The 71,859-nt window shown below is 45.8% G+C and overlaps 2 protein-coding genes and 2 long non-coding RNA genes across 12 annotated transcripts; 3 read left to right on the plus strand and 1 right to left on the minus strand.

The window, feature by feature from the left end:
- The first annotated feature begins 17,071 nt into the window (after window positions 1-17,071).
- Window positions 17,072-20,676, plus strand: LOC127331050 (E3 ubiquitin-protein ligase WAV3). Its single transcript, XM_051357129.2, has 2 exons — window positions 17,072-17,695; window positions 18,463-20,676. Exons 1-2 carry the CDS (start codon window positions 17,330-17,332, stop codon window positions 20,365-20,367), a joined length of 2,271 nt encoding a protein of 756 aa, XP_051213089.1. The 5' UTR covers window positions 17,072-17,329; the 3' UTR covers window positions 20,368-20,676.
- A 1,235-nt stretch (window positions 20,677-21,911) lies between these two features.
- On the minus strand, window positions 21,912-26,798 carry LOC127331051 (uncharacterized). The gene is made up of 11 exons (XM_051357130.2): window positions 26,314-26,798; window positions 26,021-26,071; window positions 25,837-25,927; window positions 25,019-25,125; window positions 24,673-24,741; window positions 24,436-24,551; window positions 23,373-23,427; window positions 23,135-23,255; window positions 22,444-22,491; window positions 22,252-22,346; window positions 21,912-22,158 (listed from the first exon to the last, which is right to left on the minus strand). Exons 1-11 carry the CDS (start codon window positions 26,344-26,346, stop codon window positions 22,057-22,059), a joined length of 888 nt encoding a protein of 295 aa, XP_051213090.1. The 5' UTR covers window positions 26,347-26,798; the 3' UTR covers window positions 21,912-22,056.
- Window positions 26,799-30,453: 3,655 nt separating this feature from the next.
- LOC139835947 (uncharacterized) lies at window positions 30,454-34,162 on the plus strand. The gene is made up of 3 exons (XR_011751283.1): window positions 30,454-30,608; window positions 32,931-33,134; window positions 33,412-34,162. It is a non-coding gene; the product is annotated as an uncharacterized lncRNA (long non-coding RNA).
- Window positions 34,163-34,573: 411 nt separating this feature from the next.
- On the plus strand, window positions 34,574-40,679 carry LOC127331053 (uncharacterized). Of its 9 annotated transcripts, XR_007869550.2 has the most exons (10): window positions 34,581-35,824; window positions 35,921-35,960; window positions 36,188-36,285; window positions 37,114-37,226; window positions 37,945-38,006; window positions 38,086-38,153; window positions 38,637-38,725; window positions 38,836-39,117; window positions 39,773-39,973; window positions 40,152-40,679. It is a non-coding gene; the product is annotated as an uncharacterized lncRNA (long non-coding RNA). The 9 variants fall into 9 exon arrangements; XR_007869556.2 differs by having other exon boundaries at window positions 34,574-35,818; window positions 36,112-36,285; window positions 37,945-38,153; XR_007869553.2 differs by having other exon boundaries at window positions 34,575-35,824; window positions 36,112-36,285; window positions 37,945-38,153.
- Window positions 40,680-71,859: the final 31,180 nt, after the last annotated feature.

Raw genomic sequence — 71,859 nt, forward strand, 5'->3', positions numbered from 1 at the left:
AAGAACAACTCAAGATGATGACTCCGATGACTCTCCCTCCTCTCCAATCATTGGCTCGTGTCTTATGGCAAGGGAAACCAAGGTAATGGAACCTCCACCTTCCCTATCTAGTGTTCTTGATGATGAAAACGAAGATCAAGAAGAATTAACTATGCTTAAGGAACTCTATGATGTTAGATGCACCCTTCGTGGTGAAGCTCTTGTCAAGTTTGATTTCTTGATGGACTCACTCAAAGAAAAGGATGAGTCCATTGAGGAATTAGAATATCAATTGAATGAGAAGGAACGGAGATTCAATCTCCTAAGACAAGAGCTAAAAACCGAAAGGTGCATATCTCAAAGCCTTAAGCAACAAATTGAAACTTATGAACTTGATAAAGTTAAGGACCTAGAAACTATTGATAGGGCTCAATTATTGACCCAAGCGCTCAATGCTTCAAAGGAGGAGCTTGAAGTTGCTCATGCTTCTCTCACTAGGGATCTTGACCACCTTGAAAGAGCTAACAAGCTTGTCAAGGATGAGCTCAAGAAACTTGGAGAGAATCATGATCTACTTCAAGAATCCTACAAAAGGCTCTTGGATCAATGAAGGATCCCATTGATGTTGAAAAGCTTGCTTGTTCCTCCATTTCCTTTACTAGTGAGCATGCTAAACTTGTTGAGGAACATGTTCGTTTACAAGAGGAACTTTCTTTGCATGTTGAGACCAATGCATATCTTGAGTCCTTGGTGACCAAATATGGTCTTGACTATCATCCTAATGAATCTTCTTGTGAGCAAGCATCTATTCTTGAGGAAAATGTTAGGCTAACAAAGGAACTTGCAAAGTTCACCACCGCCAAGAACAAGATGGGATTGGATGACCTCTTGAGTAAGCAAAGGTCAAACAATCAAAAGTATGGACTTGGATATACTCCCAAGTCGCACAAGAAGAACAACTACAAGAAGGAGAAACCCGCTCAAGATAAGAACAAGAAGGTCACTAACAATGGCAAAGCCTCAAAGGGCAAAGCCACTAGTGGTGCCCACACGGGACCAAACGATCACTATGCATTATTTGTTGATTATTATGGTGATGTCTATGCTAACTATGTTGGCCCTCCTAATGGCTATGCTTATAGAGAGTACTCAATTTGGGTACCAAAAGATATTGTTGCCATTGCAAAGGAACCCATTAATCGATGGGTTCCTAAATCCTCTACTTGATCTTGTAGGGGTATTCCTCCGGTGGTCCAAAATGGGTGTTTGATAGTGGATGCACCAATCATATGACCGGAGGAAAAGGTGTGCTTGATCAATTCATTGAAGATATCCACAAGAAGTCAAGCATTACCTTTGGTGACAACTCAAAGGGAAAGGTACTTGGGTATGGCAAGGTAGCAATCTCTAAGGACTTGTGCCTTGAGACGGTTATGCTTGTTGAACACCTTGGCTATAACTTACTTTCTATATATCATCTTGCCGATGCCGGGTACAATTCATATTTCACTAAATATTATGTGCAAGTCTTTAGGAGTGACAATCTCAAATTGGTCCTTGTTGGATTTGTGGAGAACAACCTTTATGTGGTTGACCTCTCGAAAGAGAGCCCCTCCTTTTCCACATGTCTAATGGCGGCCAAGCATGACGAAGGATGGTTGTGGCATCGCCGCCTTGGTCATGTTAACATGAGAAATCTTAAACAACTCCTAAAGGGTGAGCATATTGTGGGACTAACCGGTGTTTCCTTTGAAAAAGATCGTGTTTGTAGTGCATGTGTAGCCGGAAAGCAACTCAAGAAGAAGCATCCCATCAAGAGTATTGTTACCACATCTAGGCCTTTGGAGCTCCTTCATTTGGACCTCTTTGGGCCATCACACTATGATACTCTTGGTGGAAGCAAGTATGGACTTGTCATTGTTGATGATTACTCAAGATACTCTTGGGTCTTTCTCCTTAAGTCTAAGGACGAGACCCATAGAGAGTTCATCACCTTCGCCAAGAAAGCTCAACGTATGTATGAATCCGAGATCAAGGCAATTAGGACCGACAATGGCACCGAGTTCAAGAACTACACTATGCAAGAGTTTGTGGATGATGAGGGCATCAAGCATGAGTTTTCGGCGCCATACACCCCTCAACAAAACGGTGTTGTTGAAAGGAAGAACCGGACTATCATTGAGATGGCAAGAACCATGTTGAGTGAATTCAACTCACCCCACAACTTTTGGGGAGAAGCCATCTCTACGGCCGTCCACTACTCCAACCGGCTCTTCCTCCGTCCCCTCCACAACAAAACCCCATACGAGCTCCTTACCGGTAACAAGCCTAATGTCATGTATATTCGTGTCTTTGGATGCAAATGCCTTGTTAAGAACAACAAAGGAAAGCTCGGTAAATTTGAAACTAGAACCATAGAGGGTATATTTGTTGGATATGCGGAGAACTCTCACGCCTATAGATACTACAACCGGTCCTCAGGGACTATTGAAGTATCTTGTGACGTGGTGTTCTTGGAGGATAATGGCTCCCAAGTGGAGCAAGTTGTTCCATGTGTTGCAGGTAATGATGTTGATCCATCTAGTGCCATCAAGCATATGGGCATTGGACACATCCGGCCCATGGAGGTTCATAATGATGATCAAGATGATGGAGTAGATGTCTCAAGCACGCCACAAGTAGAGCCTAGCTCAACTCAAGCCGAACCATCAAGAGCAACTCAAGAACCATCCTCCACTCAAGATGAGTCTCAATCCGAAGAACAAGAAGAAGATCCTCATTCCATGGAGCAAGATCATGATGACGATCAAGAAACATCCTCAACTCATGATCAAGCTCAAGTGGTCCCTCATGATCAAGTACTTGCAAGAGATGAATTCATTGATCATGAAGGAACCATTCGGAAGATCAAGGCCGCTACAAGGGCAAGTGACATGAAAGTGGATCAAGTCCTTGGTAGCATCTCAAGAGGAGTGGTAACTCGTAGACACCATGCATTACTTATCACTTATTGTCAACATCATGCTTTTGTGTCTAGTTTTGAACCACTTAAGGTACATGAAGCCTTGGTTGATCCGGATTGGGTAATTGCCATGCAAGAAGAATTGGAGTGTTTCACTCGTAATGAAGTATGGTCTCTAGTTGAGAGACCCAAGGATCATCACATCAATGTCATTGGGACCAAATGGGTATTCAAGAACAAGCAAGATGAGAACGGCATTGTTATACGAAACAAAGCAAGGTTAGTGGCGCAAGGGTTTGCCCAAATAGAAGGTATGGATTTTGAGGATACCTTTGCGCCGGTAGCCCGTCTTGAAGCTATTCGTCTCTTGCTTGCATTTGCATCTTTCCACAATTTCAAATTATATCAAATGGATGTGAAAAGTGCATTTTTGAATGGTCCCCTAAAAGAAACCGCATATGTGGCTCAACCCCGGGTTTCGAAGACCCATGCCGACCCAACCACGTGTATTTACTCCATAAGGCACTCTACGGTCTCAAGCAAGCTCCACGTGCTTGGTATGAGTTCCTTAGGGATTTCTTACTACATGATGGGTTTTGCATGGGTACGGTCGATTCCACCCTTTTCACCAAGCGGGTTAAAGGGGGTGGCCTCTTTATATGTCAAATATATGTTGATGATATTATTTTTGGTGGAACTAACCCCAATCATAACAAAGCTTTTGAGCTATTGATGACTAGGAAATTTGAGATGTCCATGATGGGAGAGTTGAAGTTCTTTCTAGGCTTCCAAGTGAGGCAACTTGCAAAAGGCACCTTCATCTCTCAAGAAAAGTATGTGAAGGACATGCTCAAGAAATTCAACATGACCAATGCAAGTCCAATGAAGACACCCATGCCCGTAAAGGGGCAACTTGGTTCATGTGACGGTGAGAAGGATGTGGACATAAAGGTATACCGCTCCATGATAGGATCCTTGCTCTACCTTTGTGCCTCTAGGCCGGATATCATGCTAAGTGTAGGGATGTGTGCTCGTTTTCAATCCGCTCCCAAGGAGAGCCATTTAGTGGCGGTCAAACGGATACTAAGATACCTTGTTCTCACTCCTACTCTCGGGCTATGGTATCCAAAGGGGTCAACCTTTGAACTCATTGGCTATTCGGATTCCGATTGGGCCGGTGATAAGGTTGATCGGAAGTCTACCTCCGGGGCTTGCCAATTTATTGGCCGGTCATTGGTGAGTTGGTCATCCAAGAAACAAAACTCCACCGCCCTATCCACCGCCGAAGCCGAATACATATCCGCGGCATCTTGTTGCACTCAATTGTTATGGATGAAGCAAACCTTGAAAGACTATGGTGTGTCTCTTGGTACGGTGCCTCTTCTTTGTGACAATGAAAGTGCAATAAAGATCGCCAACAACCCGGTTCAACATTGTCGCACCAAACATATTGACATTCGCCATCACTTCCTACGTGATCATGTTGCCAATAAGGATATTGATCTCACTCATGTGGGAACAACCTACCAATTGGCGGATATTTTCACTAAGCCTTTGGATGAAGCCCGCTTTGTTAACTTGAGAGGAGAACTTGGTATTCTTGATCCTAAAAACTTGGATTGATTAACTTCTTGCACTATATTCTTGCATTTATCTTGCTATCTAGCCTAGAGGCATAGCACATGTGGGGATAGTCATCTTACCATGTCTTGGTATGATGCATACCTATGTGTGCAACATAAATAGACCCAATGTCATTATATGGACCCAAGCATGTCTCTTCGAGGTCTCATGACATTTGCGCTTTCACATAGGGGGAGTAATCCCCCGCCCCTCATTGAGCCTTCATTACCACTTGATTAGACTATATAAGGCCAAATGATCTTATTTCAAAATAACTTATGATTCTTGATATACACTTCGAATCATGCCCATTGTTGCTATTCACATCTTGTTTGGATTTTCTCTCCAATGGGTATGCCTAGAGAACTTTGTGTTTCCAACCCCATGTCTATGCTCATCTCATCATCATCTATCTATCTATATGTACATGTCATCATTTGAGCACTTACACACACTTACACACGCATAGGGGCAAAAACGAGGCAAAATTAGACAATGCAGGCTGGCCGGTCGCTGGCCAGTCGGACGGGTCCCTGACCGGATGGTCGGTCGGCCGGGCGGCAACCGGAGTTTGGACCGGGTCAGCCGGTCACCAGCCCGGTCTGACCGGAGATCTGACCGGTCGCGCGGCCCACTATATATTGGGAAGAGATACCCCTTGGGGTCTTCTTCCCCATTGTTCCCCAATCCCCAACCTCCATGGCCGGCGCCCTCAACACCTCCACCAAGATCTAGGCACTTCCCACCACAAGAACTTCCCCAAACTTCACCACATCATAGATCGGGGCCATTGGAACATCTCCACCGAAGGATTTGGTCCCTCTCCAACTAAGCTTGGGAATTTTTGGAGTTCTTGGGTTCCAAGCCCTACCTTGTGTTCTTCTTGTTCTCTTGATCAAGGAGGACAATGTCTTCGGGTAATGTACTCTCCTTTCCTCCCTAAGTTCTAGTCCTCCTCACACATTGCAAGTTCTTGCCAAAATTTGAGGAAACCTTAGGGTTAGGTTTAGGGTTTGCAAGTCCTCATGCCTTTAGAGTGTCTCTCAACACAAAGCACATTCTCCACTCTATTGCTATAGCATGTACTCAAGTTTTTCGAGTTTTTGCATGAATTTGTGGTAGAAATCTGGGCACAACATCCCAAATCGACAAACCCGGTCTGACGCCCGGGCGCCCGGCCGCGCAACCGGCCGGCCCGGCGTGTGGCCCGGTCAGCCGATCGCATAACCGGACCATCCGGTCTGCTGCCCGGTTTGACCGGCCTGTGCGCTCGGGTTGCCAGTTTTCGCACAAATCTCATCACTACACTTGGGTATATGCTATGCTTTTGGATTCCCTCTTATTGATGACATGTACACTTACCCCACTGCTATCCTTGCTATATTTTCTCATTCACGGGAAGTTGGAGTGGTGAGCCATCACGTGGCCAAGTTGCCAAGCGAGGTCGGACGGCTGATCCTCCCCGCCGTTCTAGTAGCCGTGCACCCCCAAGCTCGGCAAGGTACCGACACCGGCAGCTCAGCTCGGGGCAGAACCAAGTCTGTTGCTACCAAGCGCAAGGATAAGAATGTTGTCCAAGAGGATGATGAGGTAGTACCAACCATCAATGTTGGGGCTGCAAACCGTCTTGAGTGGCAGGAATGGAGGACACTGAATCCATATCGCTTTGAGAGGCCAACTTACACTCGTTCGGACAAGGCATTACGGACCAACACACAAGCAGCCCTGCGGGAGGGTTTCTATGATTCTCATGAGTTTATGAAGCATGGGAATATTGTATCACCCAAGGCTATCAATCCTGAAGAACTTGCCTTGCACGAAGCCACCAAGTATCGGTTTGTGGTTCAAACCTTGAGGAGTCTGGGATTGTATGACCTTGTGTGCCTCAAGCCTGATGATACTCAAGATGATCCTACCTTTTGTCCCCTCCTTGTCCGTCGCCACCGCACTTTGTCTTCTTCCATGAGGATGAAGCCCGCACCCTCACTTGGATGACCGCAAGACAAAGTACTCATGCTCCTACTCTCAGTTCCGTGCAGCTATGGGTTGTGGTGATGACAGTGATCCAGGGTACAAGATTCATTCACGGTCCAGGCTTACTAGGGGTGACATCTCTTTCTGCTATCCTGCAAACCCTACGCCTGGACCTCCCACCATCTCTGGGATGTACTACTCCTATTTGGTACTTGCCAAGCTGTTCCGGGAAAACCTCATCAGCAAGTCTGGAGACCACAGTGAAGTCCGGAACTATCACCTCAACTTGATGTACTATTGTCATCCTGACAGGGTGAGGAAGATTGATGGCTGTGACCTTATCTACTGTGAACTGAAGAGGGCAATTATGGACCGCATGACTCCCAACTACGCCCAATATGTTCAGCGGCTCATCAACTACATTGTTCCTGCTCCTCGGAACGTTATTGGTGAGAAAGTCATCATGGATACATTCAAGTTCCCCATTCAGGAGGCCACTCGTGAAGACGTTCCCTCCATGATGCCCACCGCTGAGCGCCGCTCCAAGGCACACCATGATCATGATGCTAGCTCCAGTCACACTCAGCGCTCCCAGCATGGGGCCGCTCGTTTCTTCACATGCATGTTCCAAATGTGCAAGAGAACCCATGATGTTGCCCATCAGACCCATAACATGACCCAAGAGACACGGAGGCGCCAGAATGAATTCATGGCCTCAAGGAACCACCCTGTTCCTCCTCCTGGCCCTGAGATGGAGCCTGTGATTGCACCTCAGTGGGAGATGCCTCTTCTTACCGATGAGATGCTCCAGAACTTTGACTTCTCAGTGTACGCTCATGGTGCTCTCCCTAGGCCTGCTCGTGCTCCTCCTGCTGACTATGCTGATGCTGAGCGTGATGATGATGCGGGAAATGATAACGCCGGTGATGATGATGCCCGTGATGATGATGCACGCGAGAGCTCCTCCTCGCTTGGGTTTGGTCACTACTGATGGGTGCGATAGCATCTCTCCTCTTTTCTTCGCCTTTTTGGTGTTCCGATGCCAAAGGGGGAGAAGAGAGTAGAGTCTAGAGTAGAGTCTAGACCACGGGGTTCTTTGCCACAAGCCATGGGAGTTGCTTTACTTGGATTTTATATGGCTTGTGCTAGTTTACTTTGAGTTTTCCAAGAACCATTTGCTATTCGTGTATGGATATGTATGGATGACTATTATGTGTGCTACTCCATGTTAGGATGATTATGCTATGCTTATATATCTTGATATGTACATCTCCATACCATGCTTGTTTCCTAAAGATATTGGGGGAGCTTCTCATGTTTCTCAAATGGTGCACTTTGCATTCAAACGCAAATTCTCCAAGTGCACACATTATGGGGGAGCTTTCGTAATATCTTATATGGAATCAAGGTTTAGAGCTTATCATAATATCTATTTGTGACTCTAGCTCGGTTTGTCATCGTATACCAAAAAGGGGGAGATTGTAAGGGTATTTCACCCTTATCCATTATTTTGGTAACGATGTCACCGTGCTAAAGTATTTGGCCTAATATGTTTATAAGTACAATCTCAGGTATTAGGCAATGAGGCGTAAATGGTGTATCAAAGGAACAAGAAGGCTAAAGGTGACCCCCCATTTCAACAACGATCAAAAAGGGGTTACAGGAGAAATCCGGTCACCTGCCCGGTCCAACCGGGCAAGAACCGGCCGATCCGGCGTGGTGGCCGGTCAGCCAAGGCGGCAACCGGGCTCCGAAGGAGGAGCGAAGATCCGGTTTGCGCCGGTCAACCGGGCTCTCGACCGCGGGTCCGGTGCTCCGTCCGGTCCACCGGGCGGCAACCGGCGCCAACCGGCCGCCAACCGGAGGAGCTCCAGACCAGCAAAGGCGTCCGGTCTCGGCCCGGTCGGGACCGGCCTCTCCGCCGGGCTGTCCGGTCTGTGGCCCGGTCAGACCGGGTTCGTCGAGGAAAAGCTGAGGTGGCAAGTGACAACGGCCATATTTCGAAGAACACTATAAATAGCCCTTCTCCTACCTCTAGACAGTTAGGCACTACACTACAAACTGTTCTTGAGCTCTCTCTCTCATACTCCATTGCTAGAAACACCAAAAGCCTCAGATCTCCCTCCTCCTCCACCCAAACTCAAATCCCTCCGGGGAATCATTAGAGGAGGACCCGATCTACCGTTCTACCAAGCCAAATCTCATTCCCCCTTGTATTCATTGAGAAGCTTGCTTCCTAGGGTTCCTTGGAAACCCTAGGTAGGCAAGAGGAGTCCGGAAGCATCCGGGCTGTGGATTTGCTCCGGGCAAGATTGTGAAGGTTTGGAGGCTACCTCAAAGTCTACCACAAGTGAGTGAGCTATTCCTTCGTGGGATAGGCTCCGGAGAATAGGGTGAGCCTTCGTGGCGCGGGGAATCCTTCGTGGGACCTCCACTCCTCCAAACGTGACGTACCTTGTTGCAAAGCAAGGGAACACGGGAATACATCCTCGTCTCCGCGTGCTATCGGTTATCTCTAACCGAACTCCTTACTTGTGATTTAACTGCATGTGAGAGCCTTCGTGCTCGAGTTAGTTGTATCCTCATATAGGTTGTTTCACCTAGTTTGCATTAGGCTCATCTTTATATTCCGCAAAGCCTAATATTGCAAAGAAAGAATTAAAATTTGTAGAAACCTATTCACCCCCCCCCCCTCTAGGTTTACCATCTCTATACTTTCAGTTATGTTGAATGGCGTGAGGAAGCTATAGTGATTTTTCCTCGTTATTCGCACGGAAACTCTATAAAGCATATGGTACATGCTACACGCTCAAGGAATATCACATTACATTGAAGAATAACGAGAAAGAGACGGTGTTGTCATCGCACTGCAAGATCAACTTACAGAGAAGAGTGCATGAATGAGTGGCTGGGCCGGTCCAACCTAAACACGCGAGGGTCTCGCCGACCTCGTCCACACCTTGTCCAAGTCGGCAATCCTTGTTTGTTAACTAACCAAAGGTTTTATTTAGACCTGGATTGCAAAGTTTTTTTGAAAATTTCAAGGGGGGAGTCCCCACCTGAATTTCATTGATCATAGTATAGGTTCCGGAATTACATGCGAAGAAGTGGTTCCGCCATGACATGGCATACTCCTTTTGAGATGGTTTGAGAAACCGATATAGCCACATAGAGATGTCTGGAATTGCAGTGCAGAGAGAGAGGTTTGGCTAGAGAGCGTTTGGTTTCTGAAGATCATTGTGTTCCTAGCTTCCCATATCTTCCAGAGGATGGTGAGAATCATCGTCGACCATTCTGAGGTTGGTAGCTATGGGGAGAGTGGAGAGCTCCATATGTTGGCGATGCTCTGGGTTTGCGTCTGGACCTGAGCATGGTCCCAGATAGCTTGTGCGGCTGGGCAGTCGAAGAAAAGGTGTTGACAGTCTTCAACTGTTTGCGGGCATGTAGGGCAGATTGGATTGTCGATGATGTTCTTGCGATGTAGATTGCTTCTAGTGTTGAGTTTATTGAGGTGCAGTACCCAACTGAATATTTTGATTCTCTCGGGTACTCGCGAGCCCCAAATGGCGCTGGTGGTATCGGCAATAGAGCTATCTTGGAGGGGAAGGTAAGCAGCCCTAGGGGAAAGCTTCTGGCCGTCGAGCATGCGCGCACCTATCATCGTCGCCCTGGTTGAGTTGGATGTCCTGCAACAAAGACAACAAGGATGAAAGCTCGACATAAGCTGCGTTAGTCAGTCTATTCCTCAGGCCGTGCTGGACCCCAACCTGCAAAATATCACAAACGAGGGGTGTGGCAGTAGGTGGTGTGAGAAAAGGGCTAGGTGCGTCTGTGCTAGAGGCTCTGGGACTGGGAGTAGCCATGTGTCCAACCAGAAGAAGGTGGTGCGGCCACCTTTTACCGAACATTGTGTGTTGGTTAAGGAGATTGAGAGTTTAAGGTCCAAAGGCGTCTTGGCCCAGGCGCAGACACATGTGACACAGGGCGGCGCCTGGACATAAACGGTCATCTTGCGAGTGACACTGTTGTAATCTATTTCAAACTTTTCGAACGGCCACGCCTGAAACTTGTTGGCGTGTACTTTGAATTATGCCCGAGACTACACACGTTTCGATTTCAAATTGGAAAAACGGTGCGAAAAAACCCTTTTGAGGGTGACTCGTTGGGGACGTCAGGCGCCGTTTGCGCCGTACACCCGACTTTGCGAAGCCGCCGCAGCATGTAGGGGAGGCACGGCTGAAGATGCTACTAAAATGGTAGTTTCGCCCGTCACAAATTTAGGTACTTCCCAATTTAGACAAATTTGTGACAGGTAATTTGGATTGGCGGGGGTGATTTTTGCACGCACGGCGTCCCGCGGCCGGGTTTCGGACGCACGTTCGCCGTCACGTGCACCGGGAGGACGCTGGAATCTGAAGGCAAATGCTGTCGCATGCCGGCTGCGTGCGTCGTCGGTGGATGCCGGCGCCGACGCCGATCGGGCGAGCGAGCGCGTCGGCGGGGTTGGCCGTACTTTTACGTACTACTACGTCGGGTAGAGTAGAGTGGAGTAGGGAGGGCAGTAGCTAGCTTTTCCCACACTCGGCCACTGGTGCGTGGCGTGCTTGACTCGCCATCTCGCCCGGAGAAGGCAGCTGCCTCTGGTTTGACCTTTCGAAGATATGTCTGCAGGCTGCGATGTTGTGATTTAATTTACTGGGAGAGATTGAAGATGCCAATGCTCTCTGCTCGCGGCTTCGCGGGCAGCTGCATCCCTAGAGAGAGAGAGATAGAGGTAGGCGGAGAAGAAAACAAGGGCGGGCGAGGGAGAGAACGCGCGGCGGCCGAGGAGACGAATCCCGAGGTCTAGGCCCAGCGCTAGCCAACCCCAGCCCCATTCATTTCTCACGCAACCCGTTTCCGCTCATTCTTTACTGCCCGCTTTCCGCACAATTATTTCTCACGCTACGGGAGTACTACGACTGTACCAGCGCGCAAGTACCTGCTGCTGCTACCAACCTTCCTTGTCGATCAATGGGAACAGTGGAGCGTAGCAGTAATACACCGGGCAGAGATTTGGTGCAAAAGCTCACCAGCGGTCTTGTTTTTAAAGAATATATAAAATCATATTTTTGAGTTTCAGAAAATTCTGAACAAAGTCCGCATATAGACAAATATGTATGTCCAATAAATGAGAAAAATATCAGCTTCAAATATTTTATCTTCTGACCTACACAAAAGTAACAAAAGTGTAGATCTCGGCAGCCATTTTCAAATCTCAAAAGCGTATCATATTCGCCATTTTTTTTGTCTAGCACAAACCAGAAAAGAATTCCGCGTTGAGATTTTGCATGGTTGTGAGATGTACTACCGACGATCTCCAGATTTACTTTTAGATTTTTTGATAAACTTAAAAAAATGCTTTTTTTAATGGCGAGAGCAGCCAAAGCACTTTTCGTAATGCACCTCTGAACTCTATTTTATGAAAAAAGCAATCCAAAATCTTTCATTCTTAAATTCAACAACCTTATGCGTCCCTCATACCGTCCCCCAAAGGGATTTGAGGCGCGGCGAGCAAAAAAACGTTCCCAGCCGTCCCCCGAAGCCTTTTTTGTCCGGCACAGCCCGATACGGTGTCCGCGCCCCAATCCCGTCCCCGCCCCACAGGAGACGCTCTGGAGACGCCAGACACAACGAAAAGTGAGGCGGGGAGTGGTGGGACCGACACGTCAGCGTGAAGTTTAACCTAACCGTCACCTACCTCGCAATGGAAGTTATTGGCGCGCAGCAACAGTGCAGTTCCCGCAGAGGCGCAGCGAAGCGTCTCGTCGCGCCTAGCTCTGCATGCAGGCGTTAATGAGCGCCACCCCCCCCCCCCCGCCTCCCTCCGGCCAATAAAAAGGGCCGCCTCTCATCGTCCCTCACACACACAAACCCTAGCGCCTCTCTCCCCAACCCTAGCCGCCACCATCTCAAGAGTCGGCGCTATGGCTGGTAGAGGCGGAGGATGAGGTCGCGGCCATGATCGTGGCCGTGGTCGCGGCAGAGCTGCACGCTCCCCATCGCATGCGACGCTGTCGTCTTCATCGTCGGACCTGCAGGAGGAGGAGCGGCAAGTGTTGTTCGAGTTCGTCGTCGTCCTCAAGGGCGACCCACACGGCATCCAGAGGCTGCCGGACACCTTCGTCGACTTCGTCGCCGGCAACGGGCCCGGCTCGCTGCATCCGCGGGAGGCTGCCTGCGACTTCTGCCGGTGGATCGTGGATGTGATCTGTGGCGCGGGCGTCTCCCTGCTAGGCTCCAGGACGCGGTTCTGGGAACAGTTTGGGGGACACGACTGGAGATGCTCTTAGGCTCACTTTTATATGAATTTGGATCAACATACAACAATAGTACTAACTAGCTAAAAAATAAAATAAAAATCAAATATATAAGCTTGAAAATGTTTGATAGCAAAGGAATCAGAGAACTCAATAGTAATACTTGTGATAGTGGTTTCCATTTCACTAAATTCCCATATCTTCTTTTATTCAACTTGTACAGTTCAAGTTATATTTCTTTATCAGTTTGGTATAAAACCACGGTATTGATTTGATACTTTCCTCTCCAAATCTTCTGACATTTTGCGAGGGAAAAAACCAATTAACAGCAAACAGTTTGATGCCCAATGATTAGCGATCGGCCAGAGGCGACGAGCAGCCGCCGATCCATACGTACCGACCCATTAAAGAAACACAAATCCGGTTAATAAGTTCCGGTGCAGTTCCACTAGCGGTTGCCGTCCACGACGAGCATGGTGGCGCCCAATCATTCACGTACGAATATGATGGACGCATCGACGGATCCAAATCCCCAGCAAGGATCCAAACGCGCCCAACTGAAAGATCAGATGGAAATTACGTAATGGTGGCGACCCACTTGCCGATGAGAGATGCAAAGCAATCAGTCAGTCAGTCGCCGGCCATGTTGCTCGCGACGTGCTCTGTAGCTCCGGTGGAGCCGCCCGGCGTACGACCGATCGACCGATGCCGTGGACGGACTCGTGTGTGTACGCTACGTTTTGTTGCTACGACAGATTTAGGTTTTTATGTGCCACCGAAATTACCATATCGGGTCTGTGAGGATCTCGTGCTTCCCCATCTCGGAGCAAGGATGGAACACGGTAATGGACTAATGGCAGCTTCAATTCTTTGGGCAGAGGAGTAAAGTTGTCAGGGAAAATGTGTTCAATGCACTACCTTGCGGCTTTAAGACACGCAAGGACACAATGCACTAAAAACACGACCGATATAGGAACCGTAGCTGCAAACAGAGCTTGGCTCTGGTGGTTAGGTCCCTTGTGGTGGAACCAGCCCACCCAGGTTCAAGTCCTAGACTTGACATGGGTGCTTGCATTTACTTGGATTTATTCCAGGATTTAACCGGCGCTATGCTTTCAGTGGTAGGTGACGTGCCCGTCAACAGCGAGGCGCCAGTGGTGACTTCGTCAACCTCAAGATATGCCGGCTCAGTCTCTCGGAGGTGCTCATAGGGGTAGGGTGTGCGTGCGTGCGTTCATAGGGGTGTTTGTACGTGTGTGTTTGTGAGCGTCTGCGTTGTACTGTGTTCTCAAAAAAAAAGATATAGGAACCGTAGCTGCACGATAGGGGAAAGGAACTTGCAACCAAAATAATGTAAGTTCACGGTGGCGCCAATTCGAAGTATAGCATTGTTTCTTGCTTCACGGTTGTAAACTAGTTTATAGCTAGAAGAGATATGATATCTTTTTTTTTTGGAACAATGAGATATGATATCTCAAGGCCTCTTTGGATTGAACAAGGGACAATTTCACACAATAAGATTTCGTAGCAATGATAGTTCCGAGGGTCCCCCGGAAGATCTAGGGGGTACATCACCCACCTCCCCACCGTCACATATCACCAAAACACGAAATCTTATTTGTTTGATCATTGTGCCATGCCCCAAGCCGCGTATCAACATTCTTATGCTAGTGTAGCATCCTTGCAGCATTTTCCCCCACACTGGGTAAAAAACATACAAAAAAGTATGCAACAAATATTCCCTAACCGCAACACATCTCCAACCATCTTAGGAAATCTAGGAGTCAACGCATGTATGCGCGCGGCATGGGAGGACAATGTTTCCAGCTCCATACAGAAACATTTACATCATCGAAGACCCATTTGCAACACCTCTCGCTCGTCTGTTCGCAGCAAAACTCACTCAAGTTTGAAGCACATTGAAATAACCCACGCAACATCAGTAATCCATAGTAATTAAACTAACCTTGTAAGGCGGGTGATATCTAAACAACCTGGTTGGGAGGGGGGTGGAGGAGGATAAAAATGAAAGAGGAGCAGGAGTAGGGGAGCTCTGACTAATGACGAGAGACAACGTGACAAAAACAAACTAAGGGGGGCGGTGGAAGGCGGGAGAGAGAGGTGAGTGGAAGAAGGCACAAAGTCTCGTTCGCTTGCTTGAGAGACATGGAGAAATCATATATAGACGCAGGAGTAAAGAACTTGCAACCGCAATAACTATAAGATATTAGGGTGCCAAATTGACCGGGCTAGCCAGGCTTGTCCTCTCTAACATAATTTCTTTCTTCGCATAAAAAAATAGCTAGAGGAGAAAATGCTGACATAGCTATGCAATATTCAAGGCCTCTTTAGATCAAAGGGAATTTACACAAGTTTGGGAAGATTTCCCCTTCCACCGTAGGAGAACTTTTTCGGTCACACAATTGGATTACCAAATTCGTTTGGACTTTATTCTTATGCCATCTTTCGAGCAGAAATCTCTAACATTATCTAAAATCCTAGTTTAGTGTTGTGTGTGAATGTTTAGTGGTTGTGTAATGTGCATACGTTCCTAGTTTGTGTTTTGTCTGAAACGTATGCCAATGAATACCGCTTTAATACTGCAAAAATCACAAAATGCACAAGAACATGATCGGCACAACAAGCTCAAGTTGCCAAAAGGAAATGAACCGTAATTACACGTAGGAGGAAAGAACTTGCAACAAAGATAAATTGTGAAGGTTACACGAAGGGTCGTCGGCTTCGGGGGAAACCTCATACCCAGGTCTCCCGGATCAGATGATGACGGCATGAGGCATCGTTCTCCCCCACCGGGGCATCGTTTTTTGAGCTGATGCCGGCCGGAGGAGCCTGAGGCGGGGCGGTCTTCATCCACCTCGTCGACGTTGCCGTTTCTCGGCGGCGTGGCGCAACGAAGTCTCGGTGATGGACGTAGTTGGATGGACTCGCGCACGTAGGGTGGCGGTGTCGTCTAGCGCTGTGGCAACATCGATCGCAGGCCTGCAAGGTCAATGCGTTGATCATTCCTGAAGATGGGTCGGCGACAGATGGTGGCAGCCACTTCTCAAACGTGTGCGGGGGTGTGCGTTCAGGGTTGGCTTGACTGGTTTACGTTCCCAACTCGCTATGGAGCGTTTTGGTTGAGGCCTCCGATCTTCTCGTGATGCGCGTTGGTGAGGTCCGTACATGAGGCCCCGACATGATCAATTCCTTCGTCAAACTGGTAGGTGTTGCGACATTTATCGTTAGTACGGTGGCTTTGATTTGACCTTTATAATTTTTTAAGATTCTGGTGATAATTTGTATAAAAAAATGCACAAGAACATGATCGACACAACAAGCTCAAGTTGCCAAAAGCAAATGAACCGTAATTACACGTAGGAGGAAAGAACTTGCAACAAAAATAAGTTGTGAAGGTTACACGAAGGGTCGTCGGCTTCGGGTGAAACCTCATACCCAGGTCTCCCGGATCGGATGATGACGGCGTGAGGCGTCGTTCTTCCCCACAGGGGCATCGTTTTTGGAGCTGATGCCGGCCGGAGGAGCCTGAGACGGGGCGGTCTTCATCGACCTCGTCGACATTGTCGTTTCTCGGCGGCGTGGCGCAACGTAGTCTCGGTGATGGACGTGGTTGGTTGGACTCGCGCATGCAGGGTGGCGGTGTCGTCTGGCGATGTGGCAACATCGATCGCAGGCCTGCAAGGTCAATGCGTTGATCATTCTAGAAGATTGGTCGGTGAAAGATGGGGGCATCGACTTCTCTAGCGGGTGCGGTGGTGTGCGTTCAAGGTTGGCTTGACCGATTTAAGTTCCTGACTCGCCATGGAGCATTTTGGTGAGGCCTTCGATTGTCTTATGATGTGCGTTGGTGAGGTCCGTACATGAGGCCCCGACACGATCAACCCCTTCGTGAAATTTGTAGGTGTTGCGACATTTATCGTTAGTAAGGTGGCTTCAGTTTGATCTTTTAAAAAAATTTAGATTGTAGTGGTAATTTATATAAAGAAAGCTGTGTGCATCACTTTGAGACAGAGGCTGGGTAGAAACTTCATTTGGAAAATAGTAAATAAATAAATTGTGCACTACTAGTAGATATATATTGGGGCAGAGAGTGGGCCCGGAGGTGAGCTGATCTCATCGATCAGCTGGGAGCAGAGGCTTCCCCTAATAATTGCGCAACTCCTCCCTATCACATGACGAGTAGCACTAAATTACAACTCATGGCGGATCCGTCCGTCGACTACCCATAGCCACCCTATTATAAACATCCTGCCAAACCAACTCACTCACAAGAGAAGAAGAGAAGAGAGAAGCATCGCAGAGCAGAGCCGTCGTCCCATGTGACAGGATTCATGGTGCTAGGACGAGCCGGGAGTCGACCAACATATAACTACTAGGGTCCAGCGCCATTCTTTCTTCTCTCTCTCACCACCGGAGACGACTTTCCGACGACCGACCGGCACCAGCTCAGCACCGTCCGGCGAGGGAGGAGATGGGGACGGGGTGGCGGAGGGCGCTGTGCACGTCGGTCCGGCGCGACGACCGCGACGACAACGGCGGCGGCGGCTCCTCCAAGCGCCGCCCGCCGCCGGCGCGCGACGCGCCGTCGACCCCGCGGACGCCGGGCAAGCTCGCCTTCTTCTCCGGCATGGGCGGCGGCGCGAGCACCACGCCGGCGCTGCGGTGCCGCACGAAGCCCACGCCGGAGCCGGCCGCCGTGGCGCCCGTGGCGCAGCCGGCGTCGGCGCCGGTGTCGGCCAAGAAGCGGGTGCCGCTGCTGCAGGCGCTCTCGGCGCCGGCCTCGCCCAGATCCCCCTCCAGATTCGCGCTCTTCAAGGCCTCCATCCTCCCCACCAAGGTACGTACCACCCTCCTCCTTCCTCCTTTCCTCGTGCGGCAATGGCGAAAAATGTAGTAGCAGCATGATGATTACGCTCTCGCTTGTCGCTTCCAATGGCGTCCGCCGGTTGGCGATCCCCAGTGGCGACGGAACAATCATTGCCACTACTCCGAGTTTTGTCCTAATCCCCCTTCCACCATCTCCCATCTCCCTTGAGATTCGATTCGATTCTCCGTGTGATTATCCAATTATTATCCGCAGCAGCTTTCCAATCCCCACTTTTCGTTTCTTTCTTTTCCGTCGCCACCTTTTTCCCATAGTTATGCCGCGAGCGATGGGGATCTTCTCTCGGCGCACTCCACATTTGGCTACAGTACAAATCCACGGGCAGGGCAGGGGAGAGATCTCTCTGCAAGTCGAGAAGAAGAGCAATGGGGGCCAAAAGGGAATCAGTCCATCAATCATTCGTCTGGAAGATGATTGTAGCGGTGCTAGTATGTACTAGAAGGATGCGAGCATAAAAGGCTGCTCGACCTTTATGTGAAGTGAAAGAAAAGCCCCGGGTGGAGCCTAGATGGGGGAAAGTTGCGTCGGATCAGACAAGATCAGCTTTAATCCTTCCTGGGTTTCCATTTGATTTTCAGCGCTCGTCCAATGATCCTCAATCCTATCCTACGGCTACTGCCCAAAAGAACCCATCTTTCCCTGGTTTCCGAATTCCGATGCTGCTTTTGATTGATTTTCCCTTCTTCGTAATGTGGTTGATTAATGGGTTTTGCTTGCAGGCCCGGTGCGGCGTGTGCACGCGCAGCGTCAAGAACGGCGGCGGCGCGGCGGTGTTCACGGCGGAGTGCTCCCACTCGTTCCACTTCCCCTGCATCGCGGCCCACGCGCGCGCCGCCGCCTCCGCCGCGCTCTGCTGCCCGGTCTGCTCCGCGCCGTGGCGCCAGGCCCCGTTCCTCGCCTCCCTCCGCCTGCACCTCGACGTCGACGGCGCCTCCCCCCACCGCAAGCGCAGGACCTCCGACGATTCCGCCGCCGGCCGCAAGGCGCCAACGGCGCCCACCGCCGGCGTCCCCAAGGTGTACGACGACGACGAGCCTCTCCTGGCGCCCAAGTCCGCCGCCAACGGCAGCGGGTTCAACCCGATCCCGGAGGCGGACGAGGGCGACGAGGACGACGCGGCGGGCAGGGAGGGCGAGTTCCGGGGCTTCTTCCCGCACCCGCCGCGCGCCAGGGCCGGGCTGGCGGTCACCGTGGCCCCCGAGGCCGCGCTGGTGTCGTCCGGCAAGAGGCACGGCAAGTACGTGGTGGTCGTCAGGGTGAAGGCGCCCGGGCTCCGGTCGTCGTCCTCCGCGTCGCGCCGCGCGCCCATCGACCTGGTCACGGTGCTGGACGTGAGCCAGGGCATGATGGGCGAGAAGCTGCAGATGCTCAAGCGCGGGATGCGGCTCGTCGTCGCCTCGCTCGGCCCCGCCGACCGCCTCTCCATCGTCGCCTTCTCCGGCGCCGCCAAGCGGCTCATGCCGCTGCGGCGCATGTCCCGGCAGGGCCAGCGGTCCGCGCGGCAGATCGTGGACCGCCTCGTGGTCTGCGCCGCCGCGCAGGGGCAGGAGCAGGCGCAGAACGCGTGCGCCGGCGACGCGCTCCGCAAGGCCACCAAGGTCCTCGAGGACCGCCGCGACCGCAACCCCGTCGCCACCGTCATGCTCTTGTCGGACACGCAGCAGCAGCAACAGCAGCATGACTCGTCGAGGAAACACGGCGATCACCACTCCCTGCGCCGCCCGCAGGCAGCTCCGGCGGCCACGCGGTTCACCCACGTCGAGATCCCCATCGCCGGACCGGCCGACGAGACACCCCCGGCAGCACGGGCGCGGTCGCCGCTTGCGCCCAAGGAGGATGCATTCGCTTCCAGCCCTCCAGCGGAGCACGCCTTCGCGAAATGCCTTGGCGGCCTGGTGAGCGTGGTCATGCAGGAGGTGCACCTGGACCTCACCTTCCTGTCCGGGGAGATCACGGCGGTGTACTCCTGCGGCGCCGGGCAGCAGGCGGTGGCGCTCGCCGGCGGCGCAGGCGGCAACGGCGGCTCCGTCCTGAGCGTCCGGCTCGGCGAGATGTACGCGGAGGAGGAGCGGGAGCTGCTGGTGGAGCTGCGGGCGCCGCTGGGCGCGCACCCGCACTCGCTGTCCGTCCGGTGCAGCTACCGCGACCCGGCCACGCAGGAGACGCTCCGCGGCGCCGAGCAGCCGCTGCTCCTGCCGCCGCTCCACGGCGGCGGGGAGAGCTCCTCGCAGCCCCTGCACGACCTGTTCGTGGCCACCCGCGCCGTGGCTGAGTCCCGGCGGCTGGCGGAGCTGAGCGACTTCTCGACGGCCACCCACCTGCTGTCCTCGGCGCGGCGGCTGGTGCTGCAGTCCCCGCCCACGCAGCAGCAGCAGGACCTGCTGGGCAGCCTGGACACCGAGCTCAGCGACATGCGGTGGCGCCGCAGCCAGCAGGCGCCGACGACGCCGACGTCCAGGTCAGCAACGCCCACCGGCACGCCGCGGGCGTCAGGCGGGAACGGGGAGCCTCTGACCCCGACGTCGGCGTGGCGCGCGGCGGAGCAGCTGGCCAAGGTGGCCATCATGCGCAAGTCCATGAACCGGGTCAGCGATCTGCACGGCTTCGAGAACGCCCGCTTCTGACTGACGACGCCGGGGGGGAGCTGTCTGCACCGACGAGCAAAGCTGTTTTTGTTTGTTTTTAATTTTGTGATGAAATGACGACGACGACGACGACGGAGACGAAGAAGACCCTGCCGGAGTGCGGTGGACGACGGACGGCTAGAGGTGCCATTGTTGTTAGTAGTAAAGTGAAATACTAGGATCCATGATCATAATTCCTCCTCTTTTTTCTTTTTTTTCTTGTTAATTACTATAAAGACTTGATTCATTTTTTGCTTTCAGTTTTCGGTTGATCAATCAATGGTAAATTGGTTCTCCATATTTGTATCAGTTCCTCTCTTCTTCTGCACCCCAATTCTTTCATCTGAAGAAAGCTCTCTGCCATTCTTTTGTCACTGCATCCATCCATCAACCCATCATGCATAGATGAACCATTGATTGGGTCATCTCCAGTGCTTCTCTTCAAAGTTTCAGACCATCAAACAGAAGTTCTCTCTGTACTTCCTCCAATCCAGGCTGCAGAACACTATCTGCACCACCATTCTATTTCTATTTTGCAGTTACAGTCGGCCATTGGTCATGCCCTTGCACAGTGAAAAGGACTGGGGGTTTGCTGAGCTCTGAACCTGAACTACACACCACAATCTCTTGACCCTGACCTGGCCTGGTGCAAATGCTGTAGGAAGGTGAAACGACGACAATCGAAGGGATTGGGTGTGATCGTGAATGATTCATGCATCTATCGTGTCCGCATTAGGGTTTAGGAGAATGAGGTTCAGGGAATCAGGGGTCAAAGATAGGGGAATATGAGAGCAGTGGACTGATTGCCTCTTCCACATCCAGACACATACAGTTATTACAGTCACAGTGCTGTGCCGCTCATCTCATCACATCACTGATCATTCTTCCTCTTCCTTCTTGCCCTAACAACAGTTTCTCCCTGTTAGTGTTGTTCCCTGGTTTGGCTCCGTGTGGTTTTTGGTTGGTTGCAGGCTAGCACAGTTGCTCTTCTGGTCTCTTCTCTTCTCTTCTCTTCTGGTAAGCAGAGCATGTCGATCTTCCCTGTCTGCACCACTGTTGCAGGGACTGCTTGCTGCCCAGCGTATCCGGCTGCTTGTCTCCACGCACAGGACAGAGATCTCTGTGTTTTTTCCCTCAAAAAATGAATGATGTATATATTATTTTTCTTTGTTTCTTTCTCTTAAGTTTTATGAAATGGAAGCATGTAATGTTTGCATATGCAAATGAGCTCTGAATGATTGGGTCTGCAGTTTGTACAAATGAGGTTGCTCAAATTTGTGTCCATTCTTTTGCTTTCTTTCTATTATGAATTTTTACGTGAGACTACTCAGTTGATAGCGTGCCCTTCTTCGTATGCAAAATCATTCGCACACGGTTACAAGAAAGTGGTGAATTCTACATTTTATCTGTCATTTCGGATCAGGTAACTTCAGGATTGAGAAAAACACAAAGGGGAATATTCCACACGCAATAGATCATCCTTGCCATGGACACAATGCCCTGTCATGCGGGGCAAGCGTCGTGGGTGATCATACACAGGGAAGTATCGTACACATATCATCTCTTCAGCGATAACATACTTCTACATGTCGGGCTGTGATGGTGGAAACATGCAGATTTTTGTAGCAAAATTGCCTGTTCCAGCGGTATATACAGGAGAGAAGCAACTGAACATTTTCCAGGTTTAGACTATTTAAACAAAAGGTTGTAAGCTGGCAGGTCCTGGATCCGGTGGAGATCCTCCAGAGATAGCTCCCTCTCCAGCTGGGCCTTGGTTGCTTCTAGCACATCCTGCATTCATTCATGTCGGTACCATTCAATATTTGTTCAGATTAACATGACATAACATGCTATTATGAGAGTGAAAAACACATCTTCTTTTACATTGAACTGCATGTAGGAGGCACGCATCGCTAGCCACTGAGCATCCATCATCTCGAAAGCTATACAGTAGAGGATGTCGAACGCTTCTTCGTGCTCTAAGGATTTGCCAAAAAACATAAGGTTTTAGTGTCTCGCCATGCATTAAAAAGGAATACAGAACCCAGAGAAGAATTCTCAAAGGTTTAGGCTCACCTGAGAGCATTCTGACGAAGTTAATCCCCGGCAGATATTTCGGCCGAGCTGAGCAGGCAGAGATGAAAAACAATACCGAAAGTAAGAGCCACATCAATGATAGATTGTGGCAACGACAATTTATATATGTAACATGAATAGAGAAAAATCTAGTAGAGAGCTACTACCAATTATGAGACCAACAATAATCCAGTAAGTTGCATCCAACTACTTGCATTCAAACAGCACATGAACAATCAACAAAGCCTTTGTTTACCAGATCATACAAATATTATTGGACATCAACTCAATGATTTTGCTTATGACCTACCGATGCTGTATACATACAGGAAATAATAGGAGGGCCACTCTAATAACAGCACAACGAGACTGTTGTTGGCTGTCAGTTAACAATTAGCACCAGCTGTATGTTCTGTATCAAAATTCTTATGATTAAATGGCCATAATCAAATCAACGGATTCATCATATATTTCAAAAGAAAATGTATCCCTAGGGAGGGCCAGCACCAGGTCATTCTGGGGTTCTATGCTGAACTAGCGGTTTGACTTGTATGGGTGAAGCACATGGTAGATGTACTTCGATTACTAGATTTAATGTAGTGGCTGGTACTGGTGCAATGCATATTAGGTGGGATTTTCACACATATACATGTAAGCCTTATTTGTCATCCATATGGAAAGAACTGTATACCTGAATTAAGCTCCAACAGTTGAATCAACATGTGTGAAATGTTAACGCCTGCGACGGCAAAGGGGTATTCCCATGTGGCCCGCAAACCTTGTGTTTTCAGTAACAACCTCTGGAAAGCAGCCTGCATGTTGAACCAGGTCAGCAGCAACATCATACAGTATGTTAGTGTGACAGGAGTGCAATGCCACATTTGACAGCACATAGTGGGTTTACAGGAGTGCTTGATTACTGGCATTACCGGGTATCTTCTGGAGAAAAATAAAAGATTCTCAAGCGAGACAAATCCACTGCCCCTGAAAATCCAAAGCGGAGCATTTGTTAGTTCTTTGCCTTCACATATGAACCAACCGGAACAGAAGCGCAAAAGGAGGAAGCTAAGACTAAATGTACTTCTAAAAAGTACGACAAACTAATCATACAGTTGGAGTTTGGGTTATGGAATACACTGTTGAAGAATAAATATTTGCACTGGTCGGCCCTTTACTCAACTTACAATCAAACTAGCAATTCGCCTTTTTTGGCCGGTCTGATGTCATTTAAGGATTCTTTTTTATGCTTACTTACCAAAGAAGGATCGCTAAGGCAGGAATGTCAGGTTTCGGGAAGATGGTTGGCTGGGTTCTGACACTAGACGATCTTTTCCTCCGGCTGTACAGCCTTACCTTTAGCAAGAGCATTTCAGTTTCTGAGATTCTTCCTACTGGCTGGAACAGGGTCTCTTTTCACCATACTTTGTGGGGAGAAACTCTTCAATGATGGGTTAAATTACAGTCTTTGTGTATTAATACTGTCTAAGCTGACTCCAAGGATATCGTGATGTGGAGGTTAACTGCCAGTGGGGTGTTTTCAGGACGATCTATGTATATCACCATGAAAGTGCAGTCCCCATCGAATAGAAATATGTTCTTATGGACAATTAATATTCCTCCCAGGGTCAGAGTTTTTTGATGCTCTCTAGGAGGGGAGTCTAACGAAGGAGACTTCATACTGAGGTTGGAAAGGTTCAGGAAATGTCAGTTTTGTAGTTGCAATGAGGATATTAACCATATTTTTTTCAGTTGCCCTCTCACGCATTTGTTTCATAGCTTAGTCTCGAGCATCGAACGTCGATCATGTTCCAAATGGTGGCTGGACTCCATTGACCTTGACAAAAAGATATCTGGTCTTGGTAAGGTTTGGAGCTGTTTTGTGGAGTATTTGGAAAGTTCGGAAGAATGCACGTCTCAGAGGGGCGGATCCACAGATGTCAAATGCCCAAATAAATTAATAGAAACAAATCATATAGCTTGGATTACAAGTACCTGAAGTCAGTCGCTGGATTTGAGCCCTGCCACCCCATATCTTTCCACTGTTCTGAAACTAAGCCAGTGAGCTTTGTATCGGGAAAGGAAACTTTCCAAAGAGTTTTAAGCGATTCCTGTAACCACAGTCCACAACATATACAGTGGACATGAAATCGTCAATTCGAAGTCTGCGAGATAGAAATGGGGGAAAACAACTAACCAGCCGAGTGTAAGTTCATATATGGGATTTCATACCAGATGATCCGGTCGAGTTTCGTCATAAGGTATGTTTAGCCTGTCCTTCAACTTTTGCAACCTTTGTTCCTGAGTAGTAACAAAAAAGCTTGGTTCAGCTGCAAGACCAATATATGTAGGAATTTTGCAGGCATGTGGAATCGTCGTTAATAGATTGTATCCTAAAGGAAGAGATCATCCGAATCCTTGAGAACTTAACTATGCAGATACAACATTTGTTACTTTAGATGGCAACCCATACTTCCACTACAGAAAACTAAATAATGTTTCAATTTGAAAGAAATTTGCGGGAATAGGGTTCAGATATAGTGTCCCTTTCGGCATGCTAAACCTAATACAACTCGACCTGAATCGGGGTCATTTCAAAGTTCTTGTCTGCATTGACTTGTCGCCTTTTACCCGAGCCATTGAAAAGCCCTCCAAACCACGTTCTATTACCAACCATAGCATTCACTGCATTCAGGTTAACAGAAAACAGTAAGAATCATTAGCAACGAAACATTTCTCTCAGAAAAGCATTAAAGCAATTGCTAGATTTATCTAAAGCACAACTGACAAGAAGGAAAGCCTACAGAAAAAGTGTCAATAAAAATCCTCATAATCTTTAATCAAATCTGCAAGGTATTGAGGGAGCAGGGACGATGAATTTGATCCACACCAATCCTAGGATATTCATAACGCTAATGTGTTCAAATTGGAGAACTAGAGAAAATAATGGCATCCATGCATGTCAGATATGTAAAGTAGCAACCTGCATGTGTCCACTCTTTCGGGTTCACAAAGTTTACGAATAGTTGTTCAAGACTAATATGATTCCAACATTTATAGCAGCGTCAAATATGAAACTAACCATCAACAGGGAACGCTATCCATCTGAGGTTTGTGGCATAGATTATTTACTAGCTAGTACAAAAGGGACAACATATACTACGCAACCTAACTGCCTTTTGCGGTGAATCATACAATCAACTTCGTGTTTGCTTTCCCCGAAAATTAATATGAAGATGTTTTCCCCGAAAATTATACATTTACTCTACCATGTAACAGATTTCAAGTTCAAATTCATCGTACATCTAAAAGATATTTTTTAGAAATATAAGTACGACACATCAACAATCATAATCAATAAATAAATGCGACAAGGCTCTTGAGAGAATTAATCACCCTTGGCAGCTGCAGGCATGGCTGGCTTCAACGGATTGGATGTGTTTTTGGTGGGCTGCCCCCCGGCAGGTTCAGATGGAGTAGATTCCTTCTGCATGATGCAGACTTGCATAGAATTAGGACACTGCCCGGTGAATACATGTCATAATTTATTCGTAGATGAAAATACACGATTTATACGTACTTTAATCATTATTTTAGTTTCTGATAGTATGGCTCTCCCTTGCTGCAATCCCTTCAATCAAAAGAGAAAAACGATAAACGTGTCATCGGTTGAGAATTACTAAGATGTTTTGGATATTTCGATCTGGACTACATACAGACAGAAATGAGTGAATAGACACATTGGAATGCATCTAAATACATACGATTTTCAGAAAAAAGTTGGAACGTCTTGTAATAGCGGTATACTTCTATCTTCAGAAAAATGCTGTGTATTCAAATGGGCGACGTTAGAGATTCAGCAGACTGTTATACCTGTTGGGCTTGGAGCTGGAACGGGATTCCCATCAAAGGCGAGGGAGGAACGACGGCGGCGCAATCTCCCGACGACCCGCCTGATCTTCTTCCTCGCCTCCCCCTCCTCGCTCGATCTTCCAGGACGCGCACGCTACGAGGACGCAATCAACGGTGGCAAGACGCCCATGGAACGCGCGCGCGCATCCGACGGGGGGTGTCGCCGCGCGCTTCTTGCGTGGCTTATCCCGTGTGTGCGCCGCCGATGGATCAATACAAGAGAATCGACAGCCTCTTCCGGTTGTTCTTGTTGACGAGCAGGAGAGGGCAGAGGAGAGAGAGATGGATTGAGGAGGAAGAGGAGAACGGAGGGATTGGATTGGACCAATCCAGCGTCCTCCTCCTTCCTTTGGGACCTTCCAGCTGAGCTGGGGAGAGACGGACAGATGGATATGGTATTTGTGCCCGGAAATCCTGCGCCTCTCCGTTTCTCTCTCCTCTCTCTCTCTCTAAATGGCGGTTTGGGAACGTACGCCGCCGATCTCGCCCCGCCATTCGTTCGCGGGGAGGAGGAGGTGGCCATTTCTTTCCTCTCTTCGTTCGTGCTCGCCTCGTTGCGTTGGCGGCGGAACGGGAGACGGAGGAAGAAGCTGAGTCGCCATTGATGACGTCTTCTTGGCCCAAGTAAGCATTTTTGCATGTCAGGAGCTCTCCTGCTGATCATGGGCCTACGACCCATGTCATGCAAGACGAGGTCAAGCTAGCGAAGCGGGCCGGGAAGCCCAACCCGAGATACGTTGCCCCAGAAATATTTCCAAAAAACACTGTCATACTGTCATACTGGTACCGGTTAGATCCATACAAAATCCTACCAAGTTTCTAAGATCCATACAAGTTTCATGTCAAGATCATCCCAAATCCATAGAGTTTAATATTAATAGCAGTAGAATCACATATATCCATAAGAGATTCACACACTCCATATGAGATTCAAGAGAAATGAAAAAATCAATAAAGATACATATAGATTTTGATTTGCAATAGAATTCATACAAGATCCAGCAAGATCTATGTCACCTTATTACATGGGTTGCCTTCCGGCCATGTCGTAGTCATTGATCCAGCATGGAGCTTTCGTTTTTTATCATGGGACATACCTATTTGGGTAGGCCTTGATCTCCTGGTACTCTCCTCGATAGGTGCAACCATGTCGTGGACACTTCGTTTTTTTAGCTTATCATCGGCAAATAACTAGATGATAAATGTTTCTTTTATAAAATAATTTTTTATCACAATTCTCAATCCTTCACGACATTCTCCACATCCTTAATGATTTTGTGATGGGACTCATCAACATCTCCATACTCAACTTTGGGATCATTTCCCTTATTCCTATGGTCCCTAGGGCGGACCTGATCTCGCAATTCAGACCTATTGCTCTGATCATTGTGGTGTTCAAGACCTTGTCCAAGGCTTACGCCTCCCGCCTGGACCCAATAGCTCACATGATCATTAGCCCCAACTAGAGAAGTTCATTAGAGGGAGAATTATCTTGAGGGCCCGCTTGCCTCGATCGAAATTGTCCACGAGTTGAGAGTAAAAAAAGTTAGGAGGGTCCTACTAAAACTGACTTTGAGAAAGCATATGACCGGATCAACTGGGATTTCCTGGCTGAACTGCTCCGTTGCAAAGGTTTCGATGTGGGGTACATTCACCACATTCTGCAACTAGTCTTGGGGGATAAACATCGATTTCTATTAATGGGTTTGTTGGCCCTTTCTTCCGAATAAAGAGGGGTGCAGCTAGGGGATCCGCGCTCTCCTCTTCTTTTTAACCGCAGTGGTGAGGTATTCGGGATTCTCTCGGCTATGTGTGCGGCGGGGCACATTCACAGGGTGGTACCCCATCTAGTCCCGGGCGGAATCTCCCACCTTCAATATGCCAACGATACCCTGATCTTGGTACAAATTCGAATGAAGATTTAGATAACCTGATGTTTCTGCTTGTGTGCTTTGAGGAGAAGTTGGGCTTGAAGATTAATTATCAAAAAAGTGAGGTCGTTGTTCGGAATAAGTGCTTATCGCTAACAAATTCAACTGCAAACTAGGTGCCTTCCCTTTCCTGTACCTCGGCCTCCCTATATCGAATAGGAAATTGATGCTTGAACAATGATTATGTCTAGTTCGCAAGCTTGCTGGCAGAATTGAGCCTTGGTTAAGTAGATTGTTGCTCACCTCGGGGGGTCGGTTTATCCTCTCCAACGCTTTCCTGGACAGTATTCCAATCTTCGCGATTGTAACACCCCAAGTTTGGCAACCTTATTTAGTTGTCCAAAGTGCAAAAATCAGGGGGAACAAAAACTTTTTTTAAAATGGTTTAGTAAGATAAATTGCCTTGATCTGCTTATAGATGTATTTCCTTGATCTGCTGGCTAAGATGAATTGCCTTGTACCTTAGGCATCAACTTGGAACAACTCCAAATTTGACTAAGTCCTAAAACAGCCATCCGATTCAATTTTGGAGACTCTAGCTATATCTATCCTTTGCCATATGAGACAATGCACCTAGCCCTAATCATACCCTATCTTGTGCACTTCCTAACCCTACCAATGCCCTTGACCAGATCACTCATCTACACACTTATCCTTGATGGTTTTGAAGCCAAGTCGATTGATAACCCACAAGTATAGGGGATCGCAACAGTCTTCGAGGGAAGTAAAACCCAAATTTATTGATTCGACACAAGGGGAGGTAAAGAATACTTATAAGCCTTAACAACTGAGTTGTCAATTCAATTGCACACTGAAAAGCACTAGTAACGGGGTGATGTGAAAGCGATAATATGAGAGAGAGTAACATGATAACACGGCAGATAGCGATAATATGAGAGCAATGGTACTAGAAAATAGTTGATACTACTTCCAATGACATGTAGGAACGAGTATATGATGATGAAAGATGGAGCGGGGTTTCCAGCTATCTACACTAGTGGTAACTCTCCAATAACAAGTGTTGGGTGAACAAATTACAGTTGGGCAATTAATAGGATTGAAATAACATTAAGACAGAACATCAAGATTATTAATCATGTAGGCATGTTTTCCATATATAGTCATACGTGCTCGCAATGAGAAACTTGCATAACATCTTTTGTCCTACCAGCCGGTGGCAGCCGGGCCTCTAGGGAATCTACTGGAAATTAAGGTACTCCTTTTAATAGAAACCTTTGGAGCAAAGCATTAACACTCCGTGAAAACATGTGATCCTCATATCTAAGCCTTCCCCTCCAGCTTATCCCGATTCTTTGTCACTCTGGGGCCTCGGGTTCCGGACATAGACATGTGCAAACAACTTGTAGATACAATCTAAGCAATAATTATAGAGCTTAAATCTAAGATCATGCCACTCGGGCCCTAGTGACAAGCATTAAACACAACAAGATTGCAGCAACAATAACTTCACAAACTTTATAGATAGACTAATCATAATGTAACAATCCATCGGATCCCAACAAACACAACACCGATTACATCAGATGAATCTCAATCATGTAAGGCAGCTCATGAGATCATTGTATTGAAGTACATGGGGGAGAGAGTACCAACTAGCTACAGCTAGAACCCGTAGTCCATGGGGGAACTACTCACGGAGCATGATGGAGGCGGTGGCGTCGATGGAGATGGCTTCCGGGGGCACTTCCCCGTCCCGGCAGGGTGCCGGAACAGAGACTTCTGTCCCCCGAAACGGAGTTTCGCGATGGCGGCGGCGCCCCTGGAGTCTTTCTGGAGTTTCGTCAATCGGTGTCGAGGTTTTAGGTCAGGACAGCTTAAATAGGCGAAGAGGCGGAGTCGGAAGGGCCACGGGGCCCCCTCACAGTAGGGGGCGCGCCCACCCCCTAGGCCGCGCCGCCACCATGTGTGGGGCCCTCAGGGCTCCCCTCTGGTCCCACTCTGGCTCTCTGGAAGCTTCCGGGAAAAATAAGGTTATGGGCGTTGATTTCATCCAATTCCGAGAATATTGCCCGAACAGCCTTTCTGGAACCAAAAACAACAGAAAACGGGAACTGGCACTGTGGCATCTTGTTAATAGGTTAGTTCCGGAAAACGCATAAAAACATTATAAAGTGCGAGCAAAACATGTAGGTATTGTCATGAAACAAGCATGGAACATCCAGATGGCTAGATGGATCCCATCCCTTTGGATGTGACGCTTCAATCCATCGTGGAGAGTGCTGATAAAAGCAGATGGGCCCGCTACCTTAGCGAAATTGTGAAATACGCAGCTGAACTTTGCCCGACCTCTGTGCATGATGCAAGGCAAGAACTCTGGTCTTTTCCTAGATTTTTGTTGTACCTATTTCTTGAGGGAAAGTTAGATTATATCAACAATTGTTAGAGTTATTATACAATCCTTCATTGCAAAGACAACTGATACAATTTGACACCAGATTCCACACCACACGGTTGCTGTCATGCCTAGCAATTTGAACTATCTCATGAGTGGCGGCCTTATAACAATCTCTCTTAATCTTGTGCCCTTGCACCTTACAAATGTTCTACATATGATTTAGTTTGCTAATATGTTAGGTGACTCCTGCCACCTAGTATGATCTTTTGTTTTGTATGTTGGATTTGTTGGTCTTTTTTTTAATGCCATGTTAGCAAGAAATTTTGAGAAGAAGTTGTAGATGAATACAATTTGGTTCTGTGGTGGATGTTAAAGACCTCCTTAGATGGAGAGTCGACTAGTTCAGAACCTGAGACACTGACACATGCTCTTTTTTCAATCTAGAATACACACTGGAAGGTGTATCATATAATATAGAAGAAGTGCCAAGAGGCAGAGTTTACAATGCCATCTTGCAATAAGAGTTGCTCTCCACTAAGCCTACTCTCTTACCAGCAACCAATGCGGTGTCGGTGGTTGAACCCCGAACACCTCTCCACGAAGAGACCCACTGTCTTCCACGACTCGTACTCTGTCCTACCCATCGCCGTCTTCCATGACTCGTACTCCGTCCTAGCCATCTGGATGATCGTCTCGGCCGCTGGCCTCATTGCATTGAAGACGATGTTGTTGCGGTGCTTCCAAATGCACTAGAAGACGAGAGTGATCGCCGTCCAAAGGTCTCGTCTCTCTTCTCTTCCGGCTCTCTTGTCTTCCCACCACTCCATCAATGGTGATTCAATCTCTGGGACCCAATCAGGTTTGTCCCATAATATCACGGTGCGAGCCCAAACCTCGCGCGGCACCTCATGCAACCTAACAAGAGGTGTTGCAAGGTCTCCAGAAGCTGGCCGTGGCCTGCTGGGGGAGCCCTCGTCTCTGGAGTCTATCTGCCATCCAGCATCTATTCCGTGCCACAAGCCAAGCAAAGAAGCGACATCCCTGTGGCGCGTGTGATCTCCGTACCGGATCCACGGCCGTCACCTCACCAAAGATAGGTGAAGGCCTCCATCACGTTGGCCTTGATGATTGGCCAACTGAGGTGTAGAAGCGGCCCGTAAAACCATCTAGCCCCAGAGCCTTATCCTGCTCCTGGCTTTTGATCACCTGCCAAACTTCCCCTTCTGTGAACTTAGCCTCCAGGAAGTAGAGGTCAATGAATTGTCCACGCTTGGGAGCTGAGCCTAGCGGATGATCAAAGAAGCAATCCACGACATGAGCCTTATCTGCTTGCTCTGAGAGGAGCACATCATCCACCTTGAGATGCGTCACGAAGTTCTTCCTCTGCCTACCAATCGCATATATGTGGAAGAACCTTGTGCACGCATCCCCCTCCTTTAACCACAAGACCCGCGATCTCTGCTGCAATTGTTCTCTCCAGGGATGCCAGTCCAAGCCACTTGGGCTTGAGTAGGCGCCTCAGGCTCTTCTCACCCTCGGAGAGAGCCTAGTCTCCATAGCTACGTCAAGGCGCAAGATGACCTCCGTGCCAATTAAGATTTACAACTTGTTGTTACCAATGTTGACACATGCTATTGACCTTGATTTATTCACTGAATTAGTTTATTCAGAACTAAAATAGGAGCAGGATCCATTTGTTGTGTGGAAAATTTGATATATTCTTCAGCAATCATAAATAAACAGTATGGCGTGAGAATCCAACATTTTTTTTAAATTGGATTAGATGGTCCAGTTAGAAATGAATACGAAAAATGCCTTTGGTAAATATCAAAACTAGTGTTTGTATGTAATCACTAACACTTATAGCTTGAATTGTTTGGAATATCATCATGTTTTATTCATTTTTCCACTAAGATGGACGAGTGTTGCAGTATGTTATGTTATGGTGTGGGCATGCGGAAGAAGAATTCATGAAATGTCAGGGTTTTCTCCTTCATATACCAGTGTCAGTTTTCTGTGTCAGTTCATGTCCTAACCAAACATTAAGGATTTAGGTCTAAAGACAGTAATTATCAGTGGTCTTGTTTCTTTCCTTTTTGTCAGAGGTCTGGGAACCATTGGTTGCCATCCAATAATGGTTGATATTGGTTTCAGGATGGTGTACGAAGATTTGTAATATCTAAAAATATTATGTACTGTTGTTAAGTTTCACTTCATAAACAATGCAATTTTCTTCATTCATTTGACAATCCGGCTGGACATCTTATCTACTCTATTGTATGACTCAACAGAAGAGAAGTTGTTAAGAGACTTGAGCACATCAGTCCTTCAGAACTAGGTGGAAAGTCTCAACAATCACAAGATTCTGACGCTAAGCTTGATCAGTGGTTTATTTATGCAATATTTGCATGCTCTTGCCCACCCAACAAAGAATCCGGCAGCAAAGCAGCGAAAGACATATTCCATGCATTTTTTCCATCACAGAAGGATATGCAGTAAGATGATTATACTTCAAATGCTTAAACCCACCTTACGTATTACTCTAGATTGTTATTCTGGGGTTGAAGTGCTTTTTTTTATAATTCCATTTTTCTGTCCACACAAGCAAAATTATTACGGATTTGTTGCAGGATAATGAACCAACAGCCTATTAATACCTGTTTACTGTGCACTGAATTTCAATTGAACATTTCAACATAGTACATGATTTGTTGATCATGGCATCAAAGTATGAATTGATTTTTTCCTTTTGTTTTTTTACTGTTTTTGCAGCTTGCTGCTACGGCTGCCCTTGGGCACTCACATCTAGAAGTATGCGAAATCATGTTTGGTGAACTTGCATCTTTTCTTGAGGATGTTTCATCAGAAACAGAGGCAAAACCAAAATGGAGGGTACAGTGCCTTAAATTTGTTCCAGTATTGGTATAGTGGTTACATTGTTGGATGCATTTAACTCGCACTGCCTCTTTATTTTTTAAGCATCTTCATTTATTAAGAGGTCAAATATTTAGTAGACATTTCCATATTACCGAAAACTTGACTGCTGCTGCTCACCTGACACATGTTATTTGATTCACTTGGCTTTGCATAGCTAAGGATTTAGCTATGTAGCTTGATGAGCAATGACCCATGTGTCAATAGATTTTTCTTCTCAAGCTTATTTTGCTGTGGTCATGCTTTTTCTGGGACAGCAAAATTGTAATTTTAGTGTGCGGCGAGCTTCTCTTCTTATCGAGCGTTCCTACTAGCACCCACAAATATCACTTTTATATTAATAAATTAATAAAGTTGGGAGCCTATCGCTTGTTTACCATATTCCATGTCTAATATTCCAACTTGTTATTTGATACTGCAAGAACAAGCACATTGTGGTTTGAAACCAATTCATACCCTCCCAAGCATCAGTGAAAAACTCGACCACGTGTCCTATGCCATAGCGCGGAGCGTCTGCACGTCCTGACACCACGGACTTCCAGCACTGTCCCCGTCGCTACTTGTCCTCCCCGACCGTGGTAGTGGCTGCCCCACCATTGTGTCTCTCCCTTGAAGCGCCACTTCGAGCTTAAGCCCTTCGAAGACGCTTCTACAAGGTGGTGCTTACACTACTGCAGAGAAAATTGGGACATGCTCCCCGGCACAAGCTTGGCCGGATTAAACAAAGAATGACTCGTCTTCTCCATTTGCTCCGTCGAACGTCACAACTCCGACAATTACATGAGCAGTTTCATCCTCTACAACATCATGACCGCCACTGAGAAATATGCGACATTCCTCCTGCACATGAACATTTGGGTTAGCATATTTGTCTTCGAGCCCAAGTAACGTATCACCAACGTGGTCATCTACGACTTCGACAAGCTCGCCTATTTTACCACGGAAAAGGGCTGGAACTATCATCAATTCAGCTTCCCCAAAGGCAATGGCTGGGACGATCAACATATCAGCCTTTCCAAAGAAGATGGTCTCACCGACGCGGTGCACGATAAAGACAATACCTTTTACGTCCTTACTAAGTTCGGAATTGTCTACAAGGTCGACCTGCCAACAGGCACATATCCCGTTATCCACCAGTTGTGTACGACCAAAAAGAACCTTCCATTTCCCAAAGGTATATGGGCAATGTTTGAGAAGAAGAAGCCGGTGTGTTGTGATGGTAACCCGTACCAAGTGTGCAAAAGTACGAGCGACTTTCCTGGGGTATCACGCAAACCTAGAAAAAAGGGTGATATATTGGTTATTAGGCACTATCGTGATCGCGCAATCAACTTTGACGTGGTCACCGAGATACAGGGCCATTCACTGTTTATCGGGGATAAACATGCCTTATCAATGGATATTCATGGTGTTCCAAGACTGAAAAAAGACTCTGTGTACTAGATCAAGGATGGGGAGGATGGGGAAGAGTTAGTGGTCTTTGACATGGAAAGTGAGAAGTCTACACTTGTTCCTATGCGTAATATTGGTCCTGGAACTCTGGAAGACACAATTTCCTGGTACTTTCTGGACAACAGGAGTTGAACATACTGGTTGAATTGTTTGTTTTGGCAGGCTAGACAGATACATACAAATGTATCTCCGGTGCCTGAGTTTCTCCGGTGGCTGTCGTCGTGGCTGCATTGGGAGACCACTTATCTTATGAGACTTGATATGTCTTATATAACCTGATCAGTCTTATGTCACTAGACACTTATCTTATGTCACTAGACACTTATCTTATCAGACATGATATTGTTATGTAATATGATATGTTCTTATTTTGGATGTGTTGATAAGCTAGTGTTAGGCACCTTGGTAAATTAGATTTAACTAGCCATTCGATCATGCCTTCAAGTCAATCTTGTCTACGGTCGTATAAAATGTCAACCCCACCGTGAAAACCTAGCTGCCTCCCCACACGCCCCAATCCCCTCGCCTTGCAGCCGCCACCCAATCCCCACTCCCCTCGTCTCCCCCAATCCGTCCACGTCCACGTCCTGCCTCCCGCTCCGCACTGCCTCCTCCAATCCCGTTGCGCCGCCTCACCCTCCAACGTCCTCCTCCACGTGCTCTGCTTCCAGCGGCCGCCTCATGGGGCGAGAAGAAACGGGACTTCGTGGGGCGAGCGTTGACGTGCTGGAGAAGCCGAGAGAAGCTGCAGAGGCGGAGGCGGGCGTGGTCGTCGGCGTGGCTCCAACCGCAGGTTGATGTAAGTCTAGGTTGATGCGGCTCTGCCTTTTCATTCTCTTATTTCTCCCCTTTCTCCATTCCATATCTGAATCCTCGTTTCTCTTCTTTTGTGCAGCAACCAATAGTGGGAGGGGAACGACGAATCAACCATAGAAGTAGGTGATTCCCCAACTCATCTCATTCCATCTCCTAGAACGGCCTCTTATTTCCCTAAATTTCCTTTTGGATCTCGATCTGTTTGGTTCAGTTTTTCTGGTTCTGGTTTCTCCTCTCTAGGCTTCAGTGAAAAAAGATATTTTTATGTAGCTGGCGGTTGATGTTACAGTAATAAGACGATTGCTGTTCTCTCTGGCTTGCTGCTGATTCTTGCATTTTTGACAAGGGTCTGAGTGAGAAAAGTCACAAGAAGAAGATCTGTAGGAGCATGGCAACCATGACCAAAAGGATGATTTTGATGCACACGTATTTGATGAAATGCAGGTACGAGACTAATCTTATTTTATTTTTGCACTTATCTTCATGTTGATATCTAGGTGTCCAGATTCATGAGATATCCTTCAGGTTTGATCAGATATAAAAAGAAGGTCTATGTCTTGCCAGATTCAAAATTCTCAAAATGTTATATTCAGTTAAGAAGTTTCTGGTATTTCATACAATGTATACATTTTCTGCTCATATGCTTCATGCACCATGGTCTAGGAATATCCTGTATGTCTACTCTTGCTTTAGTGTGAATGTTTGCATGTCTCTTATGTGTGAAAGATTAATTTCGAGAGAATAGTGTACTGAGTTCCCTCTAGCTTTGATCTTATTTTTCAATTTTTTGCTTGCTTCTGATAATTTGATCATTATAATGCTCGCTGTTTATCCTGAACTGCTCATCTCCTGGAATGAGCATATCGTGATGATTCAGAACTTGGAATGTCATGTTGACTCTCTCCTGATTAAACTATATAGTGGGAATGTTCTATTCTTAACTTGGTACGAAAGGAAAACCCATTCCAAAAAATAGCCTTGATAAATGTTCTGTTCCTAACTTGGTACGAAATGAATATCTCATTGAGAAACTAGCCACTAGATAAAGGATCGCATGAGCTCGTAACATGTACAGAAACAAATTGACTCTTAATTACCCTTTTGAAACTATGCTGCAGATATGTTATTTTAGCTCTTGAGAAACCAGCCACATTGCCACAAGATAGATATAGGATCACATGAGCTTGTAACATATCCAGAAACAGATCGACTTTTCATTACCCTTTTGAAACGATGCTGATGTTGTGCTATTCCGTCGCTTGAATTCTCCAGATTGCTATCTAGGTGTCCAGATTCAGGAAGGAGAATGATTCAAGCTTGATCAGTTACCAGAAGGTCTACGTCTTACCAGATTTAGAGTCCTCAAAATGTGATGTATTCATTCGGTAAGTTTATGTTCTTTCATACAGTGTATACATATAACTGGGTACAAGAAACATGTCCATTTATAGTTGTGTTCTCAAGAGGCTATATGGGCTGATTACAGAAGTGAAAATTGCTGTTGGGTTCTTTAGTTTTACCTTAATATGCTATGAAAATACAAATCAAGAATGTAGCTTGTTTCTGGATTAACTGATTAGAGTAACTATTGTAAAAAGGGTCGTTCACTGCAATTGTCATCGCTCGCACTATATCAGCCGAGTGACCGGGCCAGATTTGAAAATATAATTATGTACTTAACTAGACAAGTTTAATATTTATATTCTCAGGTTTTTGGCAGTGCCTTATTTGGTTCTTTTCTGTTGAGCTGATTAACATGAGCTTTGTTAAGCGAATTTCATGCTGAGAGCTGGAGCGGGCCGGTTCTGGAGCAGAGCGTAGTATCATAACTATCCATGATTCCCCTCTTCCAAAATCATTTTAGATTCCGTTTCATGGCTTCTTATTGATTTATATTTGTGTGTTTATTTGTGGGAAGGAGCTGCAGGTGACACGTGCATCGTTTTAGATTCTGTTTGCTGGTGATCAACGATAGACGATAGTCACTAATTAATAACTGCATTTTTGGCATATTCACCTTTGTAAATAGTTATGCCTTTATTTTATTAATGAATCATGTATTTTCATTTCAAGTTGTTTACTTCGTTTGAACATGCACTGCAGATGAAAGATAAAAGGATGAGGGATTACTGGTTGACTGGGATGTATTTCTTCTGGATACACAGGTCACCTGCACTCAAGCCAGAGTGTATTGGTAACATTTTCATGGTATTTCTACTTAAAGATTGTTCCAATTGGTTTTAGTTCTTAAGCGCTTGGACTGAGAGAAATGGCCAACGAGATGGGCAACAACAACGTTATTGGTCAGCAAGGTATGCATATTGCTGAATGTTACATGCTATCTAGGCATTAGTCTACAAATTTCCCTCACTATCTTATGCAACTATAGCATTAGAGGAGACCGACAGTGCTAAGGGTTGTGAAAAAACCATGCACCCTTCAGATTGCTCACCTGGGCTCAGCAACATAAATTATGAGAATATTGTTGATTATAGTTCACAATTTATTCGACTAGGAAGTTGCTAAATGTTCAGTGCTTTAGTGATACCGATGAGAAACACCAGTGTATTCGTTACATTTTCCTGATAATTGTTCTATCAAGAAGTTGGTAATAGTTTGATCTGGCACATCTTAATCTTTTGTGAAAAAATATCATTTATCATCTGCTTGTGCTTACCGGATGTGATATTGCACAAGATAAATATTGGAGATGGTGGATCAAAGTAGTACATAATACTTTTCTTTTACTCTGGAATATGGAATTCTTCTTCCATATGTATGTTAATATTGTGCAGAGGATGTCGTGAGCCACTGGTGATTTCCAATATACAGCAATTCTAAACCCCAGCTGAATATCTTATTCACTTGATTTATTAGTTTCCAGGTCAGTAAAGGTTCAGTTTCTTTCGCTTCTCTTCTTTCTTAGATTTCATGAATCCGTACTACTTATTGGACTGTTAGTGACTTGACTTCACTAATTTGTTTTCATCTTAGGATGACCGGCCATAGCTCACATTTGGTATCATATGGTGTGCACCTTCCCAGATGAATCATAGGATATGCTCTTTCTTATCACTTATCAACACCATTTTATGATGAGTTTCTCTAGGATTGTTGCTTCCTATTTCTGACCTAGAGGGGAAATAAGCTTCAGTATTGCGCAACATAAAAAGCTCAGAGCCTTAGTTGTGGACGCTGCAAATTGTAGTAAAGTACTACTTGGCAATCTATTTTGTACAGAAAGGCAATGAAGTTATGAGTTCATGAGTATGCAAGGTACATACAAGTGATCATGAAGTGCGGTTTATCAATTGAATTTAACTATGGCTTTTGAAAAAATGGTAGAAAATTTTTCTGGTGTCTATCTGATCATGCGTTTACAAGCTGGCTCTGCCAGGTATAAAATGCTATATGTTTGGTACCCATCATCAGCCATTGCACCTATGTATACAAATTTATTGGGGAGAATCTTAATTGATTTACAATCCCTATTATGACGCATGTGCTTCACTGTTTTTTTTTTATTTGCTACTGTAATACTATTTTTCTGAAACCATGTTAATATTAGAGTTGATCTACTTTACTTTTCTTGCATTTAGTTTTTGCAGTGTGCTATCTAGCAAAATGCTTGATTAGCAATTACAACCAAAAAAAAAGTTCTTGCACTGTGCTTGCTTTTTAACAATTATTTCAAATCTTTATATCGAATGGCAAGTTTACTACTACTTGTGTACATACGCGATATCGATGAGCCAAGGAGGCGATGTCCATAAGTTAAAGGAAATCTTAATGAGCGACACTCAGATAAATCTGAATATAGCATAAGTGAGAAAATCTGCATCTTGAAGAGTAAAATTGGAAGCTCACTCCTGTCTTTTTATTCACTTTTTGTTTAGAATTTTCTCCAATTTAACGATTCTTCTCTCTACAGATCCAAAATTCTTCAGATTTTAGGGATTGTAAATTCTCGACGTACCAAGAACAGTAGCAGGGAGTGACATAGGTTGCTAAAAAAAATGTCGTGCCTTGCAATTCCTGAATATTAGAGGTTTACAAGAGAATCTATTGGTACATGCGGCCATTCTTGCGGATACAGATTGAAGAACTTTATAATATATAGCTTGGATTGGAGGTATGTAGCGATGACATACTAGGAACTCTTGTGTTTCTCTCATCGATATTGGCACCACTGATGCATGCATGATTAGTACCTATGTCCTATGTTGCACTTTTGTTCCTTAGATTTTTAGATTAAACCATCCCAATGATGTGCTGTCTATAATTTCTGACTGCAGTATTTGTATGCACAGGAACATTGTATGTAAGAAGTACATGCGGCCTTTGATTCACCATTTTCCCTAAGCTAAACCAAATTGAGGGAGATCTGAGGGGAAGAAAAAAGATGCACCTGATTTTGATGCTGACCTGATACAACAGCACGCCGGCGAGGTCGAAAGCCCTCAACCATTGTCGCCAACGACCTAGTCTTGCTGCGGTCAAGGCGCTATGTGATGCAGGGAGGGCGGTTGAGCACTCAGCAACATCAATTTGTGAAGAGATGTGAAGAATCAGGAGATGTCTGACCATCGACGGATGGAAGCTAATAAGAGGGGAAGTAAGACATGAGCCAGACAGAGCCAAAATGGCTACAGAGGCAGTGAGATAAGTGTGTGTGCTGTGCGTGTGACCCTGTGTCACCTGTGTGTGCGTCGGTGGTCTGAGCAGGGCCCAATGGTGTATTTCATAAAACAGTTGTGAGGTCCTGATTGTGTCATGTTTATTTGTGCACATGATATTCTTTATTTGTTCATTCAGTGCACTTCTTTTTTACCGAGACATATTACCGTTTTTCTAACATGATTTTCTTCCGTCATTCAAAATGTAGGCAAGTGCGAAAGCCGGAGTCAGAGCAACTCTAACATGGACCCTATAAACAAGCAAACTGAAAAACATAGTAGAGGCGACTGAAAACAAAATTTAAGCATTCTACTTGATGAAATGGCTAAACATAAACACAAATGTTTAAGAACATGTTTTCAGGCACTCATCACAGGAGAACCTAGGTTAGTAGACACCGGATCATTAGAAAGATCGTGTGCAAAGAGTTGTTCTCACCAAGTATAGCCTCTTCAGCCAAAGCTTCACCAATGGAATTTAATCCACTATCAGCAAAGCTGGATGAAGCGAAGGCTTACAATGGGAAGCAGAGGATTGTCAACCAATCCTTTTGTGTTGTAAATCAGACACCGCAGCAATTTGCACCGACTCTTAAACACTACATACCGTCACCTGATTGTTTTCTGTGTGCCGTGGCTTCTAAAGACCATGATACGAACACGCTTGTGTAGATATTGTTTTATCTGTTCCTTATTTCTATTGCTTTTTTAAGAAAAAAGAGTGTTAGTTATTGTAAAATATGTCTCTATTTTTCTGATTGTATATAAGTGTTTGCTGCTTTGTTCATGATTTGGTGTGTTTTATCATAATTTCATCAAATTGACTTTATTTGGCAAAAGCTGAAAAATGTATTAAAATTTACCTACCTGGTTTCTTATCATTACTACAGTAATTCGGTGCGAATTTCACGGAATCGTGCGTCAAGGCGCACATCTAAATCTAGTATGGATAAGACCCAAATAACAACCAAGAAAGATGATGCAAGGATGCAAAGAATTGACCTCTCTTCAAATGATAAGACCGAGTTAGTTACTCAAAGCCCCTTGATAGTGCGGCAACTAACCTATAACCCAGTCTCCTAACTAAACTATGAGACCTGTAAGAAAGAAACCCTATCAAGACCAAACCTTAATCTTGCATATTTCACTTGAGATTGATGATGATGATCTTGACCGTAACAAGATGGAACGCCTTTCTTGATTGTGCTTGCTTGATGAAGTCTTGTGAATTGCTCCCCCAAACTCCACTATGGGAGCTCTTCTTCGATGCATATTCACATATCCATGAACACCACATAAATGGCAAGCTTCAAGCATATGATCTCTTCGAGTTGGCTCATCTTGCACTTGCACCTCATTTCTTCTTATTACAACCTTGAAGCCAACATATGGTTTAAGCATTGCCTATGGACAACTCTACACATATGACTCAATGCAAACATTAGCCCATAGGGATTGTCATTAATTACCGAAACCACACATGGGGACTCTATGCACTTTCAAGGTGTCAATCACGACCCATGCCATATTGGGAGCATCTCCTCGACAATGGCCAACTTACGTCTAGACCGTGCAAAGTTGTGTCTCGTTTGTAATTGTTTGGGCACATGTTTGTACTGATGGGAGGGGTGCTCACATGTTTACACCATTTGTTTCTTTTATGACACTTAAATTTAGAGTTGGTGATACGTCCAAAACGTATCTACTTTCCCGAACACTTTTGCTATTGTTTTGCCTCTAATTTGTGCATTTTGGATACAACTAACACGGACTAACGCTGTTTTCAGCAGAACTGCTCTGGTGTCTCGTTTTTGTGCAGAAATCCAACTTTCGGGAAAAACCTCGGAATTTATGCAGAAGGCCCTATTTTCCCAGGAAACTAACGGAGCCAGAAGGGCAATTGAAGTGGAGGCCCGAGGGCCCCACATAATAGGGCGGCGCGGCCCAGGGGGGGCCCGCGCGGCCCTGTGGTGTGGCCCCCTCGGCCGGCCTCCGACGCCCTCCTTCAGACTATTTATCGGCCTCGACCTAAAAACGCACAGAGAGAAGTAGAAGTCGCCAGAAACCCTCCAGAACGCCGCCACATCGCGAAACTCCGTCGCGGGAGCCAGAAGTCTCCGTTCTGGCACTCCGCCGGGACGGGGAATTGGAGGAGATCATCGCCGCCATCACCGCCAACGCCTCTACATCAACCAGCCATGTTTCCCCCATCCATGTGTGAGTAATTCCCCCGCTGTAGGCCGAAGGGGATGGTAGGGATTGGATGAGATTGGTCATGTAATAGCATAAGATTGTTAGGGCATAGTGCCTAGTGTCCGTAGTTGGTACTTTGATGATATTGTTGCAACTTGTTATGCTTAATGCTTGTCACTAGGGCTCGAGTGCCATGATCTCAGATCTGAACATGTTATTGTTTCATCATGATATTCATTGTTTATGGTCTTACCTATAAGTTGTATACACATGTCGCTGTCCGGAACCAATGGCCCCGAAGTGACAAGAATTGGGACAACCGGAGGGGATGGTAGCGATGTGAGGATCACATGTGTTCACGGAGTGTTAATGCTTTGCTCCGGTACTCTATTAAAAGGAGTACCTTAATATCCAGTAGTTTCCCTTGAGGCCCGGCTGCCACCGGCTGGTAGGACAAAAGATGTTGTGCAAGTTTCTCATTGCGAGCACGCACGACTATATATGGAACACATGCCTATTGATTGCTTTGTACTTGGACACCGTTTTATTATTATCTGCAAATGCCCTGCTATGATTGTTACATGAGTTTCTCTCATCCATGCAACGCCCGTTATCCGTCCCCGTGCCTACAGTATTTTAATCCTGCTGTTTACTAAAATCACTACTGCTGTCTGTTCATTACTCTCGTTATTTCACTACTGCTACTGCTATAAACCTCGTTACTCTTGATAAACCCTTGCGAGCAAGTCTGTTTCCAGTGCAACTGAATTGACAACTCCGTTGTTAAGGCTTCCAAGTGTTCTTTGTCTCCCCTTGTGTCGAATCAATAAATTGGGTTTTACTTCCCTCGAAGACCCATTGCGATCCCCTATACTTGTGGGTCATCAAGACTATTTTAAGGCGCCGTTGCCGGGAGCATAGCTTTATTTGGAAGTTCACTTGGATTAATATTGTTCGCTGCAAATTCTCCATCATGGGTAAACCTCGCAATACTAAGATCGCCATATTACCATCCACTACAAGAAAAGGTACAATTACGAATACCTCTGCTTGCTCTTGATTCACCATCTCGTGATTGATAAACTTGTTTCACCGCCACATGCTTCGCATGCGGGTACATCTGCTGAATCTGAACACTCTCATAATATTGATAATGTTTCTGCTGTGCTTGATGATAGTGGTTCATTGGGATCTTTTCTAGATGCTACAATTGCTAGGTCTAGACAAATTGAAAATACCGAAACTCCTAATGCTACTACACTGTTAGTTCACCTGAACTTGGTTATTTTAGTGATGATCCTGAGGAAGATTATGTGGAGCTTAATGATGATTTTATTGAAAAATGCAATGCTACTACTGATGCAAGAAAAATTAAAAAGTTGCTTGCGAGAACATGTCGTTAGATATAAACCGTCTCTGATCCTAAGTTTGCCACATCTCCTATAAACATTAGGGATAAAGATTATGATTTTTCTCTTGATCTATCTCATATAGCTATTGTTGAGAAAACACCCTTTTGTGGTACTTGAAAAAGAAAGTGCTTGTTGAACACATGGTGAGCTATCTACTCTTAGTAGCTTGTTTTCTCGATGATGTTAAGATGCGTACTTACTTTGTTGCTAAAATATTTCCATTCTCATTAAAGGATGACGCTAAAACTTGGTATAATAATTTGCCACCTAATTCTATTAAAAGTCCGAAAGAATTGCTTGATGTTTTCTTCCGCAAATACTTTCCTGCTAGTGCTCAACATATTGCTTTGCAGAGAATATATAATTTTAATCGTGGGGATGAAGAGAAATTGCTCGAGGCTTGGTCGAGATTCTGCTCTCTTATTAGAGCTCGACCTGAGCATGATTTGGAAAAGCATGATTTACTTGATATATTTTATAGTGGACTAACCATTGAGTCTAGGGCATACCTGGATAGTTGTGCTGGTTGTGTTTTCAGAAAAGAACTCCAGACGACGCCGAAGAATTATTGGCTAAAATAAGCCGGAATCATGATGATTGGACTACGCCTGAACCGACTCCAACTCCAATATTGAAGAAGCGGGGTTTAATTAAATTGAATGATGAAGATATGAGGGAAGCCAAGAAGTCTCTCAAGGAGAAAGGTATTAAATCTGAAGATGTGAAGAATCTACCTCCTATTGAAGATATATGTGAGATAATTCCCCCTTCATCCATGATTGAGGTAAACTCCCTTCAACGCTTTACTAGGGAAGATATTCCGTATTCGAAACCTCTGCACAATGCTTAGATGAGTTTGATAATTATATTGTTAAGCAAGAAAATTTTAATATGAGAGTAGAGAATCATTTAATGGAAAATTCTCAAGCTATTAGTGAATTGCATGATATTGTGGAGAGAACCTCCAATGATGTTAAGATGCTTGTTAAACATTTTCAAATGATTCAAACTCAAATTGATCAACTCACTAAAGTGCAAAATGACTTGTTAGGGAATAATTCTAAAGAGAAACATGCTTATGAAGTAACAACTAGAGGTGTTGTCTCTACCAGGATCCTCTATATCCCGAAGGGCATCCCAAAAGAGTTGAACAAGATTCTCAACGCATTGAACCTAGTGCTCATTCTAGGAAGAAAAAGAAGAAGAAACATAAAAATGTTGTAGAATCCTACGAACCTGTTAATGATCCTAATAGTATTTCTATTTATGATGCTGAAACCGAAAGTGGTAATGAACATGATAATGATAATGATAATGATAAGAATGATACTCCTGATAAAGAAGAGGTTGAAGAAGAACCTGAAAAGCATGCTAAAAATAAAAAGTACACTAAAGAAGATTTTATTGCTGAGAAACATGGTAATGAAAGAGAACCTTGGGTGCAAAAGCAAATGCCTTTTCCTGCTAAGAAATTAAAATCAAAGGAAGAAGAACACTATAATAAATTTTGCGATTGGATGAAACCTTTATTCTTGCAAATCCCTTTGATCGATGCTATTAAATTGCCACCTTATTCAAAGTATATGAAAGATATTGTTACTAACAAAAGGAAAATCTCCAATGAGGAAATTTCCACTATGCTTGCTAATTACTCTTTCAATGGCAAAATTCCAAAGAAGTTGGGCGACCCGGTATACCTACTAGTCCTTGTTCTATTAAGAATAATTATGTTAAAACTGCTCTATGTGACTTGGGAGCCGGTGTTAGTGTTATGCCTTTTTCTCTTTATAAGAGACTTTACTTAGATAAGTTGATACCTACTGATATATCTTTGCAAATGGCTGATAAATCTCGCTATTCCTGTTGGTATATGTGAGAATGTTCCTGTTCAAGTTACTACTAACTGCTTAATATTAACTGATTTTGTTGTGTTGGAAATGCCTGAAGATGATAATATGTCTATTATTCTTGGGAGACCTTTTCTTAACACCGCAGGGGCTGTTATTGATTGCAATAAAGGAAAGGTTACTTTCAATGTTGATGATAGGGAGCATACCGTTTATTTCCCCAAGAAGATTGATAAAGTATGTGGAGTCAATACTATTTCTAATGTGAGAACTATCAAAGTGGGAACTATTGATTGTCCTATATATGAGCCTAAGGAAGAATATCAAACTCTCGTGATTGGATCCATATCAATACAATTCAAGGTAACATGATTGATTTGAGGTTTATTTCTTCTTATGCTATGTAAAATTTATTTGGTGGCAAGACTTGATCAACCTTGTTAACAAATACTTTTTGTATGCATAGAGAGGGTAAACAACATCTCTTTCTTCCTCCACTTGCTCTAGTTGCTGTAGCACTTTTAATTTGCAAAGTTCTTTAGTTATTTGAAGATTTCAAAAAATTTCCTGGCCAGTAATAATAAACTAAATACCCAGAAATGTGCGTTTTTCAAAGTTTTCAAAAATTCACAAAAATTATACCGTTGGTCCTATTTTTCGACGAGGCACCTGGGAACACCAGAGGATGACCTGTGGGGCACTGAGGGCGCTGCACCACAAAGCCGGCGGCTGCCAAGGAGGTGGCCGCGCCACCATGTGGTGTGGGTCCCCCTTTGCCCCACTTTGTCATCTCTTTCGCCCAGAACAGTCTCTCTCCCGAAAAAACTCGTACCAAGTTCCTCTCACTCGCGTTTTTGCTCCAGAGCTCCGGATTTTTCGATCTCTTTGCTCAGCCCAGATTTCTGTCTGAAATTTGGCACATTTGCTCTTCGGTATGTGACTCCTCCACCCATCCAAGTAGAATTTCGTTTGGTTGAGTACATCTTGAATATTTTGCTGCTGTAGGTAACATGTTTAGTGAGCTTGCATGCTTGTTCTAAGTGGTAGAAACTAGTTTTGATGTATGATTAGTACTCTAGCAAGTTCCTATGGTAGTTTCCCTCAATTATATGTCACCAAATCAAATTTCTATATTGGTTGTTGAAATTTCAGAAAATGGAGTGGGATAGATATCACTTGAACCAGCAAGAATTGGAAGTCCAACAAGTTATGATAGTCAATCGTGAAGAGGGAGTTTACCCCTCTTACTACCCGTGCGCGGATTTCATGAGAAGCGCGGGGATATTTGAAGATGTTCAAACTCTAATTTCTCGTGCAGGGCTGAGTGACTTTGTTGAAGGAGAGCCAAGACAATATGTGAAATTAACTATGTCTTTTGTGCAGGACTTCAAGTTCAATTGGTCGCGATCTAACCCTACGGTCCAGTATAAAATTTACAATAAAGCTGTCAACTTGCCATTTAGTGCTTTCTGTGCAGCAATTAGAGTACCGCAATGGGGATCATGTGAGAAGATAAAGGGATCGCCGCAAGAACTCTCGGATCTCTACAAGTTGATTTGCGATGGAAGGAGTTTCTCAGGTGAAAGTGGTAAAATCACTAGTATTCAACTCCCGGCTATCCGCTACTTTGCTTATTTTATTACCAAGTGCGTTCTCGCTAAAAGGATTGGTGGTAAACTTTCTATCCCGGATTTGGCTTTTCTAGCTGCAGCACTGCAAAATAGTAGGTCTTATAATTTGGGGGCATTAATAGCTTATAGACTTGCTACTAACCGTGAGAAAGGTGGAATTTGTGGAGGTCTCATCGCCTCTCGTTTACTAGCTTTTCATAATGTAGAACCTCATCATTTTGATATTCCGTTCCCCATAGAAAAACTTGACATAGCCTCTATGATTAAACATGAATTTGTTTCAGATTCCTCCAGCTTGGGTAACCTGTATTATAGGATGATATTTTATAAGAAAGTTTGGAGAATAACTAAGAAAATTGAGAAATTAGTAAGATTGCCTGCGCCTGTTCTGTCTAACCTTGATTCCAGGGGAGATTGGTCGGTTACAGAAGGTGCACTGGATGCACACATAGAGAGAGGAGGCCATCATGCAAGAGACGACATAGAGGTCGAGGAGCACCTCGACTCATCATCCGATGCAGCAAGTTCCTCGCATCAACATGGTGGATATGCGGAGCCTCCACGCTTTTCTTCTGCGCAGGAGCTTTACTATGACTACTCCATGGACTACCCACCGGCGAGGAACAACGACCCTCGTTGGGGTTGAACTCCACTTAGGCCAAAAGCCTAAGCTTGGGGGGAGGTATACCGGCATCACTCATTCTTTGCATATTATGGTTGCTGGATACTTGCACATACTTGTTTTGTTCGTTTGAGTGGTTTTCTAAATGAGAGGAAGATGATATTTGGGGAAGTGCTGCCTGAAAACAGATTCTGGAACGTTACCGTAAAAATTCTCAAAAATAGCCAGAGCGTCATTTCGAGCTGCCAATTTTTGTGCAGGTTCCCCAGGTTGTTATCTAACTTTCATTAGTTGAACACTTTTCGATCTGAGCAACGTAAGATTTTTGTTAAAATCGATTTCTGTACTGCTGTCAGGTTTTGGCAGATTTCTGCCATCTCGCTTTTCTGTGTTTCTTTCAGTTTGCTATTTCTTGATTTCGCTTTGTTTCCTTCCCAAAACACAAAAAGACCAAAAATATTTCTGTTATTTCTCTTCACCATTTGTTTGCTTTAGTTTCTTGCATTTGTTTCACTTTATTTGCTATTGCTAGTTTGCTATAAGAAAACCCAAAAAGATTTTGCTTTGTTTGTTTGTTTCCTCTTGTTCTTATTTGCAATTTGAAAACACCAAAAATATTTGCTGTTCTTCTCTGGTTTGTAAAGTTCTTTATGAGTTCAATGGTCTTCGGTGGCTGGAGCGTGGTTTTCATTTCATATTATCCAAGCTGCACAAGTGAAAAGGCAATAATGACGATCTACGACAATCTGATTGTGGTGAGAGGCTGGTATGAACTCTATTTGTTTTCATTTTTGTACATATACTCATCCATGTGAGCATGCTTAGTTGGTTCATGTGAGGTATATGTTATTTGGGAAAGTCTAGTAGTTCATGATCTCTCATGTTTAGCTCCAATTTATTAATATGAGTAGCATGACATGTATGTTTGTTTGCATTGTTTTATTCATAAGTAAGTATGGCATTGTGGTATCCTCCTCTGAATAATTCATTTATACCGACTTGGCACATGCTCACGCATGCATATGACTGAACAAAAAGTCAATTAAGCCTCGATGATTTATATTGCTTCAGAGTTCTTGTATCACTTTTATGCCTCCGTTAATTTATTTTGCCGCAAGCATGATTATGACGATTCTTTGCTCTCTTGATTTGTCGCTCCCTAGTCTATTGCTAGCCTTCACTTGTACTGAGCGGGAACGCTGCTCGTGCTTCCAAACACCTGAAAACCAAGTTGTTCCAAAAGTGTCCACCATAAATACCTATGCATGGCATTTCAAACCATTCCAAGTAAATTCTCGTGCGCTACCTTTAAAACCTTCAAAATGCTTCTCAATTTGTGTTTATGCTTCATAGCTCATGAGGAAGTATGTGGTGTTTAGCTTTCAACCTTGTCATTTACTTTTGACGGACTCTCATATGGACTAGTGGCACATCCGCTTATCCAATAATTTTGCAAAAAGAGCTGGCAATGGGATTCCCAGTCCCGAATTAATTAACTTAAATAGACACTCCTCCATGGTTTGTGATTGTTGGACGGCACCCGAAGGATTCGGTTAGCCATGGCTTGTGTAAGCAAAGGTTGGGGGGAGTGTCATCATCATAATAAAATTAAAATAAAAAGGCACTCCTTCATGGTATGAGATTGTTGGCAGGCACCCGAGGATTCGGTTAGCCATGGTTTGTGAAAGAAAGGTTGGAAGGAGTGCCAAATAAATATGCAATAATTCATGGGAGCCGCTCTTGAAAGTCCGGTTGGCGAGGTAGTTAGTGTACCCATTACCATTCGTTGACAACAACAAACACCTCTCAAAATAATTTTACTCCTGTCTTTATAAAAATGAAAAGCTCTAGCGCATGTTAATCCCTGCTTCCCTCTGCGAAGGGTCAATCTTTTACTTTTATGTTGTGTCTCCATTATTTCTTTGAGCACTATCTTGAGAGCACAACTGTCATTCTTAGTATAATATGCTTGTCTCAAAATATGATTGATTGTGGTATAACTTTGATGCATTTATCTTTTGACAATCACTACTTCTAGTCTTTCTATGAACTCCAGAGGTGCCCGGGCATTTATGTTTTGCCAACCAAATACAGGCAAGCGAGATACCACTTTATCATACTCTCTTATGAACATTGCAATCCTGCTTATATACATGATTCATGATGCTTATTATTAATTGTTGGTACCTCTCCATGATTGACATAGCTGTTAGATGATCTTATTTACATGTATCTCATTATGAATTGCTTGAGTATTAGCCATAGCATGAGAATATATACATCATATGAGCAAATGTGTTCGTGAAAGTTCTTTTATCGCTCAGTTGTTAACTGAATTGCTTGAGGACAAGCAATAAGCTAAGCTTGGGGGGAGTTGATACGTCCAAAACATATCTACTTTCCCGAACACTTTTGCTATTGTTTTGCCTCTAATTTGTGCATTTTGGATACAACTAACACGGACTAACGCTGTTTTCAGCAGAACTGCTCTGGTGTCTCGTTTTTGTGCAGAAATCCAACTTTCGGGAAAAACCTCGGAATTTATGCAGAAGGCCCTATTTTCCCAGGAAACTAACGGAGCCAGAAGGGCAATTGAAGTGGAGGCCCGAGGGCCCCACACCATAGGGCGGTGCGGCCCAGGGGGGGCCCGCGCGGCCCTGTGGTGTGGCCCCCTCGGCCGGCCTTCGACGCCCTCCTTCGGACTATTTATCGGCCTCGACCTAAAAACGCACAGAGAGAAGTAGAAGTCGCCAGAAACCCTCCAGAACGCCGCCACATCGCGAAACTCCGTCGCGGGAGCCAGAAGTCTCCGTTCTGGCACTCCGCCGGGACGGGGAATTGGAGGAGATCATCGCCGCCATCACCGCCAACGCCTCTACATCAACCAGCCATGTTTCCCCCATCCATGTGTGAGTAATTCCCCCGCTGTAGGCCGAAGGGGATGGTAGGGATTGGATGAGATTGGTCATGTAATAGCATAAGATTGTTAGGGCATAGTGCCTAGTGTCCGTAGTTGGTACTTTGATGATATTGTTGCAACTTGTTATGCTTAATGCTTGTCACTAGGGCCCGAGTGCCATGATCTCAGATCTGAACATGTTATTGTTTCATCATGATATTCATTGTTTATGGTCTTACCTATAAGTTCTATACACATGTCGCTGTCCGGAACCAATGGCCCCGAAGTGACAAGAATTGGGACAACCGGAGGGGATGGTAGCGATGTGAGGATCACATGTGTTCACGGAGTGTTAATGCTTTGCTCCGGTACTCTATTAAAAGGAGTACCTTAATATCCAGTAGTTTCCCTTGAGGCCCGGCTGCCACCGGCTGGTAGGACAAAAGATGTTGTGCAAGTTTCTCATTGCGAGCACGCACGACTATATATGGAACACATGCCTATTGATTGCTTTGTACTTGGACACCGTTTTATTATTATCTGCAAATGCCCTGCTATGATTGTTACATGAGTTTCTCTCATCCATGCAACGCCCGTTATCCGTCCCCGTGCCTACAGTATTTTAATCCTGCTGTTTACTAAAATCACTACTGCTGTCTCTGTTACTCTGCTGCTGTTATTTCACTACTGCTACTGCTATAAACCTGTTACTACTGATAAACCCTTGCGAGCAAGTCTGTTTCCAGGTGCAACTGAATTGACAACTCCGTTGTTAAGGCTTCCAAGTGTTCTTTGTCTCCCCTTGTGTCGAATCAATAAATTGGGTTTTACTTCCCTCGAAGACTGTTGCGATCCCCTATACTTGTGGGTCATCAGTTGGCGGGTGACATGGGTATGCCATATCGGGTACTCATCATTACCATCACTGGTACGAAATTCAGGACGGAATATGCGAAGTCCCTTGAAGAAAGCTACATGAAGTCGAAGCCTAGTTAGTATGTAAATATGAAAGCTAGGCCCATAGCGGGTAAACCGACATACACAATATAATTAACTTCAAGGTGGACTTTGAGACCTAGCCTATTATATAAGGGCTAGGAGGAGCCACTGAGGGAGAGAGATTACACAACTCGCAACACCCCTACAACCCCAGTGAGCTACAATGGATAACCTTATTTACCATGTATGGGCAAGTTAGTTCTACTATCATGGGTAATTAAACTAAATTCCTCTGTATAACTTTAACTTACATCTATGGGTGAGTTACTGCTGCTTGCATGGCTAACTGAACTGAATCGCCATGGATATCTTCAATTAGCATGTAAGCCGACCAACTCCACAGCCTTCCGCACACCGACACACAACCTCATGGCAGCAGCCAGACAGCTTGACGACATCAAACTCCCCGAAAATCATCCCGATCATGAGCAATGTTGATCTGGTTTAAAGTTTATCCTAGTTATGCAATCTAGCAATCTCATCCAAAATTCCAACACTAACATGACCAACGCAAGATTTTTAAACCAAATATGATAATGGAAATCCCAACATGAATTTGATCAACACATGGATAAGCTTGACGACATGAAACTCGTCGAAAATCATCCTGATCAGGAGTGTTGATCTGGTTTAAAGTTTATCATAGTTGCTGCCCCTAGTCCATGAATCTACTGATATAATAAACCACCTTCCTCTTCCTCTTGCCTTCTCCAGCTTCTGAATTCTTCTTGCCGCATTCTCTAGTTGCTCCTCCAGCTTCTGATTTTTCCTCCCTTATTCTCTAGTTGCTCCTCCAACTTCTGAATTCTTCCTGCTTTATTCTCTAGATTGTGAAGTGTTGCCAAATTCTTTAGTTTCTCATTATGCCTCAGGTGTCAGCGTGACGGAATTCCAGATCATTCAGCTGCAGGTACTGTCCGCCTTCCACTGGTTCCAGCAGACGTGCACTGCACGAGCTGCACTGGTCACAACAGACGCTATCCGACAGCCGGGGAGTAACTTCCTCCAGTGCGTCGAATATTGTTTCGCTGCCATCAAACAATGCTTCACTTTCGTCGTGAGTAGTCAAGTCAGACTGCATCCAAACCAAAAAAGAATAAAAATGAGAAAATGAGTTGCAGACACAAAAAAATGGATGGGGCCGAAGAGTGGATGTCAAACAAATTACTGGCGAACCATCTAGCTGCTGCAGATGTACGCTGCCACAAGATATACCACGACAAGATATACCTGTTAGGTTCAACACAATTGTCAGCATGTTCTCCAGTGTTTTCTGTGAAAAGGCTCAAGCAAACCTTGCCAACATCACTAACAGCTTGACCATCAAAATTCAACACACCATGAGTTGTTCTAGATAAATAATAGACAAAGAAGGGGCAGGAGACGGGGGAACAGGAAATGTCCACGTTCACATACCTCCATTCATCTTCATCCAATGGAGCATCCCAAGTCTTAAGATGTAGATCTTTCTTGAAGATTTTGCAGAGAACCTGTATCAGGGGTATGCAGGTATACATGAATCAACATATTTCCGACAAGGGCACCAATTAACAACACTGCTCAAACAATCGGCCGAGATACCGATTTATCGTGAATCGGGTGGTAACCGATAAGATTTTGGCATATCGGCTAATTTATCCTGCCACCGATATTTCAGCCGATTTTCTGCCTGAGAGCCGATATTTTGCCCGATTTTCACTCTCATGAACGATATATATTTTGGTTGATTGTCATTGAAATTTCGATGAAATGTGGTATTGCAGTCGATATTATCATCCTATGGTTTTGAAGAACTATGCATTAGCTCAAAATTTTCACTATTATTGATTCATATGCAAGGAATCAAGGTAATACTTCTGTTCGATGTTCCAATATTATTTTTGTATAGCAAATTATAGAAAATTTAGTGTAAAAAATTAGGATTTACAAAAAATAAGCCGATAAATGGCGAACCGATAAAATCGATTAATCGACCAATACGCAATTAATCTCCATTTTATCGGTTACATTAATTACATTCCTGAAATTAAAAAGCCTTGTGAGTTTATAGGAAGCACGAACATGTCAGTTGAGAAATAACCCATTCCAAAGAATAGATACAAAATCTACTACAATCACGCCAAAGAATCGTACCATTTCAGAAACAGGTAAATTGTCACTTTGCACCAGTCTATATTCATACATGACCCAGTCAGATTTAAAATGGTATGAAGGCTTTTTAAGCTTAATATAGTCTGAAGGCTTGCTAGTAAGAAAATTCTTCATCCCTACAACCTGAGAATTAGACATCACCCGCTTGGCCCTTCCAGTAATTTTCCTGTGCCCAGATTCAGTTGCGCGTTTAGTCCTTTTTTTTTGCGGGAAAAGAGAGCTTTCATATATTTTGGCTAACAAGTTTTACAGCTTCATTCTCCACAATCTCTGCCACAGCTGGAGGGACATGCCCCATCCAGTAGCGGCCTTGACTAGAAAATCTAGCTACATCAGCAAGCATATGAGCTGCTTTGTTACCCTCTCTTCCTATTTTCACAACTTCAAACCGAAAACAACTATCCTGGCCTGGATCATATTAATCTCCTCATACAACTTCCAGATACGAGATCGACCCTGGTTTCTTCGCTTGATTGCTTCAACTACCAACGAGCTATCAGATTCCAGGATTATAGAAACATTACTCACTTCGTGAACACCTACAGCCTGGAGTCTAAAAAGGCATGCCATTGCTTCAGCTTCAGTCACGTCTTGACACTTCAGTTGAGCACCATTGCCTGCCCACAGGACCTTCCCTGTATGGTCCCTGCATAGACAAGCAATTGAGCATGTACCATTCATCATATCAACAGAAGCATCCACATTGATTTTTATCCAACCATTGGCTGGAGCAGTCCATGCCATATTGTTTTTAGGGTTTGGCTGACACACATCTGATATTCCTTTAGCAAAAGAAGGAGCGCCCATACTGATTATGGGCTCCTTGCCTTTCTTGTTGCTTTTTTGACTTACAATTCAGTTTTAGCTCCTGTAAATACCGGTTAAGATAATTAGCAGATCCCACCAAGCTGCATTCACCTTCCTCATGGACAATATCATTTCTCATGTGCCAGCTTCGCCATAGCGTCATCAGCACAACCCCCCTTCTGTCATTGCTGATACCAGCTAGAAGGATTAGAAGCCAATCAGGTCCGGAGCATTTGAATAAAGATTCAGCTGGGAGATCCCATTTTTTCCTCATCTCTTCTCTTAAAGCTCTAGATTTTGTGCATGCTACCGTGGCGTGGAAGCTGGTTTCAGCTTCACGACCGCAGATAGAACAGGTGATGTCAGTTTCTAAATTTCTTCGAAACTTATTCTTTTTTGTTGCCAGGTTGTCACAAGCATTTCGCCACCCAAAAATTCTCACTTTATTTGGAACAGGCGCATTCCAAATCAGCTTCCATAAGGTTCTGTTACTGTCACTGGAAGAGCTGGTTCCCGGTCTGTTTTGGTTGTTGTGCTTCAGACTATAAGCCATCTTATAAGCACTCTTAACAGAGAAAACCCCATTGCTTTCGTAATGCCAAGCTAGGAAATCGTTCCTCGATGTCTCTGGGACATCTAACTGCAGGATAGCCTCAGCGTCATGGGGGTAGAACATTTTGTGGATGAGCTGAGTATTCCACATTCCAGTACCCTCATTGACAAGTTGATTCACCCTTCTGTGCATGTCCTTTGATTTTCCCGGTTGCGGTTTCAACGCAAACTTTCTCGGTAACCAGTTGTCCCTCCAGATTCTAATATTCTTCCCATCACCGACCCTCCAAACAATTCCTTGTTTTAATAGCTCTAGACCATGCTCTATTCCGTGCCATACCGGGGAAGCTTCTGATCTGAAAACTGTATCAATGAGGTTCCCCCTTGGGTAATATATGGCCTTCATCAGTCTAGCTGCTAGACTTTGGGGATTTTGGAGCAACCTCCAAGCTTGACGCGCTAAGAGAGCTTGATTGAATAAAACGGAGTCTCTAAAACCCATCCCACCTTGTTGCTTGGGTTTTGTCAAGGTATCCCAAGATGCCCAATGGACTTTCCGTTTATCTTTGTCTTCTCCCCACCAAAACTGTCTAATGATCTGCATATAATCCTCATGGAAAGCAGCCGGTAGCTTGAAAACTCCCATCACATAGATGGTTAGGGCCTGAGCGACTGATTTTATAAGCTCTTCTTTGGCTCCCATAGACATGTATTTTTTGTCCCATACATTTAATCTCTTGCGGAATCTATCTTTGATGGGTTGAAAGCGTTGAGCTTTCATTCTTCCTTCAGGTGTTGGTAGGCCGAGATATTTTTCCTCAACGGAGCATTGGGTAACAGCCAACATACTCTTGATCTCATTTTGATTTGCTACAGAACATGCTGGGCTAAATAGGATAGAGCATTTAGACGGGCTAATGAGTTGTCCGCTACCTTTTTCAAAACTCATTATAGCCTGCCTAACAATGTTTGCTTGTTGACCTGTAGCTTTGAAGAATCATAGACTATCGTTTGCAAAAAGCAGATGAGAGATGCCGGGTGCTCCTCTGCAACACTTTAGATCTTGGAGTTCCTGGTTATAGACAGCTTTCTGTAAGATTTTTGTTAAGCCTTCAGCTACAAACAAGAACAAATAGGGGGAAAGCGGGTCTCCTTCTCTTAGCCCTCTAGTTGGTTTGAAACTGTCTGTCAGCTCCCCATTCACACGCACTGAGAAACTCACAGAAGTGACACAAGCCATGACTTGATTAACCCATTTCTGGTGGAAGCCAAATTTCAGCAAAATGCCTTTGAGATAGCCCCAATCTACTCTGTCGTAGGCTTTAGTTAGATCCAGCTTATAAGCACAGTAATTGTCTTCCGTCTTTTTGTTTTTCTGGATATGATAGAAACATTCAAAAGAAAATAGTGCATTATTAGATATTAGGCGGCCTGGAAGGAAGGCACTTTGTGTCTCTGAGATCAAAAACTGAAGAAGAGGTCTCAGACGATTTACTATGCACTTTGAGACCACTTTATATATCACATTGCACAAAGAGATAGGTCTGAAATCCATTATGTCATCCGCCTCATTTGTTTTTGGAATTAGAACAATCACAGTATCATTGATGCCTTCAGGGATATTGTCAGTCTCGAAAAAGTGTTTCACAACTCTAATAACATCTTCCTTTATTAAACCCCAATTTCTCTGAAAGAATCTGGCTGGAAAACCGTCTGGGCCTAGGGCTTTCATCGGTCCAATCTGGAACAGTGCATCACCAATTTCATCATTATTGTACTCCCTCAATAGGTCATTATTCATCTCCTCTGTTACCGAGCTCTGTACAAGATCAATAATGATATTTGGGCTAACTTCTGTGTCTTTCTTATACAATTTCTTAAAAAAGTCAGTCGCCACTTCTTTCATCTCTTCATTGTTTTCAGCAAAGGAATCGTCGTCTAGCTTGAGTTTCTTTATTTTGTTCTTTCTAGATCTGTTAGAAGCTTTTCTGTGGAAAAAGCTTGTGTTCTTATCACCCTCTCTTAGCCAGGTCACTCTTGACCTTTGCAACCACATAATTTCTTCTCTAATTAGAAGTTCATCCATTCTTTTTTGAACCTCATCTATTTCGTTCAGATCATCAGGGTTGTAAGCTTGCTGCAGTTTTTCAAGTTTCCTCCTTAACTCCTTTAGTTCCTTCTCCACAGACCCGAATTTCTCATTGCTCCAATCCTGTAGAGTAGCCATAGTTTCATTCAGCTCGTCTTTAACTCCCTCCAGGTCTTGTTTGCTGCGAATTTTTGTCCAAGCAAGCTGAATTTCCTCCATCAAAGACTCCTCTCTTTCCCACATAATCTCATATCTCTTGTTCAGTCTATTTGATTTCACATTTTCTTTTTTACCCAGCCGAACCAGTAGTGGGCAGTGGTCTGATCTTGAAGAAACTACATGCTCAACACTAGCTCCAGGGAATAAATTTGACCAACGAGGTTGAGCAACAGCCCTATCCAGCCTCACTCTAACATTATTCTCACCTTTTTGCTTATTGTTGTATGTCCAAGGCAGACCTTTGTATCCTAGGTCCACCATATCACAGTGGTTGAGCACATCTCTAAAAAGTTGCATCTGGTGTTCACTTCTTCTTTTAGCTGAGAGATGTTCCTTTTGCCACAACACCTCGTTAAAGTCGCCAACCATGAACCAAGGTTCAGAGGTGCTTGGCTTAATTCTTCTAAGCATCTCCCACATAAGGTTCCTATCCTGAACTCTGGGCTCTCCATACACGAAAGTTGCTCTCCATTTTATTCCATTTGGTTCACTGATTTTTACATCAATATGGTGCACACTAAAATTAATCAGCTCAACCGACACACTCTTACTCCACATCAGGACTAAACCTCCTCCTTTACCCTTAACACACACAGGGAAACAATGCTCAAAACCTAGTCTTCTGCAAACAACTTCGACTACTCTCTTATTTTGCCTAATTTCAGAAAGAAACACAATTTTGGGACTGAACATCCGCACTAGGCGGACGAGCTCCTGAACTGTTCGTGGTTGTCCCAGGCCACGACAGTTCCATGCGATGAAATTCATGGCTCCTGCCGGGCGCACACCTTAGCGCCCGACAGTTTGCCGGTAGCCCCAGGACCAGCCGCTGCCTTTTCTTTCTGTCCTCCCTCCTTCTTCTTCCCTCCCTCCTCTGCCATGTTGCCTTTCTCTGTATCCTCTTTGGTGTGCCTACTCAGTTCTGCTTCCTTCAACTTGCGCAGCCCCTCCTTGCCCAGACAGAGTTCCAGTGGAGGGACCTCGAAGTGCCCTTTTTTCCCGCCTCGCTCCCTGTTGTCCTCTTCTGCATCTTCACGGGGGCGAGTTCTGCTCGCCTGGACCTTCACCTTGTCTCCATGGTGCTCCAGCGGTACAGGTATAGTGTTGGTGTCGCTCTGTACCTCTGCTTCACCATGTTCCTTCCTCTTCCAGCGCTTGGTCTCCTTCACAAATGAAGAAGCATCAGAAGGAGGTGCCGAGCTGGTCGGGTTTCCTCCAGGACCATGCACTTCCTCCTTGTCCGCCGCCTCTGTGTTGTCGGCGAATGGTACGACGTCCTTCACAATGCCCTCCACACCAGCTCCAGCTTTGTCCGCCTCGGCTTCTGCCATCTTCTCCGGCCCCAGCAACACAGGGTCATCACCCTTGTCACTGAGGACTTCAGTAGGTGGGGTGTTGTGGTCGCTGACGTTGAGCTTCGCCACGCCCTTAGCAACCTGCTCGACGACGACTTGATGGACGATCGTGGCCTTCGGCTTTGTTGCTCGCCACGGCGCTGTGGGCGCCGGTTGAGCCTGTGCCTGCCCCATGGCATCAGGGAGGAACCAGGCTCGAGGATCATCAAAGTGCACCGCCTGGACGCGCATGTCCATGCTGAACTTGACCTTACGGTCAGCAGCCGGGAGGTCACACCTAGCTTCCATATGACCAATGTATCCACAAAAGAGACATAAATTAGGCAATATTTCATAGCAAATTTGAACTTTCACCTTCTCTCCCGTGATTTCATCCTCCAAGATGAAGTGCTTCCGCAGGGCTGCGTACAAGGGGAGTTGTACTCTTTCCCTGGGGAACTTGTCGGTGATCTTGCCGCGGGAGTTGTTGTCGATCATGATCGTTGTACCCATCTGCCACCCAAGTTCCCACGCCAGGGCCTTGGTAAGCAAGTAGAGGGGGATGTTGCGAAATTGAACCCACATCGGCACGTAGTTGAAAGGCACCGACGTGGGGTCAACTTCGGGCTCCATGGCGACGACGAGGAAGGCATCCATCTTGTACTGCCACGGTCCTCCGCAAACAGCATGGCGCCGATCTCCTTCTTCAGAAAATTCGATGATGAACATGCGTCCTTCGTCGGCCTCGATCTGGCTCGCTTCAGTGTGTCCACGAACTCTCCAAACCTTCTTCATACGCTCCATCAGCACATCAGAGCTCACCAGCAGGGTGGAGAGGAAGAGGCCAACGGCGAGGAAGCGAGGACGTGCAGCTTCCCGGGCACTAGTCATGTTGATGACAAGCGTCCCCTCCTTCTCAGCAGCCGTGTCCCCCATGACCGCCTTGTCCTTCCGCATGCGTGGCGGGGCGATCTGATTCGCTGCACCAGCACCCACTCCTCCACTTGAGGTCGCCTCCCTCGAGGCCATGGCGTTGAAGGTGGGATTCCTTGACTGAATTTTGGACTGTATCTTGATCGTTTAGTCCTTGTTGACCTGGCAGGAAACTTCCTATTAAGCTTACAAAAGAAATAGCACTTGAGATCCTCGCCCTGCAACGAAGCCTTCCCTGAACAAGACAAAAGCAGACATTTAGAACATTTCATAAGCGAGTCTACCGCACACGCGGTTATCCCATAACCCCGCACTATGTAACACTTGTGCATATATATATATATACATAAATAGAAGAAGAACATTTTATAGGTCAGTCTTCACACACGGTTAACCCATAACCCTGGATTATGCAAGGTCGTAAAATCTGTGAGGATGTCGAACCGACAAGGCTCAGGGAGTGATAATGTACCTGGAAGATCCCACGGGTGAAATTTGTAGAGATCGATCTCCGTGACAACATTGCAATCCATTTTTTTCCCTAGCACCTTCCTCTTTAGATACTAGAAAGTTAGCTCAACATCAGTTGGTCGGCACCGGAATCCAGGAGGATGCAATGGCATGGCCATAAGGGGAAATGTTGGCTTGTCTATACACCACACGTGATTGATCCTTCCTGGCACCAAAAGGCATTTGAGTTGCATGTTGTATATCAGATACTTATATAACTTTCCTTGTCCTAGTTTCTTAGCTGAAGCCTACCCCAGCTACACTGATGATGCTTCCCTCGTCTTACTTCTAAAAAGTATTCACAGCGATACAGACCGTGAAACTACTACAATTCAAAAGCCTATCAACCATCGGGCATCCACTTAAACTATCTAACACTAACCATACACACCATGCCGCCACGCCTAAGCTTCGTTTCTATTTTCCATAAAGATTCAGCGGAAATGAACCGGGGGGACGAATCAGAGAAAATTTTACCTGTGCAGCTTGCAGGGATACAAAGAAAATCGGAGAAGGAGCTGCGTCGGTGACTGATTTATGCCGGTCGCGGCGGCTGCTGTGCTCTAAGTGCCCACCCGTGTCGACGGAGCGGTGGGAGACGGTTTTGGCGAGAAACTGCCTCCCGGAGTTCCTAATATGTCGTATTGGCTTGGACGAGGGAGCGAGGAATCAATGCCCTGAAGGCACAAAACCCTAGGCTTGAATTTTTTGCTATGATCACACGAGGTAGACTACAGGCACGAAACTGCCTGACAGTTGAAGGAATCAGCATAGAAAGCCATAATATTATTATGCCCACCAATGATCACAGTTTCACTTTTCAGGTAGTTTATTTTCGACCCCGACATCAGTTCAAACATATAAGTTGGGCTGAAAATTTTAGTTATTATTTGCCTAGGGAATGCAAGTAAGATGGAGGACGGCAAGTATCTGCTGGAATTTATGTCCAGTATGGAGGAAAACCATTTCTGCGATGTCATCTATAACCGTATACTTCTCCTACTCAACTACGACAACTTCTGATACCGTATTTCTCTCTCTCCCGTCACCCCCTCCTTCGAAATCCTCGTGTTCGAAGGGAATTATATACATTCCTAGGATCCTAAGTATAACATTATTTAGCAAGTTAAATTGACTTGCTTGTGTTATATTTAGGAAATGCAGGAAGTAAAAAAATGTACAATATATGTTGTACCTTTGTATATAGGAAGTACAAATGTACAATCCATATGTTATACGTATGTAAGTAAGACATTTCATCTTACAGCTGAGCCCTGCTACAATTCATATGATGTACGTTATGTATATAGGAAGTACAAACGTACATTTCATATCTACAATTCATATATTGTACGTTATGTATATAGGAAGTACACACGTACATTTCATATCTACAATTCATATGATGTATGTTATGTATATAGGAAGTACAATCGTACATTTCATATGTACAATTCATAGGTTGCCATTTCAATCTGTTGCAGGCCATATGTATGTATACGTGACGCAATAGCCCAGATAAAGCCTATCTTTCAGTCCATGATTCCAGTTGTTCATATGTCGCCATTTCAATCTGCTGCAGGGCATATGTATGTACACCCGACACATTAGCCCAGATAGAGTGTATCTTTGGCCCCAAGATTTCAGTTGTAGAAGATTTGTATTTCCATTTTCCTTATTTATTTTCCATCCATGCATATGCAATCCTGGGATTTCAATCTTATTACCAAAAAATGATATTTATTTTCCATCCATGAATATGCAATCCTTGGATTTCAATCTTATTAGCAAAAATGATTGACATTTTCCTTCGTGACCAGCCAAATGTCATCTCTTCTCAGGTTAAAGATGGAAGCCGTCCATGGGCTGGGAGGATATGCATGTGGACCCTCTCAAGCATCTGTGAAAACTTGACCACGTGTCCGATGCCAGAGCGTGGAGCGTCTGCACGTCATGGCACCATGGACTTCCAGCACTGTCCCCATTGCTACTTGTCCTCCCCGACCGTGGTAGTGGCTGCCCCACCATTGCGTCTCTCCCCTTGAAGCACCACTTCGAGCTTAAGACCTTCGACGACGCTTCTACAAGGTGGCGCTTGCACTACCGCAGAGAAAATTGGGGCATGCTCCCCGGCACAAGCTTGGTCGGATTAAACAAAGAATGACTCGTCTTCTCCATTTGCTCCGTCGAACGTCACAACTCCGACAATTACATGAGCAGTTTCATCCTCTACAACATCATGACCACCACTGAGAAATATGTGTCATCCCTCCTGCACATTAACACATGAGTTAGCATATTGTTCTTCGAGCCCAAGGAACGTATCACCACCGTGGCCATCTACGACTTCGACATGCTCGCCTATTTTACCACGGACAAGAGCTGGAACTATCATCAATTCAGCTTTCCCAAAGGCAATGGCTGGGACGATCAACATATCAGCCTTTCCAAAGAAGATGATCTCACCGACGCGGCGCACGATAAAGACAGTACCTTTTACGTCCCTACTAAGTTCGGAATTGTCTACAAGGTCGACCTGCCAACAGCCACATGTCCTGTTATCCGCCAGTTGTGTAGGACCGAAAAGAACCTTCCATTTCTCAAAAGCATGTGGGCAATGTTTGAGAACAAGAAGAAACTGGTGTGTTGTGATGGTAAACTGTACCAAGTGTGGAGGAGTACGAGCGACTTTCCTGGGGTATCACACAAACCTATAAAAATGGTGATATATTGTTTATGAGGCACTATCGCGATCACGCAAGCAACTTTGACGTGGTCACCAAGTTACAGGGCCATTCACTGTTTATCGGGGATAAACATGCCTCATCAATGGATGTTCATGGTGTTCCAAGACTGAAAAAGACTCCGTGTGCTGGATCAAGGATGGGGAGGATGGCGAAGAGTCAGTGGTCTTTGACATGGAAAGTGAGAAGTCTACACTTGTTCCCGTGCATGATATTGGTCTTGGAACTCTAGAAGGCACAATTTGTTGGTACTTTCTGGACAACAGGAGTTGAACATACTAGTTGAATTGTATGTTTACGAAGGCTAGACAGATGCATACAAATGTATCTCTGGTGGCTGAGTTTCTCCGATGGCTGTCGTCGTGGCTGCATTGGGAGACCACTTATCCTATGAGACCTGATATGTCTTATATAACCTGATTAGTCTTATGTCACTTGACACTTATCTTATGTCATTCGACACTTATCTTATGAGACCTGATATCCTTGTGTAACATGATATGTCCTTATTTTGGATGTGTGGATAAGTTAGTGCTACATGCACGGGTAATTGTAATGAACTACAATGGAAATTTTGATTCTGGCAGCATGGGGCATTTGGATTGTCACGAACAACAAGATATTCAAAGATCGAAATGTTGCGTTCAATAGTTGGAAGGCCCTTTATTCTCAAGAGCTAAGAATGCTGGTGCATAGAATGAAGAAAAAACATGCAGATATATTCAAAGAATGGCTTCAAAGACAAGTCTAGTTCATAACTATGTATTTTTTTTAGAGTTACTCACTCTCTTTTGTAACCTTTGTAACTTTATCTTATAATATATAATAAAAATTGCAGTGGGTTTACCCCACTGTTTTACCTCAAAAAAACTACAATGGATAACGTTATTTATCATGTATGGGTAAGTTAGTTCTACTATTATGGGTAATTAAACATAATTCCTCTGTATAACTTTAACTAGCATCTATGGGTGAGTTATTGCTGCTTGCATGGCTAACTGAACTGAATCACCATGGAAAACTTCAATTAGCATGTAAGCCGAACAACTCCACAGCCTTCCACACACCGGCACACAACCTCATGGCAGCAGCCAGACAGCTTGACGACATGAAACTCCCCGAAAATCATCCTGATCATGAGCAATGTTGATCTGGTTTAAAGTTTATCCTAGTTATGCAATCTAGCAATGTCATCCAAAATTCCAACACTAAGATGACCAACACAAGATTTTTAAACCAAATATGATAATGGAAATCCCAAAATGAATTTGATCAACACATGGATAAGCTTGACGACATGAAACTCCTCGAAAATCATCCTGATCAGGAGCAATGTTGATCTGGTTTAAAGTTTATCCTAGTCGATGCCCCCAGTTTCCATGAATCTACTGATATAATAAACCACCTTCCTCTTCCTCTTGCCTTCTCCAGCTTTTGAATTCTTCTTGACTCATTCGATCTCTAGTTTCTCCTCCAGCTTCTGAATTCTTCCTCCCTTATACTCTAGTTGCTCCTCCAGCTTCTGAATTCTTCCTGCTTTATTCTCTAGTTGTTTCTCCAGATTATGAAGTGCTTCCCAATTCTTTAGTTGCTCATTATGCCTCAGGTGTCAGCGAGACAGAATTCCAGATCATTCAGCTGCAGGTACGATCCGCCTTCCACCGGTTCCAGCAACGTGCACTTCACGAGCTGCACTGGTTACAACAGACGGTATCCGACAACCGGGGAGTGACTTCCTCTAGTGCATCGAATATTGTTTCGCTGCCATCAAACAATGCTTCACTGTCGTCGTGAGTAGTCAAGTCAGACTGCATCCAAACCAAAAAAGAATAAAATGAGAAAATGAGTTGTAGACACAAAGAAATGGATGGGGCCGAAGAGAGTGGATGTCAAACAAATTACTGGTGAACCATCTAGTTGCTGCAGATGTACGCTGCCACAAGATATACCACAACAAGTCCTGTTAGGTTCAACACAATTGTCAGCATGTTCTCTAGTGTTTTCTAGGAAAAGGCTCAAGCAAACCTTGCCAACGTCACTAACAGCTTGACCATCAGAATTCAACACACCATGAGTTTTTCTAGATAAATAATGGGACAAAGAAGGGGCAGGAGACGGGGGAACAAGAAATGTCCACGTTCACATAACTCCATTCATCTACATCTAATGGAGCACCCCCAGTCTTACGATGTAGATCTTTCTTGTAGATTTTGCAGAGAACCTGTATCAGGGGTATGCAGGTATACATGAATCAACATATTTCCGACAAGGGCACTGTCGTTGCCTATTCGACGGTACCTCGGAGGAGGGATCCTCACGAGGGGGAGAAGAAGTAGGGGCCATAGGGCGGAGTGCACACGGGACGGTGGTACGCGAGTTACCCAGCTTCGGAACACCTGCACGATGACAGGGCCTACTGCTGCTTGTCTGGAATTAACTGGGCGCTTTCGCGTTGTTACAATGAGTTGTGGTTGTGCCTCTAGGGCTCCCGGGATCTGGCTTATAAAGGCGCACGGATCTAGGGTTTACATGGAGAGTCCTAGCCGGATTACAGATAGCCTAGCTACGGTACAATATCTTGCCGTGCACGCCACGGATCCGCCTTCCATATACGTAGTACTGGATCCGGGTCCCTCATGGGCCTCCGTGGATCCGGGTTCCTCCTAATGTCGGTACGGATCCGGCTTACTGATCCTGGGCTGGACTTCTTCCTTCATGATCAACAGCAACTGGGCCGCCCGATGGGCCACATGCCTCATCACCATCTGTGGGCCACCCGGGCTTACCGGATCTAGGCACTGTCGATGGTACACCCATGAAGTATACCCACAACAGTAGCCCCCAGAGTTCTCCGAGTTTCGCCTGCAGTTTCCGCCATGCTTGTACCTTAGATTTCCGGCATCGTTGGTAACGCGGAGAAACTTGAAGAACTCCAACTTCACATTTTCTTCTTTCCTAACCTTTAGTCAGAAAATCCCCCATCCCGCGGGACTTCATCCATCGACAATTTCAAACATGTCTCCGGGTTACTCCCCTGCTTGTGAATGAGAATTGCTTATCTTCACGCTTTTACCCGGAATCTTAACAGACTCAAACGGTTCCGCCAATTCTGGCGCCATTTTTGCGCGATTTGTGCGGTAACTTATCTCTAGCCATTTTTACTGTTAGGGTTTGGGACACGTGTCACACATCCAACGGCGTGACGCTTGCGTTCCGACCACAGGATGCGGAGCACGAATCTCGTCCCTCAGTCTATAAATATCCGCCGTCGACCCTTTACCCCTCATTCACCCCCCTTCTCACCTCTCTGCCGAGCGCCGCCCGTGAGCTCTTCCTCCGCCGTGCCGGAACCCGCCGGAATAGTCGCCGGAGCATCACCGGAGCGAGCCCACCACCGCAGTGTTCTTCGTGTTCTTAACTCCGGCGAGCCACCGCGCGGAAAACTCGTCGCCGGCAACTCCGACCACCGCATCGCCATTACGGTAAGTCTTCGAGCTTCACTTTCGCGCCGTAGTTGGTAGGGGTGAACTTGGGGAAGATGATGTTGGATCCGACTAAAGAAAGTTTCCGCCAAACCCTTTTTCTTCAGATGTCTTCAACGACTCCGCCTCCGACCTCGGACCCAATCATGGCGACCCCAATCTCCTCCGCCCCTCCACCCTTTGTTCCAGTCAGGCTGGATCCTTCAAAGGATTCCGGCAAGGAGGCTGAGGGGACCTCTGCTCACCCGGAGAAAGACTCCGGGGCGGGTCAAACGGAGCACCAGGCGGAAGAGGTTGCCAAAAAGTCGAAAGCTCGCAAGCGAGACTCCGAAGCTAAGGGAAAATGGTGGCCCTGCACCACCACCGAGATGGAGCTGAAAAACCTCGAGGCGGAGGGCTTCCTGCAACCCGGAAGCTGGAGGTCAGTTCCAGACGAACTAGCTCCAGCTCCGAGGGATGATGAGATGGTGCTGACGAAAGCGCTGGTGGAGCGCGGTTTTTCATTTCCGCCTTCGGACTTCTTCTTGGAGATTCTGAAGACGTATGGACTCCAACCCCACAACATTTCTCCAAACAGCGTGCTTGCCATCAGCAACCACGTCACCCTCTGCGAAGGCCATCTCCGGGTAACCCCCGAGCTCTCTCTGTTCCAATATTTCTTTACTGTCAAGAAGGAGAAGATCCGCCAGACTTCCGAGTTGGCGACTTGCGGATCCATCACCTTCATCCTCCGCCCGGGTCGCGTCTACCCCCCCACCGACCGCCACGAATCCGCGAGGTACTGGTCCGGGGGTTTCTTCTACTTGAAGGACGTCTCCGACCCCGCGAGCGAAAAGAAGCTGCCGCCTTTCAAGAACTGCCCCGCCACCGAGATTCCGGCATGGTCGCACTGCCCCCACCTTTCCGAATCGCCCCAGCTCACACGCGCCGTCAGGCGGATCTGTAAGCTGACGGAAGAAGGGCTGACGGGGAAGGACTTAACCCTTTCCTGGTTCACCAAGCGGATCCAGCCGCTCCAACAGAGGGACCGCCTGATGTTCCAATACACAGGGCGCGACGACGCAATGCGCGCTACAAAAGATAATCTTTCCGCCGACGCCATCGACAAGAGGATCCGGCTCCTCATCAAAATCCCACATGAACTTCACGTTCACGTGTGCAACAAAGACATTCATACGAATGATTCCGGAACCGCGGTACGTCGTCTCGACTTTAATCTTTTGTTTCTCTTCGCATCTACTTTTTTGTCTAAGTGTTAAACTTTGCATTAGCTCGAGGCGCTTGAAGAAAGCGAACTCGGAATTCTCCTCCGGGTTCCTTCCACCGGTAACACGGATCCAGATGTCGCATCGGAGGCGGAAGCTCCTGAAGCCCCACGCCCTGCGAAGAGGAAGAAGCCGGCTCCTTCCAGCCCCCATGCGAAACGCCCCCGCGAAGTGCTTAGCACTGCGGCTACCCGGAAAGCGGAGGCGGAGAAGAAGCGCCTTTCGCTGATTAATACCAGCAACAAGGGACAGCCTGCCTTCCAGCATTTCTTCAAGCCTTCCGGGTAAGCTCCTACTTCCGAGATCCACGTTCTGGTTTCACGCTCACACTTATACTTTCATGTTTTTTCTGAAGCTCCGGAAGCCAGCCCCCCAAGGCCCCAAGGGTCCCAAAGAAGAGATCCAAGCCTTCTCCGGCTTCTTTTCCTATTACTCCTGAAGTTGAAGTTCCGCCCAAGGCTTCATCCGCCACAAAGCCGGATCCGAAAGACGTCATCGACTTGGATGACCTTCCTGAGGATCCTGCTCACCATGGCGACTCCGCCAAGGGGACTTCCTCACCCGTTCCTCCGCAAGATCAGCCAAGCTCCGCTTTCGCGGGGCCCACAGGAGAAGAACAGGAGCAAAAGGCAAAGCTCCTTCAAGTGACCAACGCGACTCGAGTCAACCTCCAGCCAACTCCGTCCCTGCAAAAGCTTACCCTTGCACAGCGTCACGCGGAAGTTTCCGCCATGCTGAACAAAGTGTGGGGAAAACCGGACGAGGAAGTGCGAGAACTCGCCGACCTGGAGGACAGCCTGAAGGACTTTTTCGCCAAGCACAAGGAAGTGCGGCAGGTGATACTAGCCCCCAAGCATTGGGTGATATATTTCCGTGTAATATGTATTAGCCGATGCTTTCCCAAAAATGTACCTTTAGGCGGAATCTTGGAATTTTTATCCCAAGACTTTGAATTTTTCGCTAGCTCCCCAGATTTTAATATCCGACTGACTCTTTGCTGCTTCACAGACCACGCGGAAACTGCACGAAGATCTGCGCGTGCACGTGCTGGAGCAGATCGCGGAAATCGAGGGGCTGCGCCAGCACGCGGAAAATAGCAAAAGAGATATCCAGCTGCTTGAGACCCGCCTTCAAGGTACGAGATCCGGGTCTTTACTTTTTGTGCTAACATGGTCAAGATGCATAATATGTTCAACTTTCTGCCTCCAGAAGAAACTGCCAAGCACTCCTCGTTCGATGAGCTTTCCGCCAAGGTCAAGGTGCTTGAGGCGGAGAACGAGTCCCTCAAAGCCTTCATCCAAGAATCCTCGAGTAAGGAGACTGACGCGAGGAAAGAGCTCTCCGATAAGCATGCCCGCGACCTGGCGGAGCTGAATGAAAAACTGGAGAGAAGCCAGGGCCGCGTGATTTCCGCAGTTGCCAAGAACAAAGTTCTGGAAGCGGAGGCGGAAGCCATCGACAAACTTATCTTCCGTAAGCGTTTTTTCCGCGTCGTTGCTCCGAGTATCTTGTATGCTTTCTCTCTAACGGAACTGAACCTCCTTCTTTCACAGCAAGCCTTGGCTTTGAGTGGTCAAAAGAGTCAAACCTGAAGAGGACGGAGGCATACGATGAAGCGCGGATCTCAATTGACGCGTTATTTGAAGCCTGTCGCGGAATCGCCACGGCTCTATCTCTGAAGAAGGCTAAAACCACAGTCATCGATACGATGACCAAACTTATGCGACAGGTGCCGGATTTCATCAAGGACTGGCAAAAGTCTTCAGCACGCGGAGTCGCCTCCCTAGTCTTGGCCACCTGCAAGGCTCACTTCCCCTCGCTCAACCTGGCGGATGTTGCACGCGTAGCCCCCGAGAGTTCCGACATGGGTGCCCTCCTCGCGGAAACCGAAGGCTATGAGCAGTTGTTTGTCAGGCGAGTGGATCACTCGTTCTGGTATAACAAACACGATCTGCCCGAAGGATTTTCCGACGCAGAGGAGGAGGCAGGTGAGCCGGAGTATTATGGGGAAGGATCTGGGTCAAGCGGCGAGCATTCCGGAGGAAACTCTGGTGACGACTCCGAAGCCGGATCTGGTGACAGCGACGACGGCTCCACCTACCAGCAATCTGAAGAAGAGGACTCCGAGTAGAGTTCCTGTTTAAACAATGAGAAGTTGCATCATTTTGGCCCCAGAGTGGGTTTGTAATAAGACTTAAATTCTTAAGTAGCTAGGAACGAAACAATTATGCATGGGGCGGAAACACTTATCCTGCTATCCGTTTAATGTTATGTGCATGTTTCGTTTTCTGTCGGAAAGCAAGTGCTGATTTCGTTGTTTTCCGGCTTGCCCGCTTGACCTTCCGCGAGCCGGAAGACCTTAGCCGGAAAACGCTCGCCAGCAGCGACGAAGCCCAATGGCAGTCCGTCAATAACCGCGGAAACAAGCCCCCAAGCATAGGTGCCGGAAATCGCTACTAGGAATCCACGAGTTCGCAACAGACAACAACTTAATCAGAAAACTTAAGCTTACGTCCTAAAGGACGATTTTTGAAAATCACAACTTTTATACACGCCTAGGCGGAAAAAATCCAGCTCTGCGGTTTTAGTCGGAAAAACATACACGATCTAAAATGAACAAGTAAAGGAGGTAAAAGACTCAAAGAGTGAACCATAAGCTTTATTTCATTGATCATGTATAACTATTACAGAGTTTGTAACTCGGAAAATATATGCTAAGTGTAGAAAGGACGTAGTTGTGCGATGTTCCAAGGGCGATCTGTTTCATCGTAGATGTCATCCGGATCCTCACGCTTGCGTTTCCGGTGCCAGTTAGCAGGTCTATCCCTCAGCTCGCGGAAATCAACAAGGTAGTACAACCCGTTATGAAGCACTTTGCTAACGACGAAGGGTCCTTCCCATGGAGATTGCAGCTTATGGTCTTTCACTTGTCGAAGGCGGAGGACCAGGTCTCCTGCCATGAAGGAGCGATTCCGAACTCGACGACTGTGATAGCGTCGGAGCTTCTGCTGGTAGATGGCGGAGCGCTGATCAGCTAGGTTCCGAGCTTCCTCGATCAGGTCCACAGATAGCTGTCTGGCCTCGTCAGCTGTTTCTTCATTGTAGGCGGAAACTCGCGGTGAATCGTGGATGATGTCGGAGGGAAGCACGGCTTCGGATCCGTATACCAGAAAAAATGGGGTAAACCCTGTTGATCTATTAGGGGTGGTTCGTAAACTCCACAAAACAGCTTCCAACTCATCAGCCCAAGCTCCGGCTGCTCGTCGCAGCGGTTCTTCAAGGCGTGGTTTAATTCCTGATAATATTAGGCCGTTGGCCCTTTCAACCTGACCATTAGATTGTGGATGAGCCACAGATGCAAGGTCCAGTCGAATCCCCATCGTCTCACAATAATCCCTCAACTCTCCTTGAGCGAAGTTTGTGCCGTTATCTGTGATTATGCTGTGTGGGATGCCGAATCTCATCACGAGGCTGCAGACGAATTTTAGTGCCGTAGCACCATCGGCTTTTCTCACTGGCTTAGCCTCGATCCATTTGCTGAACTTGTCAACAGCGACCAGGAGGTATTCAAAACCGCCAGGAGATGATCTTTTTAACTTACCAACCATATCGAGCCCCCAGACCGCAAATGGCCAGGTGATAGGTATGGTCTT

The sequence above is a fragment of the Lolium perenne genome, chromosome 2, assembly GCF_019359855.2.
Source record: "Lolium perenne isolate Kyuss_39 chromosome 2, Kyuss_2.0, whole genome shotgun sequence".
NCBI lineage: Eukaryota > Viridiplantae > Streptophyta > Magnoliopsida > Poales > Poaceae > Lolium > Lolium perenne.

What these genes read in the sequence shown, in the direction of transcription:
- LOC127331050 (XM_051357129.2), top strand. Translation starts at nt 17,330, where the DNA reads ATGGGGACGGGGTGGCGGAGGGCGCTGTGCACGTCGGTCCGGCGCGAC. An exon ending in CCTCCATCCTCCCCACCAAG is followed by an intron (nt 17,696 to 18,462) that starts GTACGTACCACC and finishes TTTTGCTTGCAG; the next exon opens with GCCCGGTGCGGCGTGTGCAC.
- LOC127331051 (XM_051357130.2), bottom strand. Translation starts at nt 26,346, where the DNA reads ATGGGAATCCCGTTCCAGCTCCAAGCCCAACAG. An exon ending in CATGCCTGCAGCTGCCAAGG is followed by an intron (nt 25,126 to 25,836) that starts GTGATTAATTCT and finishes ACCTGAATGCAG; the next exon opens with TGAATGCTATGGTTGGTAAT. An exon ending in TTTTCTCCAGAAGATACCCG is followed by an intron (nt 23,256 to 23,372) that starts GTAATGCCAGTA and finishes TTCAACATGCAG; the next exon opens with GCTGCTTTCCAGAGGTTGTT.